This window comes from Cupressus sempervirens, chromosome 4 (genome assembly GCF_028749045.1).
Source record: "Cupressus sempervirens isolate cs-2001-9-10 chromosome 4, ASM2874904v1, whole genome shotgun sequence".
NCBI lineage: Eukaryota > Viridiplantae > Streptophyta > Pinopsida > Cupressales > Cupressaceae > Cupressus > Cupressus sempervirens.
The window spans coordinates 140,179,134-140,251,222 of NC_143121.1; the positions used below are offsets into that span (position 1 = coordinate 140,179,134).

At 33.6% G+C, this 72,089-nt stretch overlaps 1 protein-coding gene across 5 annotated transcripts; it reads left to right on the forward strand.

Annotated features, from left to right (window-relative positions):
- The first annotated feature begins 21,678 nt into the window (after positions 1-21,678).
- LOC149560340 (BNR/Asp-box repeat family protein) lies at positions 21,679-50,686 on the forward strand. Of its 5 annotated transcripts, none has more exons than XM_089824629.1 (10): positions 21,679-22,127; positions 22,322-22,685; positions 22,923-23,079; positions 23,269-23,355; positions 43,992-44,119; positions 49,160-49,256; positions 49,353-49,430; positions 49,563-49,788; positions 49,934-50,157; positions 50,245-50,686. In XM_089824629.1, the coding sequence occupies exons 2-10, from the start codon at positions 22,513-22,515 to the stop codon at positions 50,275-50,277; spliced, it is 1,203 nt and encodes a 400-aa protein (XP_089680755.1). In that variant the 5' UTR covers positions 21,679-22,127; positions 22,322-22,512; the 3' UTR covers positions 50,278-50,686. The 5 variants fall into 5 exon arrangements, with proteins under 5 accessions (XP_089680755.1, XP_089680760.1, XP_089680758.1 ...); XM_089824632.1 differs by having other exon boundaries at positions 21,953-22,127; positions 22,617-22,685; XM_089824630.1 differs by having other exon boundaries at positions 21,989-22,127; positions 22,927-23,079.
- The last annotated feature ends 21,403 nt before the right edge of the window (positions 50,687-72,089 follow it).

The following is a 72,089-nucleotide window of genomic DNA, read 5'->3' on the forward strand; positions in this document are numbered from 1 at the left end:
TTTCAGTTTGGGACCTCTCACCATGTATCATGTGCCCATTGATTTGATAGAGTTAGAAAAAGAATATATGTCCAAAAGGGATATAGTTAGACAAGGTGCATTGAAAGCCCACATAGGCAAGATTGGAAATCTACCAACAATAACATCATCTTCTAAAGAACCTTTCAAGAAATCATGCTTTAATGCCAGGGCAGTAGAAATATACAGGACCCTGTGCAGAGTTTTTGGAGAGGGTGAAGAAGACTTTATTCCAACAGCTTCATGTATATGATCACCCAAATCTCTTCTTTCAGTGTAGAAATAATTTTTGATTTTGCATCTTACCTGGCTAATGAGATTCACAATGGATTGGTGGGGATTGCAAAGGGCAAGGTGGAAAAGGTCTGGGGTCAGTACTCCCTATTGATGCATATGTTCCTTTTTAAGGGGGCTACATATTTCGCTAAAGAAATGGTTTTAAATAGGGAATAAGAGGGGGAGGCACTACCAGTTCAATTGTGGAGTGCAGGCATGACTTGGGAGGTAGAAAATGCTAGTTTTGTTAGATTTGATAGGCATTTTGCTTCTAAACTAAGATGCCTCATATTGAGTGACAATCCCATAATTCCTAAGGCATTAATGCATCTTGTTAGGCCTATGGACAGAACCCATAGTTTAAAAGTGTCACATAATTGGGGAGATATCATCCCATATCCAGTCTCAACTGTCATTAGGGTCTATGGTTTCAAAGGGACACCCCATGTACTACCCTATCAGGTACTTTTAAAGGTAGGAGTAGCTGAATTTTTATGGCAGTTGGGAGGAGTGGAGGAAACCTTTTTGCACAAAAGAGGAACAGGATCAATTTTTCCTACTTGCACTATAGCTCATCAGTTTGTAATCACTAAAGAAGGATGGATCTTCCTCTACAAATTTTTGGATCAGTATAAGATGGCAGTATCTCATGCTCGTTTTTGTGACACAGAAGACTTCTTTAATTCTGCTCTTAGACATAGAATCAAGCTTCGTCCAAGTCAGCATGAATTTTATTTTCCTGAAGATATAATAAGGAATGAACATTCTCTCTAGGAACAAGAAACAAAGAAAGAAAAATGGAGAGTCTATTCAAAAGTTTTGGAATTCATTAATTGTTTTGACAAAGATTACAATCCTCTTAATAATGCTGCAAATAATGCAGATAGGATAAATAAACTCATGACTACATTTTTAGAAATAATGGAGGTAATGAATGGAAAGAAACAACATTTTATTGATTCTTTTCTAGATAAATCTAGAGAAATTATGAGGAAATTGGGTTTCACCCCTAACATAGGAATAGGTCAACTGGTTGTCCAAAAGAGGATAGGATATACTGTTATTCGGGAGCAAATGCCCATTGTAAACAAAGAAAAAAAGGTAATTTAATCTACTAGTACTGTCCTTGAAGAAAGACCCCCTGAACCTTCTCCCAAAAGAAGAAAAATAATAAGGGAAGAAGAATCCCATGATGAAGGTTACTCACCTTCCCAAACTCCAATGAGAATTGAGGAAGAGCAGCTCACCAATGAGCAAATTGAACAAATGGGGTCGCAAGGAGGAGTTTTTGTCACTCAAGCAGAAATTGATGAAGGGAACCCCCAGGAGCCTCCTGTGCCAAGTTTTGAATTGACTGTAGCAGATTTCAGAGGAAGGGAATTAGACCTAGTTTTGGAGTGGGCCAGTCAGCAATTTTTGTTTGATAACAGTTTTGTTAAATCTAGGGCTTTTCATCAGTTTGCATGGAGGGCAAACATGCACATTTTTGAACAAAGGTGTAGGGATTTGAAAGCAGAACATCCAGAAATGGATGAAGCCTTCATTCAAAATCAAATAAAAGAACAGATGATACAGGAATTCAAAAATATAACCCCTGACGAGGGTAGACAGATGGTGAAAAATGCAAATATTTTATTATTGCTCAATTGAGATATTGCTGATGCATTAATTTTTAATTCTGTATCAAATAATTTAGGATTACAGGATCCAGATAAAAAGGAATTCTTAGGGACAACATTCAGTAATGATCAAGCTGCCCTTGTTATGTGGTCACTAAGAAGAGGATCCGAGACTACTCCATTACAGCCTGATGATTCAGGACTAACAGGGAATATCATTGTGAGGAGGGTCGTTGATACTTCAAATGTATAGGCAGCCTACATGAATGTGGACTATTCTAAATTTTCCTTGGCCACTGCAGAGAGAGAAGAAAAGGAAATGACTGATTTGCAGAATAAGTATGAAATAGTGGTGGATGCCTACAATCAAGAAGTAAAAAAGAGAATTGAGCTGGAAAATAGGGTATCTCAATTGGAGAAGATACTTGGGAAAAGAAAGGTGGGAGAATCCAGTGTGCCTAGAATTATGTACCCTCCACAGTCATTTGTTGGATCAACCCCTATCATTGAAATACCCGACACCCCTGAAAGGCCACAATTCTATACTGCAGAGGAATTTGAAGAAGAAAAAATAAAGTTGCATGAGTTGCAGATAAAAGTGAGAAATCAATATGAAGAAAAGTTAAAGCAGGGTGTAATATATTTGAGGGATAAAATACAATGGTCAACTTTTTATGATCAGTAGACAAGAATTATAACCTTTTTGGATGAGTTGAATAAAGAAAAGGATAGACTGACTTCTTTGGCGCAGAAATGGAGGGAGAGAAATAATGATATTACAATCATATGTATATCTGCAGTCCAAATGCCTTATCACCAAGTTGAGAAGATTTTTGATTTGTTAAATAAGCTAGAGAATTTTGGTGATGAAAGAGATTCTTTACAGAGAAGATTAACATTCTGTTTTTCCAAATATATTGCTGAAAAATTCACCTTATTTTCTTGTGCTTTAGAATCTGTTGATACATTAAAGGTAAAGGAAAAATGGAACAGGGAGATAGATGAGTTATTCAATGAGAGAATAATAAACATTATGAGTGAGGCTGGCCACTGGTTCTGGGCAAATACAAGTGAAGAGCTAGTAAAAATACAGTTGTTTTATACTGCTATGAAGAAAGAATTTGATGATTTAGAAGAAAGTGCAAATTCTTTAATAAAGATACAAAGAGAAGCTCCAAGTTTTGATTGGCCAGAGGATGAAGTTTTTAATAAATGGAAAAATCAGTTTCTAGAACAAATATCAGAAGATGATGAGGAAGAAGGTGAAAAAGTAACAATCACCCCCGAAGTTAATACTGAGGAGACAGAAACTCCCCAGGCTGAAGTAAATTTATAGATAACTGAAGACAACACATCACTTTCAAACCTCATGGCTACTTACTCCGAGGATGAAGATTGATTGAAAGATCAGATTGTTTTATTTGTATCTCAACAAATAAGAAGCATAACAGAAAGGGACCCACCAAGAAATGTTTGTTGTAATTAACCTTTCTGTTATCTTGTTCTTGTCTTTAGAAGGACACCTGTCATTTGTTTAGCCTGAAACTTGTTGCATCTCACACTATTTAAGTGAGATCCCAAGGCTAAAGAAGGGTCTGAATTCTTTTTCTTCTAAGTATTGTGCTTAGTCTAGTTTTTGGTCCAAATTTTGAAGGCAAGTTTGTAATGTGTTTCTCTGTCAAATTTTCTGAAAATACATGAAGATAGAATGAACTGTGTTTATTTCTGAAGGCTATTATGAATTTATTGTAAAAGATGTACCATTTTCAAAGGAAATGAATACAAACTATGAACTGTCCCCATATCAGTTCTTTCTGAATTTTGTCTCCTGCTCAATACTTAGCTATCTTGATGTTGTATGAGTAAAAGCCTTTGCAATTGAATGCAATCTAGTTAGGTTGTATATCCATCTATCATTGCTGTTAATTCAATGGATTAAGTAAAAGCTTTGATGAATGTGATAAGATTCCTTAAGTATTGAAAAGGATTTTGAATGATAAATTCTGATAAGAACTGCTGATACAATTTGTTGTAAGGCAACAAATTAGATCTTAGATTTTGCTATAGACTCTGAAACCCTAATGGATTAGGCACTGATCAAGTTATTTCAGCTAAAAGAGAAGTATCTTACAAATGGTTGTTCAAATACATCATCAAATCAAATTTTACTTTTATTTCCTGTAGATCTTCAAAGTTGGCCAGCCCTTGTCTGCATGAAATCTTTTTAGCTTCAATTAGCCATTGTTGTTGAAAACGTCTGCAGATCTATAGAAGACTTCTTGGCCCTATCTATTTATGGGATGTGTTTGGCAAGATTAGTAAGAATTATATATATATTTGAGGATTTTGAAATGAGAATCAGAATGAAACTAAGAACAATCCTCATATAGTCGTTTCATATTTGAACCATTCCTAGGTATACCCACCCTGGTTTTGCAGAGCCAAAAGAGTAGAAAACCATTTGTGGTTTTGTTGAAGTTGGGTCCAAATACCTTACATATGCAATTGTTGATAAGAATAGGCTAGTCTTTAGATTGTGTATGAACTATCATTCTGGTATTAAGCTTTTTGTCGCTTAGTAGTTTTAGTACTTTTAAAAACACCAACAGTCCTAATACAAACTCCAAATTAACCCAAATCATGAGAGACAATTTTGCCATGCCATGAATCTTAAAGGAGGTGTTGACCACCAAGTCAATAAGAAAGTTGAGATACCAACATCCAAAAGGACTAAAATTTGTTTAGATTTGTGATCAAACCAAAAAAAGATTTGGGCAGTTTGTAGAAGCTTTATTGGTTTCTTCTCTCAATCACTACTCCAAAATGCTCAATATTTTTTTCCCTCATGGTATATTATTTGTGGCACTTCTTAAGCCTTGACCAAACTCTTTTTCCTTATTATCCTTCACATAAACCACTAACATTTTTTTTGAATAAATTTTTTGCTCCCTAGTATCATTTTTCTACTTACTCTTATTCATTCACAAATTTCTAAATTGGTTGATCTAAAATAAATATAAATATGATTTTCTTAGAACATTTCAACTTATGGTCAACCAACGTAATACTAAAAGATTATTAGTCAAGTGAGGTTAACTTGTTTGTTGTTTAAGAAGAGATTAATTAGTGGTCTTTGGCTTCTTTTACGAATGAACAAATTCTTTCATGACATCACTAATATTTTTGGATAAAGATTTCCATCATTTACACAATACTCTCTACACCTTTGACATCAATACCAACAACACACAAAATCACTTGTATGACTTTGACATCAATGAGAATACAAGACATTACTAATAATTATAATGTTTCCAACAATTAACTCTATGATAGAAGAGTGCACTAAGTTGGACACAAATACACACGCACGCACGCACGTACGCACACACACGTACACACACGTGCACACACACACACACACACATACACACATGCCTAAAATGTGAGCACACTTCTATAAGTCATTATATCTAAGATTGCTCAAAAATGAGCTTTTGAATGGTGGTTCATAGCTCTCTATTCATGGAGTGCAAGGGTTTCTAATGGAGGCCCTTAGTTTAGCCTAGTTTGTGCCCATGCAAGTACACCATGAACCTTGCAATGGAGGCCCTCAGTTTGGCCTAGTTTGTGCCCATGCAAGTACACCATGAAACAAGAGATTCAAGGATAAAAATATGGATGCAAATGAAGAAGCAAACTAATCTAAATGATGACAATGCAAAGAAATGCAAGAAAGGAAACGTAATAACAATGCAATACTAATATGTGAAAACAAATATGGATCTAAGCTAATATAAAAATGCAAGGATGAAACCTCATGATGGAAGCCATGGATGCATGAGAGAAGAAGACAAGAAGATAGAAGTTCTCCACAAAAAGCTTTAGTATTCAAACTCCTTCAAAGATTGCTCTCCAAACCTACAACATAATATTAGCATAATAATGGATGTCAAAAATGAGGAGAGGGCTCTCCCTTATAAAGAAAAGTGTGGAAGTGAGAAGCTTCTCACAATCAATATGGGATAATAGAGTTTAATCCATGTGAGACAAAATTCCACCAATGAGAAAAGAGGAGAAGAATTAAATGAGGGAAGGAAAAAGGAATTTATTTAATTTTTATTTATTTCATTTCCTTTTTCATGTGAGATTTATTTAATTAAAAGGGAGCAAGTTCTTTTAATTAAATAAGAAATATTTAATTAAATTAAAAGAGGGGTTTTTCTCTAAATTAATTAAATGTGGATGAATTTAATTAAAAGAGAGGTTTTCTTTTAATTAAACGAGGACTTATTTTATTTTAAACAAGACTTAAGATATATGATCAACCTTAGAAATGAAATAATCAAATTTGATCAAGGAAATTGATTTGAATTAATTTAATAAAATATTGTAAACTATTGATTCAAGAAATTGATAAATTGAATAATGGGGGCTCATAGTCTAGGTGACCATTTTAGGATGCATACATTTGTCCCTCTTTGACTAATGTGTGATCGATTTGGGAACATGTGTAGTCAAAGAAAAAAATTGAAGAGTGAGATCGATTTGGGATCACAAAACAACCCAGATGTGTGGTCGATTCGAGAACACATCAGGACAAAGAATACAAATAAATTTTGACTTGAAAAAATTAAGGATAAAATTGATAACATTGAATCAAGGATTGAAGTTGATAGATATTGCCCCCTCATGATTGAAATTGAAATGAGATAGAGGAGAAACAACAACTTGATAAATTTGATCAAATCAAACAAAAGATAAAGTTCTTGATGTAAGATGAGAGATATAAGAATCACAGAACCAAGATAGATCATTAAGCATGAAAAATTATGCCCCAAAGTTGAATTAGAAGAAAAGAAGTGGGGTAAAAGAAATGGAAGATAGAAGTTTGGAAGATATAGAAAGAAACAGAAAGAAGAAAATAAAATGCCCCAAAATTAATCAACTATTTAAGATAGAAATTTTGATTGAGATCACTAAAGAAGATAAGGAAATGAAGATCAAAACATGACCACAGTTGATTAAAAGTCCACAATAAAGATGAAGGGAAAACCCTCTCAAACTCATAATGCAGCCTAAAAATGCAAACTAACATGAAGTCTAATAATGCAAGCCACATGAAAATGCAATGGTGTACTTGCAAAAGAGCAACTGTAGAATAGGATTTTGTGTTCATCATTCATTAGAGAATGTAAAGGAACTTATTTTCATCATTGGGCCATTATTAACGGACATTGAAAAATCACACAATTATCACTAGTCACAAGTGCAATTATGAAAATATGAATGTGATTTATATTGGATCAGAATGTGGAAAGATTCTAACATAAGCATCAAAGGCAAAGGTCAAGATGACTGCAATGTTAGCTTACCCAATTTAATGTAGCAAAACCATGCTCACATCAAGGCATAGACATAGATGCCAGGATGACTGGAAGAACAGTTGTGCAAAAAAATAGTCAAGGATGATGTGTCAAATCTCCTAAGTGTTTCAAGGGGACAACAAGAGACACTCTAGAGTTTTAAGACCACAACCACAAGCAAAAAATAAATAAAAACATGCCCCATGCCCCAAGTCCTCTAGCTATGCATCCTGGAGAGACTTATCAAACAAGGTCAGTCAATAAAAATCAATAATAGTCAGCACACAAAGAAAAGGTCATGACATAAGTCAAGCGTTAAAAAAAAATTAAGTATGTTAACTAATACTGAGTTCCAAGGATAAGGATCAAATGCTTGCAAGTAGGTAAGATCACATGACGAAACTGGGTAAGACCAAACTGATAAGTGTTGAAAAACACTCGATGTCAGGGGTTGTATTGAAAAATACAATTGGGATGGTGTTGTAAAACACCATTTTCAAGGTGTTCTAAAGACTAATGCAGCCAAGAGACCAAAGTTAACACAATTATGCCCCCTAGACAAAGACCAATTTCAAACCAAGGCAACACGGACACAACATGATGGAGAAAGGCCAAATGTCGAGGACACAAACTAAGAAACAAGGGTACAAAGGCCTCAAGTAGCACCCGTTTCTAGGTATTCACCACTTGGATTTTTTATTTTTTATAATTTTTTTTGTATTTTTGATACCAAGGCGCCTATTTCTAGGTTTTCACCAAGGCAATTTTTTTTAATTTTTAATTTTTGAATTTTTTTTCATATTTTTGGAATATAATTTTTTTTTTGGAGATACATCAAAGTGCTTATTACTAAGATGATCATTTTTTTAGATAATTTTTCAATTTTTAGAATTTTCACAATATATCATTTTTTTTGGATTTTTGAAATATATCATTTTTTGGTATTTTTTCAAGATCAATAAATATATACAAAGATATACAATACCCTCGGACAAAAACAAGGACCAAACTCTCAAGAAAGATCACATCGTTTAATTCCAATGTCCAGCAAAGTGGAGGAAAAGAGTGATTAGCAAGCTGGTAGAAGAAATGAAAGGTGAGAGAATGAAGGAGAATAAAGGGAAAAAATCCTCAACAGTACCCAAGCTAGGGAAAAAATGTCATGTAAAGCACATTTGGATAAGAAATGAAAAGCCAACATAGGATAATTCATGAAAGCATAATGTAAAAGTGGGAAAGATGCAATCCAAAGGAGTAGACATGTCAAGAGGCTTCATAACATCGTATTTAACTCTTTTTTATTTGATCAAGACCAAAGGGGTAAATGGGAAAAGAATAGTGAAAGACTAGAATGAATGGAGGAAAATAGATATAATGGCTAAACATGAAAGAAATGAAAACAAGATCATCATAAGATAGCTCACAAGATAGCCAAATGTTTGTGTATAGGTCAACATTGTCAAGATCAAAAGAGAATGGATGAAAGATGTAGAAGAACTATGCAGGATGCTTGATTGTTAGGTTTTCCTCATGGTACTTATCCAAGGCACCACAAGGGAGTGGTTTTCACCATAGGAAAAATTTATTTCTCTTTACTTTTGCTACCAAGGTGCCTAATTACCATGTTTTCATCAAGGCACATTTTCAATCATTTTTTTCTTTCTTTTTTTTTTTCATATTTTTTTCATATTTTTTGAATTTTTTGAAAGAAATCAAGCTTTATAGATAATGCTTCTTGAAATTTTAAACCATGACATGCAAGTGAATTGAAATGATATGCTCAAAGATGCTAATAGGGAAAGGAAGATGGAAGAAAAAAATGGAGAATATGGCTTTATGTAAAGCGAGTGAGATTGGAAGATGGAAATGAAGGCAAGATCAGCATCAACACACACCTTGAAGGGTGGCGAGAGGATGAAGAAAACATGAATGAAGGAATACATGAAAGAATATGGTGAGTGGATAGAAGAGGTTGCGATTTAGGTGCATGGAATGGAAGAATGCTTTTGGAAGAAGATGAAGTGGAATTTTTTGGAAGCTTGAATGTCAACTTCAATTGTTGTTCAACATTAGACTCTCTCAAGAGAGACTTTATTGTCCATATAGTCGTAGGCCTCTTTTCATTTCTTTTTGATGATTTAGAAATAATATCTTCCATGATGGATTTTGGAACCCATACTTGTCTTATAATTTTTTTCTTAGATATCTCTTTTGACTTTATGCCCCCATGTCGATTAGAGGAGACATGGTGGTGTTCTTTTTTATATGGATTCTTGAATTGTTTCTTTTTCTTGTATTGAACATTCAAGTTACTTCCAAAAGACGTGGGACTTGTGGAAGAAGAAGGATGATATGACTGGTTAAGGTAAGTGGGTGGATGAAAAGGATTCAAGGATATGCATCTATGTTGATCTTGAGGAAAGATAGGAGAGGGAGGGACATAAGGACCCAAGATAGATAATGAATTAGGAGAGTTGGGAGGGGAAAGTGAAGGGACATAAGGACCCAAGATGGAAGGAAGATTGAAGTATTTAGTATTGGTGGGGGATGTCCAAGGATGGATGTGGAAGATACAAAAGGGTAATCAATAAGTTCATCAGCATCTATATGACAATCAAGGACATTAGCATCTTTAGAGTGAGCATTATGATTTTCAATAGAATCATGAACATCTTGAATATGAGCAACTTCTTTGATAGGAGTACTTGAAGCTTGAGAAGACTTAAGAAGAGTAGAAAGTGGAAGGGAACATGGAGTGGTAGAACAAGAAGATGGAAGACTTTGATTTTGACAAGGATCTTTGGATAGCATAAGTGTAGAGTTTTTATCTTGATTTTCAATAGGCTCAACATTGGAAGTAACAATACTATTTTTAATAACCTTAATGTAAGTATCATCTTTGGAAGGCACAACTGTATTAAAGTCATTTTGATTGTCAATAAGCTCAGCAGTGTAAGTAGTAGCTTGATCTCGATTAGGAGAAGACCTAAGACATGGTGGAATGAATGAAGAAGGACACGGAGGATCAACAGGACGATGAAATGGATTAGAGACATTGTGAAAATAATTTGATGACATGGAGGGTTCTTGATCTTGATTTTTTTTTATATTCTTTTCTTTATCATTTTTAGAGTCCTCTTGACATGAAGCCACTCCTAAGGAGAAGTGAACATGTTGGAATTGTATGGAAGACTTTGGAATAGATGATAAAAGACTAGCTGAAGTAGGCATTATAGCACATGAAGGCTTAGGCTCTTTAGGTTTAGCATTATCAAAAGTATTTGTAGTCAAGCGAAGGTTAGCTTGAGTTTCTTTAAGATGTAGCCTTTAAGGATAACTATAGGGAAGCACATGAAAAGCATTAGGATCTTTATTGGATGAAGGAATGGTAGAAGATTTGAGAGACTTAGAATATTTAGAGGATGTATGGATAGTGGAGGAAGTGGAAGATGGAAGGGGAGCATCAGAAGACAAAGGTTCAATATTAACATGATCTTGGTCAAGAGTGTAATATTTATTTATAGCATGAGGGTTCTTAGAAGAGGAACTCTTATGCCATTGATATTTTATTTCAGTGCAAAAAAAATGTTTCGCTTCCTCAAAAAATGTAGATTTATCATTTAGGTATTGTTCGCAAAATTTATCAATGTTGTTTTCAAGATTCAAGTCATATGGATTACCATCAATACCTATCTGTGACTCATCCCCTTTAAGCACAAGCATAGGAATAGGAGGACTTTTAGAACATGTAGGAATATAATAGTCATCGTCATCATAATCATTATCACTATAGACATTATAGATAGGCATATCACAATACTTTTCATGTTGTTCATTATGATATATTTCAATAAGAGGAATAAGACTCTTGGTAGAAGTAGAAGAAGAATGATATTGTGAAAAAGAGGTAGGTGAAGACGTAGATGAATGATATTTAGAAGAATCATAGTAAGACTTAGAATATGAATAATGTGAATGATATTTCAAAGAATCTTGATAAGACTTGGAAGATGAAGAATGTGAATGATATTTAGAAGAATCATGATAAGACTTAGAACATGAAGAATCTGAAAGATATTTAGAAGAATCATGATAAGACTTAATAGATGAAGAATCTGAACAATATTTAGAAGAATCATGATAAGACTTAGAAGATGAAGAATCTAAATGATATTTAGAAGAATCATAATAAGACTTAGAAAATGAAGAATCTAAATGATATTTAGAAGAATCATGATAAGACTTAGAAGATAAAGAATATGAATGATATTTAGAAGAATCATGGCAAGACTTGGAAGATAAGGAATATTTGGAAGAGGGATATTGTGATATGATATTGTGTATGATCCTAGCAAGAACGTTTGATTTCTTCCCTTTTTCCATCATTTTTGTCACAAGGTTGGCATCCATATATCTATTGGAGTAACAACACTTTTCAAATTCAATAAGGAGGTCGAGTTCATCTATGCTCAAATGATGGTTCCTAGGAAGATATTCAAGATCCATGGTTCTCAAAGAAGAAGAATCAAGCATGGAAGAAGAGAAAGGATGAATAGAAGAAGGTAGACTATATGATAATATAAGAAAAATAATCAGGAAGACATGAAGAAGAGGAAGAATGGAAATGGGAGAATAGAAAGACATTGAAGATGAAAAATAAAGAAGACCAAGAGTCATTTTGTGAAATTTGATACCATTTGAGTTCATTTGAATGTTGAGTAACATGTAATAGCACTTGTAACTAACAAGAAAGAAAAGGTACTAGTTGATAGGATAACCCTAAGAAACGTTGGTACCAAACTACGATAGTAAAAGCACTCACTTGTCCAAGAAAGAGAAATGATAAGATAAAATTTTGCAATAGGCGTAAACCAACACTACCACAAAGGTGCCCACAATTTTGGGTGAATACCCTAGCACATATGGACCAGGAGGATGATTTACCCAAATTTTAATTAATTAAAATTGAATTTTGATGAAAGTGGATGGACAAGAGATTACTAAAACTCTCCAAGCATAATATCAAATGATCTAAGGTATATCTTTCTCAATAAGGACAAGTTCTAACTCATTGAATCCAAACGAGGTCACTTGTGAAATCAATGATCACTAATTCAAAGGGTCAAAGCACAATAACCCCAGGTGCAAATAAGTTTCTAACAGTGGGGTAAGTAACCTAATTTGAACCAGATCAACCTAGGGAGACTGGAAATAATAGAATGGAAAAGTAATTTGATCATAAAGTCTTCACTCAAGAACTCAATTTTTTTTTGTTTTAAATGTCCAACTAGGTGTATCAATAGATTTTTAACCATAAACCAGGCACACAAGATAGAAATTAGGGATTTCAAGCAAATGTCTTCAAAAAAAAGCAAGGGACAAAGCAACCTTACACATGAACAAGAATATTGTCGTAGTGTCAATCTAATCCCTAGAACTACTACTGTGTATGTTTTCAAAATATTTTCCAATCACGCACATAGTCTTAGAAAAAATAATTTGGTAGCACTATGGTTCTTAGTAATGTTCAACTCTACAACTTTTGCAATCTAGAGTGAGTGAAATCCAATCTTGGCACACTAGGGTTTTGACATATTCTAAGAATTTTATCAATCAGAGATACTAAGGAGATTTGACAACCCAACAAAAGACTACACCTGTGAGGATTTCCCCCACAAGGACATTTATATAGCAGTTGCTACTACCATGTCAAAAATGAGTATTACTGCTTGAGGTAATATCCACATGGTTGACCCAGTAAAGAGAATGTCTACTATGGTTTAACTCTCTCTAATTAAGGAAGACTCACAAAGTTGTACCACATGGGGACTTGGTTTGAATTCAAGGGTTCCAAGTTTTTGATGTGCTCAAAAGGGAACATAGCATACTCCTCTAGCCTCATCACCTTACCCAAACATAGCAAACAAATTTTTTTGACAAGTTAATTTGAAATCACCTCACCAACTTTTTGAATAATTCAACAACAAACACCACCAATCTCAAAAGAGAAAGTACTAATGGATGTTGAGGACGAATCCAAGCGGAATAGTGAGATAATAACAAATATCTTTCTCTACCTACAAGGGGATCCATTGTTAAGAGGAGCTTCACATGTAAAGTGAGTGAATGAAGTTCAGTCTCTCAAGATCTCTCAAATAGTGTTCATAGGGCCTAATTACTATATGAAATATAGATGTGTGAAAGCAAATCTAGATCCAATTTTAGAGCACCAAATGAAGTGTGAATCTATGAAAGCACATAAAAACACTCAATCCAAACACATGAGATGTTCATTTTAATTCCAAATCTAGATGTTATAGAGATCCAACAAAATACCTCGTAATCCTTGTAATGCATCTTTTCTCTATTGTACCTTTTGTTTACGCTTGAATGCTCACTCGCAACAAACAAAGCAACAAGCAAAACAAGCAAACACAAGATAAGCAATATATATCCAACTTATGCAAAACTAGGGTTAGATCTAAAAATCTAATTTTTAAAAGTGATAATAATCAGAAAATAATTCAAATAAAAGCTCACATCATGCATTGATCCATTTAAAAAATTAAATGCAAGCTATTCATTAAATGCCCTTTTTAAAATTAATTTTTGACCTAGTCATCAAGATTGAACCTATCTGATATGAATTTAGATCCAAAACCCTAAATGCAGAAAAGTGAATTTTGTAAAAAATTAGAGACCTCTCCAAAAATGTTAGAATTTTAAAAATACCTTTTCATTTGTGCCCTAGGGAGCCATTTTGTCAAAATAGACCAGTTTTTGCAAATCAAATTATTGAGCCCTAATATGATCTCTAAAATAAAAACACAAAGAACCAACTTTGTTTAGAATTTAGAGAGTTTTTCAAAAATGTAGACTTTTCTAAAAAATCTCTAATTTTCTCCTTAAAACAATTTTTCATTAAAAATAAAGAAAAAATTATAAAAAATTGAAAATACCTCAAAAAAATTTGAAAATTAGATTAAAGCTTGTCTGATATATGGCCACCTTGCAAAACAAAATTTAGATTAAAATTCCTAGCTATTTGGGAGATATGATCAAATCTTTCAGATCTAGGATTTTTTGTCTCCAAACAAATCTGCACAATGGGGTTAACTCCAAAAATATATAAAACCAGCAAGTAAAGGTGGGTTGCCCGATGGTGGGTGCAAAAAATGTATGCCTAAAATGTAACCACACTTCTATGAGTCATTATATTTAAGATTGCTCAAGAATGAGGTCTTGAAAGACAACTCATAGCTCTTTATTCATGGAGTGCAAAGGTTTGTAATGGAGGCCCTCAATTTGACCTAGTTTGTGCCCATGCAAGTACACCATGAAATAAGAGATTCAAGGATAAAAATATGAATGCAAATAAAGATGCAAACTAATCTAAATGATGACAATGCAATAAAGGAAATGTAATAACAATGCAATACTAATCTATGAAAATAAATATGGATCTAAGCTAATATGCAAATGCAAGGATGAAACCTCGTGATGGAAGCTGTGGATGCATGAGAGAAGAAGACAAGAAGATAGAAGTTCTCTTCAAAAAGATTTAGTATTCAAACTCCTTTAAAAACCGCTCTTCAAACCTGCAGCATAACAATAGCATAATAATAGATGTCAAAAATGATGAGAGGGCTCTCCCTTATAAAGAAAAGTGTGGAAGTGGGAAGCTTCTCACAACCAATATGAGATAATAGAGTTTGATCCATGTGAGACAAAATTCCACCAATGAGAAAAGAGAAGAATTAAATGAGGGAAGGAAAAAAGAATTTATTTAATTTTTATTTATTTAATTTCCTTTTTCACGTGGGATTTATTTAATTCAAAGAGAGTAAGTTCTTTTAATTAAATAGGAAATATTTAATTAAATTAGAAGAGGGTTTTTTCTCTTAATTAATTAAATATGGATGGATTTAATTAAAAGAGAGTTTTTCTTTTAATTGAATGGGGACTTATTTAATTTAATTAAAAGAGAGATTTTCTTTTAATTAAACAAAACTTAGGATAAAATGATCAACCTTAGAAATGAAATAATCGAATTTGATCAAAAAAATTGATTTGAATTGATTTAATAAAATATTGCAAACCATTGATTCAGGAAATTGATAAATTGATAAATTGAATAATGGGGGCCTATAGTCTAGGTGACCATTGTAGGGTGCATACAATATATATATATATATATATATAAAACATGATTTGAGATCTGAAAAGATAATAAAATTTTAATATTTTCCTTATTGTTAAATATTTTACTTATTCTATGCATGGATAAGTTTGGGGATTAGAGAGTATTTGAGAGGTCTTGGGCTCGAGTCTATTAATTACAACACATAATAAAAATTATTAATCTTGACTTCGACCTCTTACCAATATTAAAAAAATTGGGATTAGAGAGTTTGTATCTATATTTCTATCCTATAGAGGAAACTTTTATTGTGATTGTATTGAACTTTTATTCTCCACTTCAAATAATGCGCCTCTACGTTTTTTCAATATTGAAATTTTGGGATTGCCAATATTTATAAATACCTTCATAGGGATACTAATATATTACGAGGGAAGATGCTCTTCAAGGTTAACTCATAGAATTTCATATGAAAGATAAGGCAACAATATTTAGTCTTGCATATGCTCTAGGAATGCTCATATAGATCTCGATTCTTTAGTGCACTAATTGAAGTGTGATGTGTGCCATGCAAATAGTTCTTTGATTCTCTAAATATTTCCAAACTAGTATAACAATGTATTATATGTAAATTTGTGCATAGTCAAATTTAGAGGAAATATATAGGCATGATTCATCTAAATTTAAATTTTGGAAGGGCTAGTGCATAAATACAAGGATGCCCTACAATAATAAATTTGTGCTCAATTAATTTATGGAGGAAACAAGCATGATTCAATCGAATTTGAATTTTAAAATATGAATTTGGGAAGAGCTAGTCCATGACAACAAGGATGCCCCTATAATTGTAAATTTAACATGGAACATGAAATGGGCCAATCAAAGTTGGTGGCATGCATATGAAATTATTTGCATGTGTTGGTGCAATATGCAAACAAATAGGGGAATCTAAGGGATGTGTGAATATATAGATGTCTACAAGTGGCAAATGAATAGAAATATGTATCATGAACATGTGGTTGACATAAATTAAGAGACTTGAGTTTTCATAAAATTAGACCATTTGTTAATCTTTTAATATTCAAAACTAAATACGAAATAACATACATATACAAATATAACTATTATAATATGAATGAGAATTATTGATTTCTCTTTTCTCAAATTTGCCTTATTTTTAAAATTGTTTATTTATTTATTTTTGATAAATTTAACCATTAATTGTATCACAAATACGAAACTTCAACCAAGAATAATATTATTAACATAACTAAAATATAATACCTAGCATGAAACAACTAATATCATCATGTTATATATTAATATACAATTTATCTTCCATTATTTATTATTATTAAAAATAGTTTTTAATTCCCCTCTTCTTCTTGCGAGCATTTTTTAACTGAGAACAAGTGAGGCAAGAGTCATAGTTCCTGCCATTTGAATTTTTAGTTTAAACAAAATAGAAGTAGCAATGTTCCCATTCAAGAATATTAAATGGCAACTTTTAAAAGAATTTGACTATCCAGAAGTCAATATACATTACAACAGTACATGTCTATAATGTATGCAATCAGAATCTTAATTCTAATATTTTGTCAATGACATTGATAATTGCATGATACAATCTATGTTGAATCTTGATTTGAGTGACTTGCTATTGTTTGAACAATGAAAAACTAACTTACTTTGTATTGGATACGAAGTCTTATTGCTATCAAAAACTCAATTCAAATATTTCGTCAATGATATTGATAATTACATGAGACGGTCTATGTTGAATCTTGATGTGACTTGCTATGGTTTGAATAGTGTAAAACTAGCTTGTTTGCATTAGATAAAAAATTTAGCTTCATATAAGATGGTGCTCTAGTATATTAGCACCAAATTCACCTAATAATATAAGAAATATAAAAGATAAATAAGTTAAAAGAAAATAATGCAAGAATATTATAAGAAATATAAAAGATAAATAAGTTAAAAGAAAATAATGCAAGAATAGAGAAAAATAGACAATTCACATAGTTCATGAACAATAGTATGTGAATTAAAAGTCATCTTCAACATCCTTATTTGCAAAATTTATTGTGTATGAATATAATGTGAGATTAATTAGATTATTCATTGATAATGAGTACATTGAATGCTAAAATCGAAAAATTGTAAGCCTTCTATTTTGTGTACTTTTACAATATAACTATAAAAAAAGAAAAATAATTTAGAAAGTTAATAAATATATTATCAAATCATTTACCATTTGTTATTAAAAATAAATAGATTATATATTTACAAGTTCCTTGTGGATAGTTTATAGAGTATAAAAATAGGGATGCAATAGAGGAAGAGAGAAGGTTAAAAATTTATATAAAATTCAATATTTAAGTAGAGATATTCCAAATTAATAAATATATAAGACAAAAGACATTTGGAAGAACTATTTATATAATCATTCTATATTCATAACAAAATATTTGAATTGTTGGTCTTTATATTGTTTAAAATTTACAAATATAATTTCAAATGTAAAAAATGCTAATTTTTTATTTTAATTTCTTTGATTTTTAGAATGTAAAACCTTAATTCCTAATTTTTTTATGATGTTCTTAGATAACCTTTAATAAATAAATAATTATGAATAAAATAAAATTTAATATATTTATATTAAATTATTGTCATTAAATATTTATATAAATATTCTAGTTCAGAATCAATAATTGAAAAAGTAAAATACAAAATTGAACATAATAATATAAAATACTATAAATAAAATAAAACTATATTGAAAAATATTAAGATTTAAGTTTTATTTCTTATATAAAGAAATAGTCAACATGTCATGTCATTGATATAATTACTTTTCGATCTTTATGTTTAAAATAGCTCTAAAAATGATTTTCTATGATAAAATAAGATTTCTAGAAAAGATGACATAAGCTATATTAATGCATTAAAAGTAGTGTATGAAATATCTTTATTTTTATGAAGAAAATTAATTTTACTCCTTATTATTGTTGCTCTAGGCCAATCAGAGAAGAAATAAATTATTTTGATTAAATCATTTAAATAGATGAAAAATTTAAAATGATAGTTTATGGATATATGTTTTAAAAATTCTTGACTTTGATTGGCTATTAAAAAATTAGTATTGCATCTAATGGATGCAATAGTATCTGCCATGGCAGGAACTAATAAAACTACGTAGTGTCATACTCCAAAAGCAAATGTAATGATTGATTGTCAACAAAGATAACGACTAATAAATAATTCACTAAAATAGCTTCATTCACATTATGCCAATAGGATTCAATATGCATTTTCTAAGTCATAAGGACCAAGTCTTTCTAATCATATAATTTATTATTTTGAAAAGTTTTCCAAGTTATCATCATATGTCATTATAATATTATAATATAACATGCAAATGCAACATCATAGTTTTTAAATTGGTTAGACATACACACTTGTAAAATTTGAATGATAATAATAACAAGGGGCACATGCACCAAAGTTCCTGCCTTCATGTTTTTATGGTTGACTGAAGTAGCTTTTGCAATGATCTCTATCTTGTCAACACCTCTGTGTTTTACTAATGGAAACTTATGGCTCAAGATTAGTCTTTTGTGTTTAGTGAGGAACTAATGGAAAATGTTGAAGTGTCCTTTTAAAATGGAAATGTTTATAACATTTTTTTGTATATATACAACTAAGCTAGTGTTGATATCAAGGATGCCTATGGCCCATAGGATATAATGTTATACAAAGAGAGAGCTAAAATATAATAAAAATGTTATTATAAGGACAAGTAAAGGTAGAACAATAGAGAGAGTTGAAGAGAATTTGAAAAATATTAATAATTTTATTATTTTAAGAAATATATAAATAACAATAAAAATTATATTATATGAATGAACTACTCATTTCTACCAATTCAATTATAAGTTGAAATATTTCATTAAAAAATTTGTTGATTACTTAAATCAAAGTACCAAAATATGTAGTAAGTTTGAGGGGTAGTATTAATGATATTAAAAAAACTGATCAAAATTGTAAAATAGTAGCTAGTAAAACATAGTGTAAACTTTAAAAAAATAACATTTTACAATTGTCAAAAATAAACATCAATGTAAAACTTATATATATATATATATATATATATATATATATATATATATATATATATATATATATATATATATATATATATATATATATAATCATCAATGTGAAACTAATAATAAATATATTTAAAATAAGAAATATAAAACATTTAACTTTATATTTGATTAAAATATATAAATTATACAACTTAAAAAATATTTAACTCTATAAATTCATATGAATTCTTCTTCATAAACTATCTTAAATAATAAATGCATTTAAAATAAGAAATATAAAATATTTAACTCTATATCTGATTAAAATATCTATATTTGAATAACATTTTAGAAATTACAAAATTAAACATCAATATAAAATTAATAATAAATATATTTAAAATAAGAATATAAAACATTTAACTCTATATTTGAACTTGACAAGGAAAATAGATAGAGATATAAATAACAATAGAAATTATATTATATGAATGAACTATCGATTTCTACCAATTCAATTATAAGTTGAAATATTTAATTAATTTTTTTTTTAAATTAATTTATTCTAACTACCAAAATCTTTAGAAAGTTTGAAGGGTAGTAATAGAGCAAGATTTAAAAATAGTAAATAGTAAAATATAGTGTAAACTTAAAAAAATAACATTTTACAATTGGCAAAAATTAACATCAGTATAAAATTAATAAATATATTTAAAATAAGAAATATAAAATATTTAACTTTATATTTGAAATTGTGATAATTAATATTGATTATACATTCATTGATTAAAATATATAAATTATACAACTTTAAAAACATTTAACTCTATAAATTCATATGACTTTTTCATAAACTATCTTAAATAATAAATGTATTTAAAATAAAAAGTAAAAAACATTTAACTTTATATGTGATTAAAATATCTATATTTGAATAAAATTTTACAAATTACAAAAACTAAATATCAACAATGTAAAACTAATAATAAATATATCTAAAATAAGAAATATAAAACATTTAATTCTATATTTGAACTTGGTAAAGAAAATAAATAGAGATAATTAATATTGATTAGACATTCATATGTGAGGTGAAAGATAAAAATGATTGTTTTTTTCAAAAAGTTAATCCACTTGTTGGAAAAGATAAAAGTTGTAATTAATGCGTTCATTAATAGAGTTGTTAGAAAATATTTGTATTTTTGTTGAAGAAAATTGAATTTTTTCATTGCCTTTTTTTAATCATGGCTAATGCAATTCTAAAAAATTTGTATTTTTCAATTTAAAAAAAATACAAATTAATATAGCTTTTGCAAGCATTAGTATATCTTCAAACTTTTAAATTTATGTAACTAATATGGAATCACATTATTCCATTAGTTTCGTGCCAGGAACTAATAATATCTTTGTTGCTAATAAGATCTTTGTTGCATAAGTGTAAGCAAATGTGCACTAGTGGTTAAACAATATAGATTTGCAATTTTCCTCACAATGCATAAAAACCAATATAGCTGAAATCAGATGCCTCCACTTCCTCCGATGAACTACTTATATTATAATGCAAGTAAATATTGTGTAAGTTGAAAAAAAGAACAAGTCCCAGAAACAGAAATTCTCGAAAATTCCAAATATCTAATTTTTTTTTAATAGAAAAGCTTTTTTTTTACAAAGAAACCCCAAATAATGATAGTAGTTCCGTTTTTTTTTTAAAATTATGGAGGTCATCCACAAACAAGTTTTAGGTACTTGATACAGGCCCACGTGTGCCTGAAACCTCTTCGGCTAAAAGCCAAGGACTAAAGAGGATCCACGCTGCCAAATTCGCCCGAGGCACGATCCCGACCTCATCTCCTATGATGTCTTTGGGCCTTGCACTCATCAAGACTTGATCCCTGGTGGGCTCATTTTTACCTTATAAATATGGCAATTTTTTTCGTTGATTAGACTACTTCTATATCAAAATAAAGTACTAATTTATATATTTTTATAATGAATGATAATTTTTAATAAAATTTGATTTCTCTAAACATCTTTTCTATGAATTTTGTTTGTAAAATTTAGGTGTACCAATCCGTAGGCCAGGTGGACCCCCATTAGTTAAATCATGCAATAATGGAAACCACTAGAGGCCAATTAATACTTAAAATTCTTCGCGAGTTGGATTCGAAGAAAGCTATTTTGTATCTTTTTGCGTAAAGCATTTTCTCTGTCATGTGGGCCAGATTATGAGGGCTAGTGGGATTCATATGCCGACTTAAACAAGCTCTTATTTAATATCAAATTACTCTCCAACCTGATTAGCCCGAAAAACAAGAATCTGTAGAATCCTCCACAACAGTAAACTGACAAGTGTTTTTGTCGCCCTTAATCTAAATTACACCTCCGCAAAGACATTATACTGACCCGCGGAATAAAATAAATCAAAATACTTTGAATAACAGGTAGATCTATTGGTCTCTGTCTATGGAATGAGGACGAGTTCAGACTAGTAAAAATAGTTCAAACAGTTCAGCTTCTCCTCACCTAATTGTCAACTTACCGAAGACTATCGCATGCTATGATTAGGAACTCGGAAGTGTTGATTCTAAATATGAAATAGGGAGCCTCTGACAGTGTAAGTCAACCTAAATGTTTCGCCTTTCTTCAGTTCTTCAGGACACAGTTGATTTGTTGATCAAATGGATAGTTGATTTTCCCATAGATTTGATATTCTGCATTTGTAGTTAATAACTTTGAAGTGATTGATTTGTTTGTAAAGAGATTATTTTTTCCTAGAAGCTGAGATTTTGCTTGTGGCTGCGTTCTCAGATTTTTGTTGCCTTCAAGTGGAGCTTTTAATCCATGGAAAGTGCATTTAGGGCTAGAAACTCATATTACATGGAATATGCATGTTGGGCTGGAAACTATAATGCGACTGAGAATACTTAGTAGTTTCTTCTGCTATTAGAAAATTGGGTACTGTATGCATTCATAAGTCTAATTTTGGAGCGGCAAAAACCATGTTTGGTTTGCAAGGGGATAAGTGGGGAGCAATCAGGATCGCCGTGCTTTGTCTCGCTTTGTTTCTTTTGTTTTGCAACATTAATTTATGGAATCTAAGCAGATCATGCAGTCAAGATATTATTCATTTTGCAAAAAGAAGTCTTCTTTCCTGGGAAGAAGTTTTGAAACTGTAAGTAGGCTTGTCTTAAGACTAATATGTTTTCGCTTTGTTACATTTCACCGATTCTATGATGTGTAAAATATGAAGACATTTATTGGGGAGGAATATGTATAGGGAATTGGAAGTTAATGTTTAACGCAGCAATGCAAAATCCCTGTGCCTTATGGGATTGAGGCTGATTAGAACAAATGACTATTCAAGTAAAATATTATACGTAATTATGCAATTGCGAATGCTGTTATGTAGGAAGATGGACAAGCAATACTCGCAGAGTGTTAACTTAATCCAAAATTCAACGGGGGAGCCTTTGCCTGCTCCAAATCCACTTATTGTGAAAGAGGAGTACACATTTGAAGCTCATACTGCTCCTTTTAATAGTTGCCATGCATCTACTATTGTTGAGGCAAGTGAAGTGATTTTCAATCTATTCATATCATTTATTCCATTGGCCTCTAGCATTGCTTCTGACTATGATTTGCCATTAATCTGCCTACAAAGAATCTGGTATCTACAACTAATTTGAGGGCCACAAGCATTAGAAAGGTAGTATTTTTCCCATTTCTGACTTTAAATATTCGGACTGGTTCTACAGATTGAGCCCAACCATTTATTAGTTGCATATTTTGGAGGAAGTAACGAGGGCTCACCTGATGTGAAGATATGGCTGCAAAGGTACAAGGTTTGTATTTGTTTTAAGTTGCTCAATATAGATTCTATTGCCAATGCTGTTGAATTAGAATGCAGAAGCAGAAAAGAATATACATCAAATAATGATAAAGGTGACATCTTTTATATTCTGAATTCAATCTCATACAGTTAAAAACACAACAAATGACTACAACATCATTTACAAAACTGAGACATTATTTGTCTAATATTTTTCCATCTCCATAATTTATGAATGTGAACAACAGTGTTTTCACAATAAGAATTACTAAAGATATGAAAAAATAATCACTTTAGGCAGTCTTTAGCCTATCAGCTAGTACCTTCAAAGTTCAGATAGCATACAACATTATAAAAAAATGTTGGAGAGCTGTGAATTGCCACTCAGGCATAAGAGGAGTACAAATGCCGCAAATGACAAGAAACAGTCATTCTGGTACTTTTATAAACTTTCCAGCCGGAAGAATGAACTCTATTGTTGTCTTAAAGGCTTTCTATAAACATTCCTTTTGCTAAACTGTAACATGCATTTTATTTATTGTGATATCCATTATGGTTGCAAATTGGTGGTAAGTGGTAGCTGACCCATTAGAATTTTATCCATATCTATGCTTCCATAACCAAGACCCTTAAATTGTGGTCTGTCCTTCACTGTGATGGGCTGGAGTAGTCATTCCTTGGCCATCTTTATTATGCATTCCATTCTAACAGTTTCTTCTTGAGTAAAGACCGGTCTGCTCTTCATGGTAGAGCCCTTTCTCTTCTTCAAGCTTTGATGTAAGTTCATCCTTCTCTATCAGTTTTAACTGCAATCGCTCAAGGATTCCAGCAAAGACTCAACTTGCTTCAGTCTTTTCTCTCAACTTCCAAGCTTCTCTCCAAAAAGCTTCATTTTCTCCCTAAACTAATTCATGACTTTCTTGGAGTTCTTGAAGATTCTTCTATTGAGACTTTGTTGTGGTTGCTCCTTGATAACTTGCATACTTGAGAATAATCTGATAAACAAGGGCAATACACACAAAAATGTAATGTGTCCAATCTAGTATTTTTGCAATACTCTATTTTTTTGTGGTTTTCTGCTTTTTAAAATAGATCTCCAAATGGAACAGAAAAGTAAACTTGGACACAATCAACTGAAAATACTGAATCAAATCCTTAGACACACAACATAGTAAGTTTGAACCAAATAAAATTAATTATGCTTTCTGCTACAAACCCTTAAGCACATCTAAAAGGCAGGGCTGAGCCATATTTTAACATGGAAATGATCCAAAAGTCTAATTTTATTGATATGCAACTACTGAAACTGACTTACAGGGCTGAGAACATCATCATAATGTCCAAGCCTAATTTTTACATGCCATCAATAGGTACAGTGCTGACAATAAATGAATTATTTAGTTTTTTCTTAAGTTACTGGGTACACCATTAAGGCTTCCCACACCTGTACTGGGTACATGTACGCTTGGGGGTGTTCCCGCATATGCCCAGGCTTAATGTCCCCTTTTTGAAACAGGATTTAATAATAAATAATACTAATAATATTAAAATATAAAATATAATATTTTAAAATATAATTCAGGTTAATGAATGGTCACAAGGCATGAAATGAAGAGTTGTGACCCCCCAAACATGAGATGTAAAAGGGAAAAGAGTCCCTTATGAGGGGGATATGGAGGAAGGAAGAAAGAATGGAGCATGTGAATCAATAAAGAATTAATGGAAGAAAGAAAAAGGAATGAGAAGAAAATAAGGAAGTGATTCCTCTAAAAGGCAAAAGTTATGCAGGGCTGTGCTCTTTCAAAGGGTGGTAATTGTGAAAGAATGTGACTCTTGCAAAGGGAAGACATGATGGAGAGGTGTGATTTCTCCCTAACATTGGAAGATATAAAGGGGAGAAGGTTTTGTTTGAGGAGAACATCCAGAGGAGATCCATTTGGAAAATAGTCTATTATTCTCAAAAGATAGCAATGGAGGGTGGTGATGGTGATTCTTTCACCAATAAAGCATAAATGATAAACCATTTTAAGCTTTCAAGGGTCACTTATGAATCACACTCACCAATACATCAAATCAGCACACACTCAGTCACCACTCATCACTCTAGCAATTCAGCATTCATTCAATCATCATTCACTAATATATCAAATCAAAAGAAATCATTTAATCCTACATCACTCATTAATTGGGAATCAAGAAAACAAACCAACAATCAATTCTTCCATCAATTCAACTAGTTTAATATAAATCATTCAAAGATCCATCATTGACCATCAAATTTAATTTGTCTATATTAATCAATCGAACATCCACATGACATCAAATAATCAAATTTGAATTGGAGAAAAATTGAATCTACAAATATTATCATCCACCTTAACTATGTTACGAATCTCCAAAGATTGAATTGATCTATATTACAGATCAGAAATATATATTGCAAATTGATCATTGAGGAAATATTACTAAATAATGAACAGATTGAAATCTATTCATATTGCCGATCTTGAATTGGCTTGATTAAAGTTTGTTAATGCCCAATTTAATTGGAAGAGATAACAAACAGTTAGAATGAGGAGACATGTCTATGAATCGACATGTCTCCACTCATGTGGAGGCATGCCTGTTCATAGATGTGCCACTTCAAGTCTATACACATAATCAAACTTGATCGATTTATAGAGCATGATCGAAATCAATTAATGTTCTGCTATAATAAATCGAATATCACTCAAGAAAATTCAGACCTTATAATCGGTATTTCTAAATATTGGTTAAGCATCATCAACAACTTATATCAAGTTCGATACCCTGGTTATAATCTGCAAGAAAAAATCTGTGACAGAATCATATTTTGAAAATCAGAAAGACATAGGTAGATCAAATCTGATATAAATTTAATCAACATTGACATGGTATTAGAGCCTTGCGAAGGAAGATCCGATTAAATTTGAATATCAGATTACACTCTCTTGATATTGCAATCACATATTATTCTTCATAATGTCACACGTGATCAGATTTGAGGATCGCCTTGAAGGTGCAAACAACTTCACATTATGGAAGTTAAGAATAATGATGATACTAAAGGAGAATAAGTTAGATTCATTTGTGAAAGAAAGGAAGAAAGAACTTGAGAATGACCTGGAGAAAACACAATGGATTGAGAACAATGAAAAAACATGAAACTTATAGTAGATGCAGTTAGGGATCATATATTACCTGTATTGGCAAAACAAGAGACTACCTACCTTATGTTCAAATGCCTTGAAAGCACATTTGAAATAAATAACATTGGCAGAACCCTTGCTCTAAAAGAGGAAAATGAATCACATACGCATGAACAAAGGAGAATCCATCAATGCATATATCATGAGAATCACTGAGCTAAGGGATCAATTGTCAACTGTTGGACATGAAATTGATAGCAAATAATTATTACTAATAGCTTTAGGTGGCCTACCAAATTCATGAAAGTCATTTGTTCAAGGAATAAGTGCAAGATTAGAACTCCTAAAATTTGATTGGTTAAGATCTGACTGTCTACAAGAAGACACTAGACAAATGACAAAAGGAAACAAACAAAAACTATAAATGAGGATATTCATGTTTTAGACACTAATTCTCATAAGAAGGTAAAAAGAAGAATTTCAAAAGAAAGAAAAATTTTCATGGAAAGGGTTCACCCAAGAAGAGGAAAGATGTTTCCCAAGTTCAATATTTCAGATGTGATCAATATGGAAACTATGCAGTCAAGTGTCCCGACAAAACAAAGAAACAAGCAGATTTTGCTAAGGTTGGAAAAACAAATATAGAACAAGATTCCGAGATTTTATTTTCCCATTTAGCATTATCAAATCTAGTGTCAAATAAACTTAACACTTGGGTAGATAGTGGCTCATCTAGGCACATCAAAAGATTCAGAGAACACCTAGATACTATGATAGAAGAAATTGACGAAGTAACAATTGGGGATGATTCTGCACATCCAGGAAAAGGGGTTGGAACTTGCACTATCAAATTGAAATTAGGCATCTCTATCCAACTCACTAGCATACTATATGTATCTAGAATAAAGAGAAATTTAGTATCCATATCTTCCCTTAAGACAACAAATATAGGGTTACCTTTATGGACGAGAAAGTTCGGGCATGGCCAAAGAACCCCACCATAAACCATAGGTATAAGGATACCTATACAAACTTTGCACTAAGACAAAACAAGCTCTCATTCATAAGACTTTTGACTCAAATGAGATTTGGCATCAAAGATTAGGACATAATCACTTTTGTGCCCTAACTTCAATGGAAAAATTGGTAAGAGGACTACCCAAACTGATTCAAACTCATACTGGGGCATGCACAGGGTGTGCCTTATGGAAAAACCCAAAGGGAACCTTTTATAATAGTTTTAGTAGAACCAAAAATATATTAGAATTAGTCCACTCTGACTAATGTGGACCCATGTCTATGTTAATGTTCTAGTTTAGTTGGATAAACAAATTTGTGATTACAACTGAAATATAGTATATGACTCTACCTTATGTTTGTATTATATTTATATGGTTTGACATATATATATATATATATATATATATATATATATATATATATATATATATATATATATATATATATATATATATATATATATCTTATCTTTACCATACATTTAATTATTGAATGTCAAATCATTTCACAATATATACAGACAAATAAAATGTAATATGGAAACATTATATTTGTGTGCGTGTGATTGAATGCAAATCACAGAGGGAAAATTAAACCTATTATCCACCGAATGTTTGCCATTAATGAAAGGAGAGAGACACGTCACTGAATAGACGTGCCTCACAAGTAGGAGACATGTCCATTCAGGGACAAATCTCCAAACTGAGTCAACCCCCATATACATAAGCGGTTGACAAGATTCAAATGGAATATGAATAGAACGAAATACCCAAACTCCTCTGATATTGTTTGCCTCTGTCAACAGCCCCTCATTCATTGGTCAATTCACACTACAGTCATCACAGGACTGTCTGTCAAATCGAGTATAAGACAAGAGCTTTCATAGGGTAAAGACTAAATCATATAAATATATACTGATTACAATTGATTCAAAGGTTCAGATATATATAGGACCTCTATATTTTTCAATCTATACTTCTATCAAAAGGATTAAGAACCCTTACATTTATAATTCAGTAAATTTAAAATTTAATTTCAAAATAAATCTGATCTTAAATTTCAACAATCTATACCCTCCATGAGAGGATTTCTATATTATGTATTTTTTGTGAATGACTTCTCTAGCAAGACCTGGATATGTTTCCTTAAGAGTAAAGAATAAGAAGAAATCCTTAAAAGGTTCAAGGAGTTCAAAGTTTTGACAAAAAACTCTTCTAGAATGAAAAATAAAATACCGAGAACAGACAATGGAAAGTTACACCTCAGAAAATTTTAAGGAATTTTGTGATAATATTGGGATTAATGGGGAGTTTACTGTACCCTATAATTCACAATAAAATGAGGTTGGTGAAAGGAAAATAGAACTATTATAGAGGCTGCTAAAGCAATGTTGTATGATCAAAACATTAAAACCTTATTTTGGGAAGAATCATCTAGAACAACTGTTTACATTCAAAATAGATGTCCACATTCAGACATTAATAACAAAACTTCTGAAGAGGCCTTTACTGGTGTAAAACTTGACATAAGTCACTTTAGAATATTTGGTTGCCCTATTTACATCCATGTGCCTAAAGAGAAGTCAAAACTAGAATCTTCCAGAAGGAAAGGAATTTTTGTGGTCTATAGTGAAACATCAAAAGCCTATAGAATATACATACCTAGACAGAGACAAATAGAACCGAGTAAAGATGTCATCTTTGAGGAGGACATTGCCTTCAAGAGGGCAAATAAGTGTAATGAGCTAGAAACTCAGGATTCACCCAAAGATATGGAGGATCTTGTTCCTAAGTTTCAAAGGGAGCATCCAGAAGAAACCACAAATGAAAACCAAAATGCTCCTAAGATTCAAAGGGAGCATTAGGAGGAAAATCAAAATAATAACAACAAAAAAGAAACCACTTTGAACTAGAAAAATGAATGAGGAAGCTGAAAGTTATGCAACACCCAAAGGAACTTTCAAAGAAAGTAAGAGGTCCAATAAATTCTCAAGTTATGATCTGCCTTAATGAGAAAAATCATAAACTCATAACCTACTAGTGTAATAGAAGCTCTCAAGCATCAAGTGTGGGAAGATGCCATAACAGAGGAATATCAATCCATTTTGAAAATGATATATGGGATATAGTACCTAGACCTTAAGAGAAATTTGTTGTCTCTCCAAATGGCTCTTCAAAATCAAACATGCTACAAATGGTAGAATAGAGGAGCACAAAGCACGTTTTGTTGCCAGAGGACTCTCACAAAAGGAAGGTATTGATTATGAAAAGACATATGCTTTTATTACCCAATATACTTCTGTTAGAACAATCATAGCTATTGTAGCAGCTAAAGGCTAGAAGATCCAAATGGATCTAAAAACTACATTCTTGAATAGGACTATTGAAGATGAAGTCTATCTAGAACAACTTGAAGGTTTTTTGATTCATAATGCAGCCTCACATGTATGCAAATTGAAGAAAGACCTATACGGACTTAAACAGTGTGGTATGAAAGGATTGACAACTATCTTATGGGTCTAGGGTTTAAAAAGAATGATGTAGATCCAAATTTGTATTTTAAAGTTATTAAAGGTGATATGCTAATACTAATTTTATATGTTGATGACCCCCTAATTATAGGGGAAGATCACCTTATTGTCCAATGTAAGGAGGACTTGGCCTCAAAATTTGACGTGGAGGATTTGGGCGTTTTACACCACTTCCTTGGATTGGAAGTCTGGCACAAATCTGATGGTATTCTTTAGAATCAAGGAAAATATACCATTGATATTATGAAGAGATTTCGTACATTATATTGGGGATCGATGTCTACACCCATGGAAACCAACTTACACAAGTTTAAGGAAGCAACAACAAAATCTAGATTTGCTTATCCTACTCTTTATAGACAGATAGTTGGATCACTGATGTACTTGGTAAACACTAAACCAGATGTTTATTATGCAATGAACGCCTTTAGCCAGTTTATATGCAAACCATGAGATATACACCTTGTTGCTGCAAAACATATTTTGAGGTACCTTAAAGGTACAATTGGATATGGTCTTAAATATGGAAATGTTGACCTAGATCTACATGGATACTTTGGTTCAGATTGGGTTGGAAGTGTAATTGATCGGAAAAGCACATCAGGATGTTGCTTCAGTTTGGGATCAGCTGTGATTTCTTGGATAAGCAAGAAGTAGTCTTCAGTGGCACAAATTTCAATAGAAGCCCAATGCATTGCAGTCTCTATGGGAGTAGAGAAGCAATACGGCATCGGAAGTTGATTATGGAACTATTTGGTGAACCCTCAAAACCTACTACTATCTATTGCAATAATCAAATTGAATTAAGCTCTCAGCGAATCTACTATTCCACAATCGATCAAAGCATATTGAGATTCCTTATCACTATGTAACAGATATGGTAGAAAGGAAAGTGATCTGGTTGGAAAATATTAGTACAAGTGATCAAACAATAGACATTCTCACCAAGCCTCTCTCAAGAGTTAAAGTTGAACACTTCAAGAAGAAACTTGGTATGGTTGAAATGTAAGTTATTAAGTCTCAAGTTGTTTATTTGTACTACTATATATATATATATATATATATATATATATAAAGATGTTTTATGTGTAAACCCTTTTGTCATATGTGTGATTCTATGGCTTTATGGGCCTTCCTGGGTACATTATTGAAAGGTGACAATCTTTCAGATAATGAACACTTGTATCTAACATTGTAAGATGACGACTTTACAATGATTAGTTCACTATCATGATGAATATCATGTTACTTGATATTCATGGACATGTCATGATAGTTACTATCTCTTGGACATTTCGATGGATATCATGCTACTTGACATAAGTTGAAGGTCATTATGTTTCTTATGAGATAATCATGGTGGAAAAGTGCTTCTATGGTTATGCCATGATTTTTTATGGTAGACATCATGAGACTTGATGTCAGTGCACATACCATAACCTGGATATCTATAAGAAGAATTTCATGTGACTTGATATTCTTGAGCATATTATATCCTCGGATATCACGAGTTAGGTGATACCTCCTTTCACAATAGATGAACCTATTGTGAGATATATATACATATATATACTTAGGTTCTTTATCTTCCCTCGCTAAGAGGGAATGTTGATTCAATAGCATCATTCAGATGATAATATAATAACATGCGGACGTACACATCAATATATTCTGTTTATATCAACACTCTCATATACACATCAGAAATTCAAAATCATTATATTATTGTCCACCTTAGCTATGTTATGAATCTCCAAGTATTGAATCGATGTATATTACAGATCAAAAGTTATATTGCAAATTAATCATTGAGGAAATATTACTAAATTATGAACAGATACAAATCTGTTCATATCGCCGATCTTGAATTGGCATGATTAAAGTTTGTTAATGCCTAATTTAATCGGCATAGATAACAAACGGTTAGAGTGAATAGACGTGTCTCCACTCATGTGGAGGCATGTTTCTTCATAGTCATACCACTTCAAGTTTATACTTATAATCAAACTTATTGATTTATTCAATTAATTTTCTGCTCATATAAATTGAATATTACTCAGGAAAATTCAGACCTTATAATCAGTACATCTAAATATTGGTTAAGCATCATCAGCAACTTATATCAAGTTCGATGCCCTGGTTATAATCTGCGAGAAAAGATCTGTGACTGTTAGAATCATATTTTGACAATCAGGAAGACATAGAGAGATCAAATCTGATATGAATTTAATCAACATTTACAGTACCCTTGGGCTTGGTTGAGGAAGATAGTCTATTGGCATCTTATCAAGAAACATTGTATAAATAATTTAATCACCTGATTTCCATCAGCAATCATTTATTGGAGTAAATGTGAAAGGTTTGATAGGAAGTTGCAGCAGTATTGGTCTTCCATCATCAAGCTTGCTGGCCCAAGATGGATGAACTGAGGTGTTGTAAGGTTTTCATACCATCAGCTCATGACAAATGGGGACCCCCTCTTTTCACTCACAGCTGTTAGGTTTTGGCAGTTGTGTTGACAGCCCAAAGCTTTAAAAGATTGAGGGGTGATGGAGAAATCAGGTTGTCAAGTTGTGATTTTAAAGTGGGGATATTAAAATTAAAGCTCTTTGAGTTCAAGTTATAGAGGGTCAAGTAAAAAAAAACCTAAGTTTATTTAAACTTTGGCTAGGCAAATAGTCCATGGTACATTATAAAGGCATATTTTATGCATATGGGCCTTAAAATCTTTATAAAAATTGATTTTCCATACTCAAATTGTCAAAATCCTAAGAAAATCAAATTTTCTTTATAAAAATACACAAAACTTGGACTTAGTATGAATTTCCCCACTTAAATTGATAAAAAATCGGACTTGCTATGAACTTCCCTACTTTAATTGATCAAAATCTGAACTTACTATGAATTTCCTCACTTAAATTGATCAAAACCCAGAAATGGCATGAAATTGCCCACTTTAAATGGTCTTTGCTTGAAAAAAAAAATCAAGTATTGAGAGTTCATCTAGGCATAGGCCAATTTTTCTTGCCTGAAATTTAGAGATATAACTATAAGGTGTGAATGAAGAGTCCAAATGCAAGGCAATTTTCTCCATTGGGTTTATTACTCAGCCCAATTTTGAAGCCAAAAGTAAGGATTGTCCAATGAATGTCTGGATTTATCCAAAGACAAGTTAATTTTCCCCTTTGAGATAGCTGAGAATGATGAAACTTTTTCTAAGCATGGGAACTAGCTATCCTTATATGGATTGAAGTCCCCCACTAATGAAAAGAAAGGACAAAGTGCTTCTAAGTGTGGAATGTAAGTCTTTGTCTTTGTATGAATCAATTTTGCTACTAGGAAGGAGAAAAGAGCTGTGGATTTCCCCTTTGGATGTATGCATGCCTTATTGTGAATAGTAAAAAGGACTCAGTCAAATTTTGTAAGTCCCCACTCAGGTCGATTTTCCCCTTTATTGTTTTACAAGCTTCTAAAAGGTAAAATGTTTTATCCCACATTGCTTGTGTGGGTGAAAAGAAAAGTCAAAAATCACTTTAAAAGAGGAAGCTACAGCTGCAAGAAAACAGGAGGGAAAAAGCAAAGAGGTTTATTATATAACTATTGAGAGCATTGGATGTGCAAATTTGATTTTTAAGACTAGGATCTGAAATTTTCCCAGATTGGGCAATTTTTTTGGAATCCATTCAATTTCTTCTAATCACAGACAACTCCAAATCTGATAATGGATGATTGCAAGGATAAGATGCATGTTTTTTTATCAATTTTAGCCATTAAGAAGGCTAAAGATGGGAATTTTAAGACTAAATCTGAAAACAATATCATGAAATCGATTTTTCTTAGAAATTTCAGGGCTTTCAATCCTCAATACTAATCTGTATGTATGGAAGACGTTAAGGAGCTGTTCTATAGTCATTGAAGGGTCTCAGAATCTTGAGTCTGCAACAAAAGTCTAAAAACATCAGCAGCAGGGGCTATTTATAAGAAAATTCCCATAAATTTCCAACTTGACCAATCATTAGGTGTGGTATTTCTGAGTCATTAGAAGGTTCCTTTGTGCTTAAATTAGTGAGTTTGCAGCTCAAATTCATCTGAAAAGTGGGTAGTTGTAGGTATGTCTTAGACATTTTAAGTTGGCATTGATGGTAAATTATGTTTATGGTGCACAATTGAGTCATGATTTTCAACTCACAGTTCACATATAAATCCGTGGACGTAGTGTGTGGTGAGCTTAGTGAGTTGTTAGAACCAATCCTTGAGTAATTTTCAGACTTACCAAGTGTGTCCTCTAAAAATCAGAATGCAGTGGAAGTCTGATTTTTTTATTTTGTAGCTAAGTGTTTATCATTTTTATAGTCTTAGGATTCTAATATGAGTGAAATCTTAGCTACAACTCTCAAGGGATAGAATTTGTAAGTTATGGCATGGAATTCATTGATTTATAAGTCAGCAATTTATTATTATTTTTAAGCCACTTAAAAGTTAAAACCATATTGATTTCGAGCTTTATAATAGGAATCATGTCCGAATCAAAGGCAAGGATAGTTGCAAGGAAGTAAATAAAGGAAGGTAGAGGACAAGTTCAAGCTCAAGGCTAAGGATAGCAGTGAAAGAAGTATAACCTACAAGGAAGACATCACTTCAAGATAGTGCACTTCAAAGTTGGGACAAAGGAAATAAAATATAAGGATCATGCTGAAGGAATTATCCCAAGACCAAACCTTCATCAAGCAGGAATATTGGACAAGTCTGGGTTTAAAGGAGTCCATGGACAAGTTTAAGGATTCAATTTATGGACATTCATTGTCCCTATGCAAGCCAACTTTTACTTAAATAAATGGTTGAAGTATAAGGACTATCTTACAAGGAGACCAACTTGTCCCTATTCGCATCAATTTTTTCGTAAGGATCAAACAAGTACACCAAGGAATGTTAGAGGATGATTCTAACACCAATGTTAGCATAGAAGCATGGACAAGGACCTAAGGAAAAGTTTGAGGTTGAGAGCAAGAAAGAATTCAAGGACAAGATTCCCATCAAGGGAGTTATCTTGATGATGATTGAGACATTCAAGGAAGTGGATTGACGAAGATTTGATAAGCCAAGGAAAATGTTTATGTGTTCAAGGGATTGCCCCAAGGATCAAATCCTAAGATGAAAAAGACAAAGAAGAATTCCAAACAATGAAGGTGGAAATATGAAGTGTTCAAGTATTGCAAAGTGAGTACATTTAAGGGAAAGAATTCCAAGAATGACGAAGAATTCCTAAGGATAAGGAAGTGGAATTAAGATAAAGATTGCAAGAGAAAATAGGCATACATGATCATAATGATGAGTTATATAATGACTAGGAAACTTCCTTACTTCCTATTGGTCTTGAAGCCTTTGAATTTTCTTATTGGCAAATTTTGTGATGCTTCATTTTATTGGCTATTTTTGTTTGCCTTAAATAGTGTTTTTAATTGATCAATCTAGGCCATTGATTTCAAATCAATCTTGGTCATTCATTGTAATTGGGGCTCCTATATAAACTCTACTCATCTCATTTGTAAAATAAGATTGGTTGAAATTGTTTTTATGATATTGCCAAATTATTCTTAATTCATTGTTGGTCTTCATGGTGAATTGTGTGTATCATTTTGGAGTATGCACGATTTCTTGATTTCCTCACTTAGATTAAGATTTTATTTCATGTTTTTTAGAAGTAGGGTTTAGTTGAATGGAAGTGATTTTGGATGTATCTTTGGTAAACACTAAACTCACTTAGACCAAACCACTAGCTGCTCACTGAGTGTAAGTATGCTTTATGTGGTTGAATGGCATAATTAAAAAAAAAAACTTTATCTTCAATTATTGCTTGCACATTTATATGCATCAATGGATGGTGTTAATGGACTGATGATAGTTTGAACATTTTATATCTACTTTAAGATATTGCACTAGCTTGATTGGTGTCAATGGTTAAACTAAGCCTAGTTTCACAATTTCTTCCATTTGAGGAGTAGATAGTCCTGTAAACCCTTCATCCCATAGCAATTTGTTGTTGGATGAGGTTGACGTAGTCAATACCCGTTGGATGAATAATGTAAGTCCCTTTGTGATAACCAACATATCACATCCTAAAAATTGAGTAAAAGTCCACAATAGAGAAGGATCATTGGGGTTGTCTCATTTGATCATACAATCTAGATAAGTTGTTCAGCATATGAGCGTCCTTATTCAACAAAGGATTTGAATATTTAGTGTTTCACTTGGAAACATTGTATGTTTGAATCTACATGTTGTAGTGAAACAAAACTCACATCAACATGAAGGTCTTGCAATACTTGTAGGCGTTAGGTTTAATGACCCAAAGGTTAAGTTTGTGCCTTTAGGCTTGGTTAAGAAAGATAGTCTCCTGACACCGTATCAAGCTTTTCCATTAGATTCCTAATACATGAAGCACATATGAATGATTTTAGGATACTTGAATTTTAATATAAATTATTTCTATACACGTTTCTTGCTATCAATGTTTTCATGCTAGTCAATATCGTTTATAAAACATAAATTAGGATTTTCTCTAAACGAGCATTACAAATGTGTAATTTTATTATATAATTCTATTTGTAGATGAATCGCATTTGTTGAAATTGTTATTTTGGGACAAAATCAGGTATATTTCGAAAGGAGACATTACACCTGGGTACATACCCAAGTGCTTTGATACACCCAAGTTATGTATTTGGGCATACCTAGGTATACCTAGGCATACCCAAGTTACCCAAAGGTGTTGAGCACCAAAACACAACAAAAAACGACATTTTTTTACCTTTTTTTCACATCTAGAAATCACCTAAAACCATCATTTCACCCAATATGAAAGATCATTTTGTTCTCTTCACTCTCTCTTTTCTCATTTCTGCACCCCTCTATCATCGGGTTTTTCTCACATTTGACACCTTCTGCAGTTTATCATCGCTTCCCCTGAACCCATCAGCCCCCACTAGTTATTGGGTTCACTTGTCATATAAAAAATTTGATAGGAATGAGTGGGTATAGGAGTGGAGACCAAAATCAAGAACTTAGACACCAGAATCAAGAACTTAGACAACTAAAGTTATCACTATCAAATACCAATTGATAAAGATAAATTTTAAATATTTAACTGTCAGTTGGTATTAATATTTATTTTTATCACTACGATTTTGACACTTGGCATTGATCAATGATGAAGTATCATACTATCAAATGTATTTAGTATTACAATTCTTTATGTTTCTAAATAATTTTTGAATATATATATCATGCTATCCAAGGTATTTGCTTCACAATTCTGTATATTTCCTTAAATGTTTTGTTCACACACACACGTAGTCAAACATACTGTACCCAAGGGAAAAATTTGCTGTATCGGCATACCTGCAATTGTAACCATACCCATATCAGCATCTTAGGATCTTTCTATGCCAACTAACATACAAATCACTTGAAAGGCTGATTAGATATGAGCCTTAAATGATTGATAAACAGCAACCAGGAGGTGCTTGGCCTGCTGCAACAGTGGTGCAACTGCAATAATGACTGATACTGTTGGAAATGTGATGCAGTACCATTACCATTACTGCTGAGTGCTCCAAAAACCTTTAATGTTGATATTGTACGAACCTCCAAATGCTTGGTCTACTGTAAGGAATGGTTATACAGCTTCCTTTTGGGCTGGCATACCTCATAATTGGCCTTCAATTCCTCCAAAATGATTTCCAACCTTCAGAAAATATTTAAATTTTTTTTTTTTGATTGGTAGAAAATATTTAAAAATTTATTAAACATAATTTTTGAATTTTCCCAAGGTAGGGGACCTTCAGAAATGATGCAGAAATCCTTCAATGACCCCATACCAGCAATATGCTTTTTGTTTTCAAATCTCCAAAAATTACCTATAATTGTTTGCTTGCAGATCCATTCACTAATGTTTTAGTAAAAATTGCTGAAAAAGATCAACATGCAAACTATAGGTGGAATTTGCCCATGCCAAAAATGAAGGTTTTCATTGATACCTCTTAAAATCAATGGTTGAGAGGGTTTTCACCCTCTTGGATTGCAAAAATGAGCAAGGGTTTTCACCCTTCGATGCAAAAACTCAAAAGTAAGTGCCAAATGAGGCTAGGCACCTGCATTTTATTCTTTATCAATTTTGGCCCTTGATTAAATTTCCCTCCAATTAGTACCTAAAATAATTTTTGTTTTATTTTATCTTTAGTATTTCAAAATACCTTTTATTTTAATATTTGTATTTAAATCACCTTTTCTAATAATATTTTTTACATTGCTCCATATTTATAAACTAATGGCTCCATTTTAAAATAATATTAAAACATTTTGCCCTTGCTTTGCCCTTTAGCCTATGAGAAATGGTAATAGGTTAGAGGTCTTCTTTGTGGCACTATTTGATTGCAGCTCCTTGGTAAATTGAATGCAATCAACCACACTATTAAGATGAGCATGGAAAAGCTCAAGTTGTTCACGATGATGGAGCCAACATATATCAGTGCCGTCTACATAGTGTTTGCACCAATGAGGCTTGAGGGGGAAAGAATTTAGGGATAACTCCTCAAGATATTCCATGTAGAGGTTGGTTGTAACAGTGGATTAATGAGAGCCCACGGCTATTCCATCAGTTTCCTTATAAATTACATTTTGGATATCAAATAATGTGGAACAAAGGCAAAGTTCAATAAGTAATGCAATGTCATTATTGGTTTTGTGTTTGATTAACACAATTGAGTCAGCTATACAAACTCTAGTGAATAACGTCACAACATCAAAGTTGACTAAGATTTCTTTGTCTTCCTCTTTTTTATTCTGACTTCCCAATAAATGGCAAGATTAACTTGGCTAGAAAATAAGCTAACTTATATGTGTGGGAATTGTAGGTATCTACAATAGGTTTCAGAGGTATATCCGATTTATGAATTTTAGGGGCTCCATAAATGCGAGGTGTTATCTCTTTATGTGGGAGGAGTTGCTTCTTGATCAAGTCATCAAAAAGAGACTAGGAGATAGCTAACATAACCTTATGAACAATTTTAGAAATAGGCTTGCTAGGAAGAATCTTGTAACTACTATTAGATTGATGGTCTAACATTTGGTTACATAGGCATGCTTATTGAGAATGGACACAACATTCCCTTTATCTGCTTTTTTAATGACAATATCATCATTGCACACTAGCTTTTTAAAAGCAAAAAGCTGCTCCCTGGGAACATTATGCTTTGGAGGTTTTTCATGTCTCAAGGCCACCACACAATACTTCCTAATTTCATCAGCAACATTGTTGGAAGAGCCTGGATTGCTTTTCTATTTCAACGAGGAAATCTAACTTTAGTAGAGAGGAAGGAGTAAATGCAAACCTTAGACCATGTCTTAGAAAATTTAGGGCCAAATGATTGATTGGTACACTGGAAAGATCTCTAGATTACCAATCAGAAATGAAGGTAGAAGGCGAGAGATTAGAGTTGAGAGAGAGGGGACTTATGCAGAATCGAAGCTTGGGTTGAAGGGTTAAAAGAGGTTGGCTGAGTGCAAAGAGGTTTGGGAAGAGGAACCAAGGATAAAGGAGGAGAGGAGCGTACATGATGTCCAGAAAGAGGCTTGAGTATAGTGGAAGACACAATAGTGGGCTAGTTACAACGTGAAACTGACAAATAATAAAAATAATCTACAGAGGTAGTGTGACTGGAAGTGGGGAAGACTTTTTCTGTATTTATAATGTTGGATTGGATTCATCAATACATAGTTTGGTATTTTATCCTCCTTTTTAAGATTGTTTGGAGCAACTCAGCATAGTGGTGTATGCACTTATTTGCTGCAGCATATATTTACACATACACACACAGACACACACACACATATAAAATATAATCTTGGATTGGGTTCATCAATAAATAGTTTTCTATTTTCTTTTCTTTTTAAAGATTGTTTGGAGCAGACTCATTGTAGTGGTGTATGGACTTAATTTGCTGCAGCATATTTTTACATATATATATATATATATATATATATATATATATAGATATATATATATATATATATATATATATATATATATATATATATATATATATATATATATATAGATATATATATATATATATATATTTTTTTAAAAACCTTGTATGGACAAACCAAAACAAACCTGAACTGAACCCAAAAAAATTTTGGACGCATCTTGAACCCGCATCCATACCAGAATCCAAATTGGCAACTTAGAGGATTGTGAATGTGTAACCATATTGAACTTTTGAAGCCACATGAATGTTGTTTTTGGCCTTGCAATATACTGAAGTGTCTTTCCTTGTAGGCTGAGATGACTCCTTGATCCAATATGGATGAAACAGATGTCTTAAAGAAGTCATATTGACCAGAAATATGTGAAGAATGGCATTCTTAAAATACTTTCCTCTCAAGTCTTTGGACCATATTTCTTTGCGGGTGTAGCAAAGTCCATTTGAACACAATCAGCAAGGCCCATGACTAGCTTTTGATGGACCAGCATTTAAAATCAAAGAAGCTTTGAAAGTTTCATTGCCCTTAAACCCATCCTTTGCTTTCCTGGTAAGTGTGGCAGCTGCACCTTATGTTGATAGATCCCGACCACTTTGGAATAGGTCTCCATTTGTTTTATGGACTTCTTCAACCAATCTATAAATAGAGCAACCAGTTGTTAAGGAGAGATCTTTTCAACATTATTCTTGTTTAATGGATGGTATGTTAGAGTAATAAGCCGTTATACCTCGTTAATTTAAATTCCTGGTTTGCAAGTCTCGGGTCTGGACCTTAAAATTCTGAAAGAATGTGATTACAAACCCTTCTCAAGTGGTTTAACTCCTGGAAACCACATTCAAAGTTATTTGCGGTTCCTTCACACTCAATCATTTGCTACTAATCTAATGCTCGATCCTCAAAGGTATAGCGTGGCAAACTGATTTTTAAAAAAATCTCCTCCCATAGGGTAAAGTTAGAAGAAGAAATTTAGCTTTCCAGTCCAATGCCCAGGCTTAGTACTCCATTGATGCCATCAAATATGAGAATGAGGGTATTGCTCTTCAATGTTTGATTTATGTGATTCTCTCTTGATCTCTTTTCATGTACCTATTAGGTTCCCCTTTCCAATTTCTTGCAAAAGTATCCCTCATTGATCAAGGATTTAACTTTTTTTCTCTATTTCTCTCTAATTCTGAGATAGATGAAACTCTTCTTCATCCTTATCCATCCAGGGTTGTGATGCTATTATCCATCTGGTTCATGATCTCCTTTAATTTACCCATTGAATTGTCGATGGTTTCTTTCATAGAGTGCTGATTCCAATCTCTAGTTTTACTCTTCTTGTATGATTGATATTAGAACCATTAATACTGCCACTATGCCAAGAACCAATCTTTCCTAGAAAGTGCCAACCCCATTGTCTACTTTTACTCTTCTGGTATGATTAATATTGGAACCATATAAGTACTGCCACCGTGTCAAGAATCAAATGTGACATGTATGAAAATACAAAAAACGACAGCAGCAACATTTTACAGGAAACAGAGATATTTATCTTTTTCAAACACTTCTGAAACTGAATTAAAACATTTTGACATGATAGACAAACACTAATTATGGCAGATTCAACTTTAGACTATCAGCTAACATTAAAAGTTTTAAACAAGCATGCAAACCCGTAAAGTTTTCTCAAAAAGGCTTGATCCAAAAACATTATGGCTGCTGCATTTGTCTACAAACAGTTCTCTATGTACTTGCACTACTCTTTCCAGTCAAAAGAAGAAAAAAAGCTCTCATGATGTCTTAGGGCATTTAAGAGTCTCAGACTTATTTTGCTATGGTGGAGTCAGTTTCTCTTGCAACTAACAAATCATAATGGGTGAAGAGCTGATGTTATGTGAACCATAATTATTGGTTGATATGAACTGAGCAATAGTAATTGGCTTCATAACTGCTCTGTCACTGACGAATTAATGATTTATCCCTGCAAAACTGGTTAATAACTGTTGTCAGCAAAGCTGATGTGTGACTAATATTTATTTATACTTAGATAATGTTATAACCATAATTGCTGCTGCCCAACTGACTTATTCCTGCATATCAAATTTACTTTTTGGCTACTGATTATTCCTGGAGACTATATAGAGATATAATCCTTCCGAACAAGGCTTATGGGCAGTGCATCATAACATTTTATTACACTTTCATGCAATTTGGGGCTTAGATACATACCAAAACATCAATTTCTGGTTTCAAACTTGATAAAAGTTTTTCTCAGCAATTTTCCAAAATGGGAGCCTGAGGAATATCATATTCACAATATATTAATGAGAAAACGGGACCCGATTTTCCCATTCTAATGATACTATCTAGAGCAATATATGTTGCATGGACACAGTAGGAAACAGTAGGAAATAGGTTCTAATTTCTTGTTAAGAAAATTTATATATTACCGTGGTCCGTAGTTTGTATAACTCTTGACAAACCACGTGATTCCATAAAATTAGAGCCATATTTTATGGGTTATACACTTGATTAGATCAGTTTAAAATTAGGGAGGAAAGAGCAAAGCTCACTAGGAAAATATTCCCCATCACACGCTTTCCTAACATATTGTTATGAAATCAGTTGAACGCACAGAATTATCAAATTTTTATCAAATTCTGTTGATCCTTTTGTCGGTAGAAACTATTATGGGCTAGAACTCATTCAAATAAACCATTCATACATCAGATAAATGGTGCAAAATATTTTTATTTTGAAATTGTTTTTAATGTGTCCTTGGCTTTGTTGAATTTTTTTTAGCTTTATATGAAATTTAGTATATTAAATGATTATTCAATATTAAATACGGATGCAATATTTGTATGGAGACTTTTTCTGTTTGTCTTAATGTATTTTGCAGGATATATTACACGTCATCTGCAAGATCATTCTGGGACCCGCACATCTATATTAAACATCTCTTTGGCGGTTATTGAAATGTATTATCAAAAGATTTTATTCACCTGCGGTTACAGTATGGACGTCAATCGTCTTATTTATTTTATTAAGTTTCAAGATGACTAAGAGTCGACGATGACAGTTCATATGAAAACGTCTACCGACGGCAACACATAATAAAGTTCTATTGCACCCAGCAGCTATCTCTTTGGTTTGAAGATTTAACGGCAGAATTTGATTGATGTTCGATTTCTTGATCAGTTTCATTTAAGACATCTGGACTTCTTCATTTCTTCTTAAGCTGAGTCATATATATACGTTTTTGCTCTTCCTGGCAGCAGCATCGATATTCATATAATTTGTATCGTATTCTTGCATCAGTTTCACAAAAGATTTCTGAGCTTATTGTTTCATGTGAACAGAGTCTTATATATATGCAATATACTCTTTCTGGCACTGTAGTTGATTTTTCTTATTTGCAATCATAGCTTATTCTTGAGAAGACGATAAGCAATTCATATATTTTGATTATAGCTCTGATGTTATTGATATGAGTTATTTGTAATCAGACAGCAGGTCTGAACTTTGTAATAATCACTTTTATTCAATAAAGGAACTACTTTGAAGGCTGGGTTGTTTCCCTCTGTTAAGAGGGTTTTTTCCCAGAGTATATGCTTATGGTTTTCATATATGTTTTCTAGTCTATTTTCAACAGGCTTTACACTTTTGTTGCAAAAATAATGATGAGAATGTGCTTCAATTCTTGAACGTGCATGGAAAACTAGCAAATCTTGCACTGAAGAATGTCTCTACTGTAAACTATCGTGCATTCAGTTTCCTTCTGCCACCATGATCATTTGTTTATTGTTGCAACTTTTATGCATGCCATTTCAGCTGTATTCTTTCCCGTGGTACTGTACAAGAAAATTCAAACATATAAGATCAGTGTTTATTCCTTAACAGGATGGTAAATGGCATGCTCCAGAGGTGGGAGATGAAGAACTTGACGTTCCAATGTGGAATCCAGTTCTTTATAAACTTACTAGTGGCGAATTACTTCTATTCTATAAGATTGGTCAAGAGGTACAGAAGTAAGTTGAAGTTCCCATATTTATTGTTTGCGCTTTCTGGCTATTGCTTAGCGGGTTTCTCTAGATTTTATAAATTATAGTATTTAGATGAATCTTGGATTTCCGAATTTATTAGATTGATCTAAAAGGCATTCATACTTTTTTTGTTACCCAATTGGAGGAGGAAAGAAGTGCCGCAAACTATGAACTTTTAGCTCATTCCTGCCAATTGCAAAGAACGAAACAAATCTTTTGGAGAAAATATAACTAAATTACAAGATTTTTTTCCAAAAGGGGGCAAAACTTTGGATTAGAAAAAAAACAAGATTACGAAAAAAAACGTTTTGTTATTTTTAAAGTTTAAATGCATTTGAACATTATAAAGCTGTACGGAGCAAATGAATTTGAAAGCTTAGCCATGAATTAGGCTTCTTTATTGTTTTTCATTGATTTTTATTGCACTTATTACATTGCATTGCACAATTGTATATAGATGAATAATAATTAGAAGCTAATAATTTTCAAAATTTCAATACCAATTTACTTTGTACAACGTCATTCTTCATTAGATCTTGAAAAAAATAGCCTTCCATGTGGTGGTCCCCAAAACCGCAGACTGGAATCCTACGAGCCTTGCCTGCTCGATGCTGGGATATCCAACTGGTTAAGGCCAACTTGACGGGATTGATCAATGTGATCTAAATCCCCTACGCTTCCAGCTCTGCAAAACCGAGGCGGGTATACCTAATCTTGGACGAAACACACATATCGAAGACACTTAAAACAGATCAATTAGAATGTGAACACAATAAATGTTTTCCAAATGGCAAGAAATATAGGAAAATTTCAAACTTGCGATTTATGAATTGAGAACAAGAATAAATGATGGAAGTAATGTTTAAAAATAAAGTATAAATGTAGATTAATGCAACAGACGAATATTTTTATTCCTCAAAGGCAAGAAGTAAGACATTTGCCAGCATATGGATTATAAATTAAGAGCAAAAGACCAGTGCTTAATTAGATGGGCAATAGAGTCAAAATTATAAGCTAAGACGTACAACTTTATAAAGTTTAATATATCTAACTATAAACAAATTTAATGATTCAGACGCGACGGATCAATTATATTAATGCAATTCAAATTAGTCTAAAATGCACTTTTACTCCTGTTGGAGACAAATTAGACTTAAATACGGAAACAATAAAGTATTTCACAATATTTAAGTTTATCAAATTTAAAATGCGATAATGATCCAATCCACTTATCTGAATATTAAAATATTTATAAAAATAAATGAAAGATCTTTATAAAAGACACAACTTAATAATAATAAGTTAAACTCTAATGCAAATAGAAATAAATGCGCTTACAAATTATGCCGGAAAAATTTATAAGTAGAGACACTCCTTAAGGATGATCTATCCACAACAAATTTATCCAGACCGAATGAAATTTACTCAAAAATCCACCATCCACATGCTTAGTTCAACAAGTCACTCTTCTGCCGATGACAAAATATAATATCGTAAGACAAGCTAAGAAAAAGTTCAAGTATGGAAAGACGAATGTTCTGTCTCCCTTTGATTTTCTCATTACATATTTATAAAAGACCTAAAGACATTGGTTACTCTTCTAACAATCACACCCCTTCATAACAATTAATTGAATATTTAACCCTGAGATAATCCTGATTTAATATGGCTAAGAGTTATATTGTTTTGCGTATTATGTTTTCTCTCTTCCTTTTTTTTATAAAGGTCAACTGGGCTCAAATATTTCCTTCCCTGCATACATGTCAATGCTTCTGGCATATCCAGACTTTGTCAAATGAATTCCACTCACATTCCATCAAACCATGATTCCAGATTGGAAGTGCTTAATCGCTGAGGCATAGGAATGGCTCAATTTAAGGATTACCGCCTGCGACTTGTTCTTTGTTACTCCCACGCGATGCCAAAGGACGCTATCAGATTGAATGCACGTTTCATACATGAGCTTTGTTCCAAATCGCGTAGGTCTTTTGATTTCCCATGCACGTTCACCGTTTATATCCTCCAAGTAACATAACATTTGGCCCAGGCATTTCGTGACTCCAAACTAGAAGGATTTTTTGTCGGTTTAAATCATCTGCAGATGGTATTTTGTCATTATCTCTGCACTCCAGTGATACAAAAGGAAATCTGAGTTTGTGCTGAGTCGTGATATGACTTCATTTGCAGATAGCCTCCAATCCTCTTCGATGCGAAAGAATGGAAGATTCCCTCACGTTCTTGGCAACTTCATTAAAAAAAATTGCAAATAGCAGGAGCGCAAATCCCAGGCATAACTGACGCTGTGTGATGGTGCTGTTTTTTCACACAAATTCCTTACTGAAAACAGTCAAAGGATCTCATTCCATCCTCGGGTTTCAACCACGTTCAGTGTGGTGATGCCTCTTATTTCCAGCCTGAACCTTCAGACGTGCTTCAGGACACTCCTGGAACGGGGTCTTTTGTTCTCTCCAAATCTAAAATAGAACATTGCTGGATGGAGACAAGGAAACAGTAATCCTGTGACTGAATCATTTCATAAGCAATTCTATATATTTGACAGAATGCCATGGGCTGAGCTGCTTATTATGATCATCAAACAAATATCTTCAATCCTATGCCAAATCCGTCCAACACTCAAACCATTACATCGTCCTTATTGCCATTAACGATTTGCTGCTGGATAATAAAATTGTTACTGAGGTGCTTTGTATAAGGGAAAATATCCAAGTGTGACATAGCTTTGGTCAAGACTAACTTCTTGACTTGACATCAACTCCTTTTTGTATACACATGCAACTTGGCTTCGCTTTTGATTAAATGACTTTATCCATGCTTCAACCCTTTGCTTTGAATGTGGGAATCTTATGAATGTGAGCTCTGCCCTTACATTCTGGAAATGATCTCCGTATTTTAACGCATCTTGTAAAATGCATATACAGGGGTTGCATCTGTTTCTGATTTGCAAATAATGCTTCCAACATGGAAAAGTGGGAAGCCAAATAAAATCATGCATGACTTCACATAATTAATTCATCCTTCCAAGCACACGACAAACAAAAGCTCCACACTTTTTATTTGTTTGTCACGAGGGAAACCAACTTGCTGATCAATACCACAAACAGTCAATGCCAACTGCGAATACACCTCAAGAAGATGCCAAAAATTTTAGAGTTCCATCACCATGGACAAGGGTGAGATGCTTCTGAGAATAATTTTCATTCTGTTTTTGAGAGTATTCGAAATCAATCTTGAATTTCAAATATAAATAAATTGAAGCTTGACTTTTATTCATTTGTACATTTTTCTTCTGATTACTTATTCATTGTGTGAATTTTGTTCTCACCTGATGTTTTTGCAATGTAAATAGCAAATGGTTTTTATAAGTGACCTTATTTTCCATTAAAAATTCTTGTGACAAAAATATTTTACTTGACACCTTTAATATTATTTTCTTCCTGCAATGACTAGTTCAGGTTTACAAAGGCTGCCTTTCCTCGCCATTGAATTTTTTTTTTGGGGATAAATACATCTGTATTTTGAGTCGTGAAGCTCAGGCCAGTCCGTTAAAAACCAGCAAAAGAATATTAGCTCTCCTGTCTTGTCCAAAATGTCCTTTCCAAATATCCCCAAAAATTAAAAAAATCCTTTTGAAATGTCGCCTGGAAAACATTAAACGACATAATATTTTCACGTATAGTAAAATTTGCACAGGTAGGTTAATATCCATAGTGTTTTTAATCCGATTTTTTTCACAATTGAAATGTGATTACACAGAAAAATCTAGGCAAGTTTTACAAGACAAAATTTAAGATCCATTGCGATTAGCAACCAATCGCAACTTTTTGCCTTTTTGGCTTCTACGACTGGAAGAAATCTTCTGTACAATTACTTCTAGGCAGCACCATATGGATGATTCTTCTTTCCACCAAGAAAATGCCGGATTCATAACATGCACATCTGTACTGTCAGAGTAGGGATTGTGTATGACAAAGAAACAAATCCAAATTTGAATCATAAAGCTTTAAGTGAAACTCTGCAACAAAATGTGGTAGCATAGCAGTTTATTCTTTACTGCACTTAGGAAGCTGTGTAAAATGCCAACAAGCTGAATATGTCCAGAGTAACATAGGCACTGGGGGATGTGGGACAGTAAATAAAGGCCTTCAATTTAAGTTGTTGGGGGATGAAGTGGGGCGCAGGGATGCTATAAGATACTATACATATAGTGCTTGAAATGCTAGTTATGAAATGATGTATAATAGTATGAGAACTAATAAATTATAATACCAAATATTTGAATATAGAAATTGCAACATGAATATCAAATTATATCATGAAGATGATTACAATGAGCAGCATGATGCCAAATCAAGTATCACAAATATGCCAATGTAGCGTAACAATGAACTTTACTGTAGCCAGTAAGCCCCCTTTATATCACAAGTGCTGCAACTTTTGCTTGCAGAAACCCTTGACAGCGACATGGTGACACAAAGGTGGTGGTGGGGGGACTTGGGAATGCCAAGTCCCTGACCTAGGTGCATGGGGGTTTTCAGGGGGTGGGGGACAAGGACAAGTCCCTGTGTTACACTGAAAATGTCCCTGTTAACTATGTTCATTCTACTCAAAGTGGTCATCAAAACAAGAGTACTACTAATACATTGGTATGCTGTGGAAGATTGACTTTGCAACTGGAGGGATGAATCTTGTGGGAAGCACCATACAAATAAAACAAGGGCTACCACCCATTGAATCGCATTTTATAGTGTTTTGCATGGATGCCTTTTTCCTCTTTTCTTTTGAACTTTTAACCTCATCCTTTCAAGAGCGCATCTAAATCCTTCCCATGATTGTTCTTCCAACCTTTCATTGCTTCATATGGTATCATGACCTATTCATGATGTTATTGAGAAAACCTCAAGAACTAATCATTAAATTGAAAAATGTGGAGTGTGTGTTGCATTTTTACTAAAATTCAAGAGCACAAACTAGAATATGATACTTCTCGTCAACAAATAATTTCAGGTGGAGTGGATGTATGAAAAGATCAGGTGACAAAGGTATGTCTTGGTCAGAAAGGGAACAGCTCCCTCCTGGAATTTTAGGACCTTCTAAGAATAAGGTAATCAAACCATAAATGATTAAAAAAGTTAGTTTTGCATATTTAGACGTCTATCACTCGGGGTCACTCATATCTTTGTTAACTGCATCTTTTCAGCCTCTACTCTTGGACGATGGGAGCTTATTGTGTGGCTCCTCTGTTGAAAGTTGGAATGCTTGGGGTGCTTGGATGGAGGTTAATTTCATCACCTCTCTCTTGCAGATATAATTTCATATATCTCAGTAGCAGTTAATATTAGAAAAGAATTTGTTTGTACAAACAGATTCTATGCAGAAATGTTGACAGAAATTTTCTTCTCTGATGAAGATTACATGTGATTCGGGTTACTCATGGAGGAAATATGGGCCTATATACATTCCTGGATCCCCTATGAGTGTAATACAACCAGTACCCTATCTGACTGCAAATAAGACAATACGTATGTTGCTACGTTCACCAGAGCAGATAGGCAAGATTTGCATGGCAGAATCATCAGATGGAGGCTTCAGCTGGAGTTATGCTAAACCAACAGAACTTTTAAATCCAAATTCTGGTAGCTATTCCAATAGCTAAATTGTTTGCATTCAAAGCAAATTTATATCCCATGTAACTGAGCTTTAAAATAAATGATGAAAAGCATCCGGGGCTTTCTGGTTTTTAAATGCCTCAAAATATGCAATGGACTTATTTTAAAACAGGTATAGATGGTGTAAAACTGCGTAATGGAAGATTGCTACTTCTCTACAATACGGTATCACGTGGAGTGCTCAAAGTGGCTGTATCAGATGATGATGGAGATTCATGGAAGGATGTTCTTACACTGGAGGATCAAGAAGGAATGGAGTTCTCATATCCAGCTGTGGTTCAAACTATGGATGATCTTGTTCATGCAACTTACACCTATAACCGAACACAAATCAAGGTAGGTATTCTCAGACAGACAACTAGTTCACTACTTTGTCGATTGAACTGTAATTTGAAAGCTAACATGCATGTTTTCTTTTGACAGCATATAGTACTTCAAACAACTGCACTCTGCTGATCTAAAAAGTTTCATGGCTCATCTTCAGTGATCCTACACAATAACCAGAGCTATTGTGGAAATTATTTGTATTCATTTCTCCCATTAATCATGTGTAGATTTTTCTCAAATTTGATTACATACTCATCCGAGTTGTAGAGAACTGTAAATTTTTTTCCCTAAAGACTTGCTTATGGAATATATCATATCAAGTCAAGGTGATATGGAAGTCGAGTAACCTGTGCTGGGCCACTTAAAGTTCAGGGAGAAATTGTACGTGTGCTTTCTTGTGGTGCAGCAATCAGTTGTACTCAACTCTGACTGTGATCAGAGGTAGGAAAAACATTTCAAACATAAATTTTAACAATCATGAGCCTGCATAATACAAAAATAATAATAATATGAAAAACATAGGGCTATTTCCAAGAAAGACAGACTAAATGTATTCAAATGATTTCTCTATCTTGCCTCGAAATAGTTGTCCAATCAAAGGTCGTTTGCAGTCTAACCTGAATTATATATTCTTATTTTCTTTGTTCTCAATATCCTATAATAAATTTTAGGATTGCTTCACTGAGATTGGCTTTTCAAATGTTAGCCAAAGATTTATTTGACCTGTATTTTTTGAAGGTATATCTATCAAATTTTTTCCATTCCCAAATGATATGTGTATTCAGCGATAAGTGCAGCCAAAACCTGCTGGCAAGAGGGCATCGAAACAATCAAGGACTAAATGAAAATATGTCATCATTTAAAGCGTATGCAAATGACATCAAAACTGCTAGCCTCCTTTTTTAAAGAAAATATCAAAGTATTTCTGAAGAAAATTTATAGGTGTTTAAATAATGGATTGCCATCGGATTTTACAGCCGTCAATCGTAGTCAACCTCATCTTTTCTCTACGCAGAGATGTATTTCTACTCACGGCGTGTCCAAGTACTGGTTCATCATCTAAATCAGCAGGGTACCAATACAAAAAGATTCTAGTCAAAATATTCTGGGCTTAGACAGATATATAGTACGAGTTTAACTCTTCCTTGCTATGGGACTGAGCAGGTGAACCTAATATGTATTTAAATGCATAGATCTGTCCACACCATGCAAGAAGCTCACGTGTTTCCTTGATATATATAGGTTAACGGATATGCGGGTATTTGTGAATTTTCAACTTTCAAGTCGGAGACAATAGTGCAGGTGTCAAAGGAAATATATTGGCTCAACTTACATTACATCTACTCCCGCTTGTGGGAGCAAGCTAGCAAACATGGTTTGCCAGTAAGTGAATTACATTCATTTTTTCTAGAACTGTAAGTTCAAGTTTCTTCTTTACAAGAGGAGGGATGGGTGGACTAGTGAATTTAGAACCAAGGTTCATATGTATAGAGATCTATTACACAACTAAACCACTAAGCAGAAAGGTTTTCCACGAGTTTCTACATAATAAGGTATGTGAGTGAAAAAAATTTACATCTCCATTTTTTAAGCCACAAACTATTTCAGAAAGCAATGTTAAGATGCAAGCAGAGAGTATGAGGAATTATCCAAGGCCAGAGTTCTCAGTCTAAATATTAAGGTAAATTCATGTAATATTGCTTGCCAACTATGAATCCTAAAGTCGAGATATCTTTTGCATTTCCAAATATAATATTAACCTTCCTTTGGTGACGTGTAATGTCTCCCCTTTCCAACTGCAGTTGCATACACCCGACTCTTTGTCTTAATTTCATTCGTTGTGAATGCCAAGATGCTTTCAATCGCTATTCTCATTCGCAGGAAGTAACTTTTATTTCTGTTCTAATTCTACATTGATATCTTCCTTCCAGGCTGTGTCCTTATTTGATTTACATCTGCAAGTAACGCTCTGATACCATGTTGAGAAATGAGGATCACTTGCAGATGTAATTGTGTTGCCTGTAAGATATATGTTTTCCAATGACAGCGATATCACTCTTATTTATATTGAAGAAGAGACATGGGGAGACATGTCTATCCATTATTATCTAATTAATATAATAACAAATGATAATTTAATAATATTATGTGTGTGTGTGTGTGCGCGTATGCACTTTAGTCTCACAGTTTATCCAACTGAAACTACCAAACATTAACATATACAACAATCATTCTTCCCAAAATATTAAAGTTTAAATTCAAAATAATCAAATTGGAAAATATACACGGCAGCAAGCAGAATATTGGCATTTGAAGACCAAAAGGCTATTGTTGTTGGAGGTGGGTTTTAGGGAGATGAATTGGGTAAATGGCCTATTTAACAGATGCAACACTATATTCCACCACATGGGGAACCAAGAAGAGAAGGTAGTTTAGTGTGATTGTCAACCAGACCTGAACACCACCAGGTTTTCTAAACAAGAAAAGTGATTTAATTAAGGACTCTTAAAAATGTGAGTAAGAGAAGGAAACAAAAGAGAGTCATAGTTGGAGATATTGGTTGTTTTAGGAGGATTGGAGAGCGATGAGAAGCGGTGGTTTCTGGCTGGGCTAGGGCTCAATCCCTAGCCTATTGTTTCTGTTTGGCCCTTTATTGATATTCCTCCCTGTTCTTTTTGGATTGCCGGCTGTTGGAAAAAGTTTGTGTGGGTTTTGGTTTTTGGAAATTTTTTGCAGACAATTTTGGATTGGGGTTTTTTATTGTTTGCATGGCAGGGCTTGGGATTTCTTCTGCGCTGGTGAGGGCAGATGGTTCTTCTCCAACTGTGCATGCAATGAGATCTGAATCGTTTTATTCAGGGGAGAGCTCCAAGTTGAAAAAAGTCAATAGTTGTTTTCCGCGTAGCCATGACCACCTTGTTCTAGTTATTCCTCTAGTGGTTGTAATGGAGGACATTGAATATTGGACCAAGCATGCTTTGATATGCAAATTTCTTGAAATCTGAATTTCCCTATCTGCTCTTGAGGCATGGATCTGTCGCTCATGGCAGGTGGACGGCGATATGGAGATCATGTTGGCAGGGAATAGCTTTTTTTTTTGTTGTATTCTCTTGCATGTCTGATTGTGATTGTGTTTTTGAAGGAGGCCCTTATTTCTACAACCATGTGGGGTTATTTGTCAAACCTTGGCATTCAAGATTTAATTCTGCTGAGGATCTCCCTTCAACAGTGCCAGTTTGGGTTCGCCTGCCTCGCCTTCCTCTGGAATTTTGGTGAGAAGACATCCTCTGAAAAATTGCTGCTTTGTTAGGAAAGCCGACTATGATTGTGCATCAATCCCTCGATAAAAAGGTTATTTATTATGCTAGAATTTGTGTTGAAATTAATTTGAATAACCCATTACTAGATTCTTTGGAAATCTGTCTTGGGGCTTCTTCTTGGGCACAATAGTTAGATTATGAATCCCTCCCTTTTCGATGTCGGATTTGTCATGAGTATGGTCATTTATAGTGTTAGTGTCCCCATGACTTCCAAAAGAGTGGATGGTTCTACGGCTGACAATGCTGGTGATTTGGCAAATACTATAGGGAAAGGACAACCTCAAATGGATAATACTACCAAGGGAAAGAATCAACAAGATGCTACAGGAAAGGGAAAGGCTTAGATGTAGGATAACGATGGATTTACCCCTGCTTGCCCACGAGCTAAAGGGCGTGGTCAGAAGAGGCCTTTGAAAGATAGAATATCAGATTTGGGTTTTAATCGCTTTGAGGTGCTGTATAGTATGGTTCTAGAGGAGGGTATTCCTCCTATTGTCTCTTCTGACTCAGTTTGCCTAGATGAGGGACTTGCACCTATGATGCTTGTGGGGCATCCCAAGTTGTGGTATATCAGAACTGTGAGGTCCCTATAGCTCTTGTCTCAGATGTTTTGGTGACACCTGTGGAGTCGAAGGATAATGACGTTCTGGCCGACTTGGTTAAGGATGTGCTAGCATCAAGTAAGGGTAAGGGGTCTCCTCTCCCCTTGGGGTTGATGCATAGACCCTTTAAGCGGGTTTCCTTTACTCCTCTAAGGAGTGGGCACAAAATAGACCAAGAGAAGATTAAACTCAGAGGAGATATATTGATAGAGTTTGGGTCAGTGAAACCATTGGATGCTCATTTTCCCCATTCTACTCAATGATGATTATTCTCTCATGGAATGTTAGGGGGTTGAATAGCATCCCTAGACAAAAGGCTATTTAGAATCTGGTGGTTGATCATTCTCCTAATGTTTTTTGTATCCAAGAGACTAAGCTCTCTATGGAGTCTATGGTCCAACATGCCTCTAGTATTTGGACTCGTGGGCAATGCTAGTGTGTTGGGGCTATATGCAGTGCTGGTGGTTTAGCTATCTTTTGGGATCCGCGAAAAATTTCTCCCCTTGGCTGGGTGTCTTCTCGCTAACTCTCTCTATGGTGGCTTCTGCTTTAGACTCCAGAGAGGTAGTCATGGTTACTAATGTGTATGTGGCTATTGATCTTGTGGGAAAGGAGGAACTTTGGAGGCATATTCAATATGTTAGAAATTGTCACCCTTTTTATCCTTGAGTGTTAGCAGGGGTCTTCAATTCGATTTTAACTCTGGAGGAGAAGCAAGGTGGTTTGGCTAGATTGGGGCCTTCTTCTGCGCTTCTTTGGCAACACATCACTTTTGCATCTCTCTGATGTTAAGCCTTCTAATGGCCTTCATACTTGGAATAATCGAAGAACTGGGGTTGATGCTATCTCAGAACGTCTAGACAAATTTCTTGTTTCTTGTTTTTGGGTTAGTGGCGCCCTTTCTCTCTCTTCGAAAATCCTAGATTGGAGGGGTTTTGATCATTGGCCAATCAAATTTTCAGCTATTGGGGTTTGTATTACAAAGCGTCCTCCTTTTAAGTTCCAGTTGATGTGGCGTCGTGATTCCTCTTTTCATGATTTTTTTTTATGTTGGTGGAAAGATGGTGCTTCTGCACATAGTATTGTTATGTTCTCATTTTCTAAAAGGCTTCAATATGTTAAAAGGCAGCTCAGGATATGGAATAGACAATGTTTTGGGAACCTTCACTCTATGAAGAGGCTTGCTCAAGAAGATCTTGATGTCATCACAAGGCAGATTAGAGATCGAGGTTTCTTGGAGGATCTTGGAAGGGCTGAATCCCTTGCTTCTAAAGCTCTAGAGTTGATTGGCTCCAAGAAGGTGATTGGAACACTGCCTTTTTCCATAAAATGGTGCAATCTCGCTGGAATCAGAGCAATATCTCTTCTTTGGTTAATTCTCAAGGTATCCAACTGACTTCCTTGCTAGCTTTGTTCCAGGAGGCTACTCGGTACTTTTCTACCCTCTTCTTTGAGGACTCACCTCCTACTGATAATGAAGAAAATATTATTTTGTCCTGTATTCCTTCCCTTATCACTTAGGAAATGAATGATTATCTCATGTGACCAATATCTTTGGAAGAGCTAGATGAGGTGGTCTTTGGCATGCCTAAGGGGAAGGCTCCTGGTCCTGATGGCTTTCTAGTTGGGTTCTTTTAGGAATTTTGGGACATCATTAATCATGATTTGTTGAAGGTGGTCAAGGAATCCTATTCTAGCAAGCAGATGCTTCGGGCATTGAATTCTACTTTCTTGACTCTTATTCCAAAGAGAGAGGGTGCTAATCAATTGGAGTTTTTTAGACCAATTGCCTTATGTAATGTGGTTTACAAAGTTATTATTAAGTTGATTGCTAAGAGAATTAAAAAGTGGCTCCCCATTATTATCTCAGAAGAACAAGGTGGTTTTGTTGTTGGAAGACAAATTTTGGATGGGGTGGTTATTGCTACTGAGGCTATTCACTCTATGGCTACTTCCAGGGAGAGAGCAATGTTTGTAAAGCTAGATATGGCTAAGGCCTATGACAGAGTTAAATGGAGTTTCCTAAGGAGTATTCTTCTTACTTTTGGCTTTAGCTCTGATTGGGTGAGTTGGACTATGAGTTGTGTTACTTCTGCCTCTTTTTCTGTTCTTCTTAATGGTCAACCTTCTTAGCTATTTGGTGCCTCTAGAGGCCTTCGCTAGGATGAACCTCTATCCTCATATCTATTCATCATCATGGCTGAGGGCTTGGGTGGATTCATTAAGTATCAGGTGTCCCAGAATTCTATTCAACGGTGGTGGTGGGGTAATGGTTTATCTATTCTCTTTCCCACCTTCAATTTGTTGATGATTCTACTCTTGCGGGTCTTGCTAGAGTCAAGGAAGCTGAAGCCTTTCGACATACTCTAGACATTTATTTGGTAGCTTCAGGCCAAAAAGTTAATGAGCACAAATCTTCCATTAATTTTTTTAACACTCCTGATTCTATTCGGCATAGGATTGCTGGTTTCTTGCGGTTTCAGATTGGGTCACTTCCTTTGACTTATCTTGGCATCCCTATTGTTGTTTCTAGGAAGCCACGTCTCTTTTGGCAAAATTTGATTGCCAAGCTTCAGGATAAGGTAAATCATTGGACTCATAGATGGCTTTTTACTGCTGCTCGGGTTACTCTTCTTCAATCTGTTATCCAAGCTCTTCCTACTTATAGAAGCATGGTTCAGGCTACTCCTATTTACTTTCTCAAGGAGTTTGATGCTCTTTCTCGGCAATTCCTTTGGAGTGGTAATTTGCGTAGCACTAAATGGAGCTTGATTAGTTGGGAGACTATTTGTAGGCCTAAAAAGGAGGGTGGTCTTGGTCTTCAATCAACTCTCTTGAGTAGTCAAGCATTGGTTGCTAAGCTTTATTGGTGATGGTGCTCTGGACAACATCAACTTTGGGTTTGTATTATCACCCATAAATATTTTTATGGTGCTGATCCTTGCTCTGTTTCTGCACTTCCTCTTGAAGGTCGTGGCTCAATGGTCTGGCATACTTTGAACATTGGTGCAGTGTTAGTCAAGAGAGGTTTGTTCTGGATATGTAAGGGAGGTTCTGAGGCTTTGTTTTGGTCTGATGCTTGGGATGGATTCCCATCCATATTATCCATGTACCTTCATCTTTATACTCTTTGTGATTCTTTTCATGCAGCTTGATGGGATAAAGTGGCTCATTACAAGACTCCTTATCAAGTGGGACCTGTTGTTGGTTACAGATGGAGGCACTCTTCTGATTGGCTTCTTGGAGGCATAGACGTGGATCGTCAAGAGCTTTCTTAGATTCTGGCCTCTAGAGAGTGTTCCTCTTTGCTAGGTCCAGATGTTTTTGGCTTGGGGAGGTACCTTGTCTGGTAAATATCATGTCTCTACTGGGTATCAGGAGATAACTAGACAATTATTTGCAGTTGCTGAGGTCCCCTGGTGGAAGCAAGTTTGGAATAAAGTTTTTGGGTCCAAGCACAATTTTTTCATGTGGCTAGTGGCTCACAATCGTTGCCTTACGTTGGATAATCTTTGTAAACGTGGATTTCAAGGCCCCTCTTATTGTGTTTTGTGTGGTAATGGGGAGGAGTCTGTCTCCCATTTGTTCTTCAATTGCTCCTATTCTACTTAACTATGGCACATTTGGTGGAGTGCTTGGGGTTGCTTTTGTAGGCATGCTTCCTCTTTGCCTGAGTTCTGGGCCTGCTTGGGTAGTGCTCCCTCCAAGTCTTCTCCTCTCCATGCTGCTTGGATTGTTGGCCCATCATTCATTCTCTGGCATGTCTGGCTGGAGAGGAATTGTCGAATCTTCCAAGATGTTCGGCTTGGTGTTATGCATCTTTGGTGGAAGATCTCACATTCTCTTTAAGAAACTATTCAAGTGAAGTGTGTGCTAGATGGGGGTATGGATCTGGTTGATCTTGCGATATGCAATTGCCTCAATTTTCATCTTCAGGATGGAGTTGCAACTCAATGGTTTCCAATTGTGTCCAGGCAGCCTCGACATCAGAGGAAAGGTTGGGTGAATCAGGATGGGCATTGGACTCCTCCTCCCCATAGAGTTCTGAAAATTAATACTGATGGTTCTTCTGGAGGGAATCTAGGCCCTGCTGGTATTGGGGGAGTGGCTCCTTGCAGTTATGGTGATGTTAAATTCTTTTTCTTTGTACATAAGGGTGATTACACTAACAATCTCATGGAGGCTCAGGCTATTCTATATGCTGTGGAGAAATGTTGTTTGTGGGGATGGAGCAAGATTATCTGTGAGTTTGATTCCCAAGTGGTGGTGAATTTGCTTTCCTCGCAAGAGCTTGAGGATGTTAGTTGGCAACTGGCCACTGTTGTTAATCAGATTATTCTCTTTTGTACCTCTTTTGAGTTCATTAGGTTTACTTATATTCCTCATGAATGGAATAGAGCTGCTGATTGTTTAGCCAAATGGGTTTCTAGTCATGCTCCGGGTTGGAATATTATGGATAGGGGGCAACTTCCCTTTGAGATGGTGCAAGAATTTGATGAACTTGTTGCTCAGGATAGAGCTCCTTGTTGTATTACTTTTTGTCTTAATAAATTTTTACCCGTCTTTTTCCAAAAAAAAAAAAAGGTAATCAGAAGACTCAATAAATGATTTAATACAAGAAAAGCTTACATATTAAAAAACTGCTTACACTGAGTCTTGGTAGAGCCATTGGTTGATGAAGAAATCTGCATTATAGGATTTTTAAAGATAGAAACAGAGAAGATCGATACCATTGCTAGGATTAAATCTGTTACTTGCAAATAAATATTTAAAATAACTAAAAGCCTTCGCTAGTATATGTTTTGATTCTGATAAATATGCTACAATGTAGAATGTTTGTATTTCAAAAGTAACTAAGCTAAGAGGGAAAGTGGAACCATTATATTACGATGGTGCCAAAAGTAAGCTTTCTATTGCTAAGCTGAGTAAAGGAACCAAATTAATCAAAAAATTGTAGACACGTGAAAACTAGTGGGATCAATCTGATTAGAAAATGGAGCATATTTTTCAAAAATATTGCCTTGAAAGGATTTATAAATAAATTTAACTAGCTTATTTATATTTATAATGATAATATTTATAAATCTAAAGTTACCACAATTTTGAATTCCTCCCACAATAATTGTGCTCGTCTTTTGCTATCATATGTAGGTCTGTCACTCACTGGAGGCAATTGACCCAAGTCTCCAACATAAATCATAGATATACTTAAACAAATTTTTAAATAAAAAAACTAATACGTTGTTTAGATTTTATAATGTGTTTAATATTTATATACTGTACTAAATATGACATAATATGATAACATGTACTAATAGAAGTAAAAATATACCTACAAAGCTTTGGTCTGAACTTTGTGGAAATGCTTGCCTTTATCTTGAATCTATGTTTTCAAACATAGTCTAACCAATGAAGCTCATTTCATCAATCAAAGTGTATTTGATATGTTTCATTTCCTCTTGGAAACTTGTAAGACGTGATCTTTCTAGCTGTGAAAAATCTTTTACTGGTATTCTTAGCTTTGAATGAATAGTGAAAGCTCCAATGTTAAATGTTGCAACTCCTGTTGGTGCTAGTATTTTGAAGGCTTCACGAATGACACCAATCAAATATGACTTTCCTGTTCCTAATGTTCCTTGATTTATCATGAACAATGGGCCTCTATCTTCATTGATATGGTAGTGTGTCTTAACTATGTTCATTGCCTTTTATTGTTTATTGTTAAGGGTCATACAATAGAAGCATTGAGGAATATCATCATATATGAGACATCCATTTTCCTTCATATTTTTTAAGAAATTGATTGCTCCCATTGTACACTCCTCACCTTGATATTCAGTAGACCAATTTGTATTATTATCAATGTCTCTTCTTCCCAACATATCTATTTCTGATAGTTGCATATTTTGACCATTATGAAGTCTAGTTATGATTTCCCATTCATTCTCTATAGTATTACTTGCAACAACTTCATCTTCTCCAATATCTGAACCATTATTATTTTCACTTTCCTCTATAATTGTTTCTCTTTGTACATGCCAAGCATTATAACTGAAAAAGAGTCCCACTTTTCTATTATGGAGTCAGTATTCACACCAATATTTCCTTCTATGTCACAAAATGGTTTGTTTAGTAATAACTCTATAAAACATAATTATGCCCATTTTTGTCAAGCACGTGGAGGAATGGATGTAAATCTTGGAAAAACTCTAACTATAGCTACTTTTTCCCTTGGCTCCCATTTATTTTCTCTTTTTCTTTTAGAATTGTATATCCATGATTTTTCTACATCAATTAGTGCGATGCCTTCCGTAGAAAGAGGTCTTTCTTTATATCCATCAATGAAACATTTTGTATTGTCATCATTGTTCTATTATAGATTTGAACACTTCATGTGAGACATTTAGATTGAAAATCTTGTACTACTCTCTATGAGAAGAAGCTCTAACAACATGTGACATGTTTCTTGAGCTCCAATGTCCCTTTCTATCACAATTTCTATTAGAAGCCTTCTATATGCATGTGCAGCTAAATCATCAGGGTTTCATGTTTGAAAGATGCATCAACATCTGGTGGTAAGTTTCAGAGCTCTTCTCGACTTTTGATGCATACTTTGCTATGTATTTAATGATTACATGTTTGGACAAAATAGGTTGCCAATCTATATTTGCTCTCCATAATTGCAATATGTGATGATTATGTGAGTTAACTCTATCATCATTTCTTGCTGGCTCAAAATATTTTTTCACCTGTTCCTATGTCTTCGTATAATTTAGATCCAGTAAGCTTCAATGGCCAAGGAGCATTATATATAAAAACTTTATAAGAAGGTGAATGAATAATTCTTTCATTAAATAAATAATATGTTTTACAATAAAAATATTAATAACTATAATAGTTAACTGCAAATCATCTTTCCTTTTTTTTTTGGCATAGACATGCACCCTCTCTACAAACCGTGTGACACTCAACATAGTTTAGTATTTGTTCATAGTCATGATCAATATCCATATTGGTAAGTGTTGGAATATAGATGGAATAACTGGGGGGGGTGGGGGAGCGGGGTGAATCAGTTACCACAAAAAAAAATCCACAGATCCCTTAGATGTCTGATAAAACTAGTTACTGCTGACACTCGAGAAACATACAAAAAAATGTTGTAACTCGATAAATGTAGTGTATGTTAACTTTAGCAGATCTTAAACATTCATAGTGATTAACATGCTACCATAAAAGAAATACATGAACACATGAGACAGTAGATTTAATGTGGAAACTCAATATGGGAAAAACCACCAAGTAACTAGCTACTGATTTTCACTCTTCTGAAGTGAGCCTATTAGGAGCCAACCCTGTTAAAGGTTACAAAACACATTGTTAGGTGTGACCTTGTTAGAGGATTTAATCACTTTGTTAGGAGTGGCCTTGCAAAAGGTCTTTAGAACAATTCAATAGAACTGTCACCTTGTTAGAGGATTTATAAATGGCTATTCAACCAACTTTATTAACAGATTTAGGAATCAGTGCTACAATGGTGAGATAGTAACAATGAAGTGACCTGAATGAAATGCAACTGAATTGCTGATACAGATTTTTGTTTTGCTTCACTAGATCCTCTTTGATCAAATAAATCTTTGCTGCTCCTCAAGGATATCTGACCATCCTTCAAAGTTCGTTCATACTTTCCTCCTTAATCAACACATTCGCATGCTCGTTCATTACACTTTATAATTCTCAACTTGACCTTTTAATTATACCTTACAAATTGTCAAGTTAGCTCATTTACAAGTTACAATTATCAATAATCATTACTTCAGTCGGCTACAATCATTAATAAAAACAATTAAACTTTATTTCTCAAAACAACAAAATTCTTCATTGGCTGACCCTGCTCAATCAACACTTTTCCAGAAATGATTTCCAGTGTTAACCAACTGAAGCTCGGTTAACACTACGAACTCTGCAAAATCCTTTGGATACCAAGTTAGTTTGGTAACTATTGGCTTTCCTTTTATTAAGTTTGTGAGCTCGATTACCATTGACTTTTGCCACAAAATCCTTCGACATCTGATTGAACTCAGTAGACACTGTCTCCATAGAGTAATTTTCAGGAATGCTTGGTAGACTCTGAAATTTGTTTTGCTAACCAACTAAGCTCGGTAGATACTATCTGCCAACTGATATGACATTTGTATAACATCAAAGATAACACACAATTAAACAATTGTATCCAATAATCTCCCTCTTTGGCATTGATGGCATGACAACATGTCATAGCACAATGAAATTTGAAAACAAGTCTTTTTCTAATAGAACTTTCTCCCTCTTAGATTTTTATGCCGCATACTTCTCTAATGCAGTAACCCCCCTCTGTGAAGGAATTACATAGCTTCTTTTCAAACAAAAAACTCTTCCTCAAACAAATTCACAAATTCAAATTTCAGAAAGATATGATAGTAAACTCTCCCTCTTTGACAACACATGCCAAAGACAACACATACCAAATGAGTAATAATGTATCTTGAGTACTAATTCATATGCAATGTGTCCAAGACTATGTTGCATCAACTGATAGATCTTCAACTTGGTTCCTGTTGATGCAACACTAAAACTTTATTTTAGTGAGCTTCAGATAGGGGAACGACCCCTAACTTACCTCTTAGATACAAGAATGCATCCTTAGGTAATGGCTTGGTGAATATTTTAGCAATTTGTTATTTTGTATGGACATATTCCAATCTGATCTCCTTATCTTGCACTAATTCTCTGACAAAGTGATACTTTATAGCAACGTGTTTGGTTTTGGAATGCATTACTGGATTCTTTGATATGTTGATTGCACTTGTATTATCACAAAACATAACAACTAGTTCTTTGATCTCAACCTTCATGCCTTCCAACAACTAATTAAACCAAACAGTATTGGAATAGTTCACTACTGCTGCAACATACTCTGCTTCAGCTGTAGATTGGGAGGTGCAATTTTGCTTTTTACTTGTCCAAGATACCAACCTCTTTCCAAGAAAGAATACTCCACCACTTGTACTCTTTCTATCATCAATGTTTCTTGCATAATCAACATCAGTAAACACCTTCAAGTCCAGATTTTCTCCAAATTTATATCACAATCCATAATCTTTAGTTCTTTTCAAATATTTCAAGATCCTTTTGATTACCATCATGTGATTCTCTCTGGATTTTGTTAAAAATCTTGTCACTATACCAACTGCAAGAGCAGTATCAGGCCTTGTATGAACTACATACTGCAATTTTCTAATTATTGATCTATATAAGGTTTGATCTACCTCTTTTGAATCATCATCTTTGATAAGCTTTAGTCTAGTACATATGGGAGTTCCAACTGGTTTTGAATCTTCCATACCAAACTTCTTGAGTATCTCCTTGATGTACTTAGATTGAGTGATGTAGATACCGATCTTGCTTTGCTGAATTTGAAGACCAACAAAGAATTTAATCTCACCAAACATAGACATCTCAAATTCCTTGTTCATTTGCTCTAAAAATTCTTTGCATAGATCATCATTCACTGTAAAAAAAGTATCATCCAAAAATATTTCTACCAAAATAATCTTGTTATCTGGTCCTTCCTTGATATACAAACTATTGTTATCATTAGTTCTTTGGAAACCAATTCGAATAAGATATTTATGCAATCTTTCATACCATGCTCTAGGGGCTTGTTTTGGACCATACAATGCTTTGTGTAATTTGCAGACCATGTCCTTGTCTGGGTCAACAAAACCTTTAGGTTGCTCAATGTAGACTTTTTCATTTAGAATACCATTGAGAAATGTAGATTTGACATCCATCTGATATACTTTAAATCCTTTGTGTGTAGCATATGCACGTAGGGTCCTAACACCTTTCAGTCTTGCAATAGGAGCAAAAGTCTCTCCATAATCAATTCCTTCCTCTTGAGAGTAGCCTTTACATACCAATCTAGCTTTGTTCTTTGATACCTTACCATCTTCATTCAACTTATTTCTGAATACCTACTTAGTTCCAATCACATTTTTATCTTTAGGCTTAGGTACAAGAGTCCATGTTTTGTTCTTTTCTATTTTCTCTATCTCTTCATTTATAGCCTCAATCCAACTTTCATTTTCCAATGCATCTTTGACATTTCTAGGTTCAAAATTAGCAAGTAAACAAGCCTTTTAGCTTACTTCTTGTCACAGTACCTTTAGATTTATCTCCAATAATCTGATCTGGTGCATGATGCTTCCTTACATACTTGGCCAATAAAGGTTTCTTGCCTTTTGAATGAATTGCACTGTCATCCTCTTGCACTTCAACTTCAGGTTCTGGCTGCTCTGGCTTGGTAGACATTGGCTCAGTAGCTTCAGAATGTGACTCGAGTTCTTGCAACTTGGTTTGAACTTCTTGCACCTCAGTGACTAATGAAGACTTGAGAGTAGAAGTCTCCTAATTGATAGATGTGTCTGGCATTGTATCAAGTTCAATGAAAATAAATCTTTTGTAATATTCTAATTCCTTTTTACTTTCTTCTTCAATCCTTTCTGCAAACTCATCAACTTTCACATGTGCACTTTTGATGACTTTGTGAGTAGATAAATTCAAACATCTACAGGCCTTACTTTTCCAAGAATATTCAAAAAATATGCCTTCATCACCCTTCACATCAAATTTTCCTTTTCTAGATTCTTTCAAGATATAACATTTACTTCCAAATATTTTGAGGTAACTTACATTGGGTTTATAGCCATACCATAACTCATTAGGGGTTTTGAATGAATTCTTCTTTAGCTGTACTCGGTTCAAGGTGTGAACTGCAGTGCTAATAGCTTCCTTCCAATATTTGATAGCAATGTTCTTTTCAATCATTAGAGTCCTTGCACAATCCATGATAGATCTATTCCTTCTTTCAGCTATTCTATTCTGCTTGGGAGTTCTAGGAGCTAATACCTGTCTTTTGATTCCTCTTTTAATGAAAAAGTTATTAAATTCATGGGAGATGAATTCATTGCCTCTGTTTGATCTCAAACATTTTAGTCTTTTCCCTATTTCTTTCTCTACTTTGGCCAAATATCATTTGAACTTCTCAAATGCTTTTGACTTCTCTCTTAGATACATGATAGTCATCATTCTATAGTAGTAATCAACAAAAAGAATGAAGAACTTTTCTCTAGTATAGCTCTCAATTCCAATAGGTCCACACAAATTAGTATGCACAATTTCCAAAATTTATTCAGAGTGAGAGTTTTTACTTTTAAAGATAGTCTTTGCCATCTTACCAATTTGACAATTCTTGCATAGACCAACATCAAGTTTCTTTATACTAAGAATGCCTCTTACTTTTTCAAATTTGCTTATTTTTACCAGATTATCAAAATTCACATGACATAACCTTCTATGCCATAACCAACTTTCTTTAAGTTGAGCAATAAAACATGAGCATTCACCAAGTTCAAGATAAAACAAATTACCTTTCATTTGAATGCTTGATCCAATCAACTTTCCTTTGTCATCCAGTAGTTTTTCCTTTCCATGCATGAATTCCACCTTGAATCCAATATTGATTAGCTGTGCCACACTCAAAAAATTATGTTTTAATCTTTCAACCCAATAGGCATTATCACATACAAGCTCTTTGGTTAGTGAGATTCTTCCTCTTCCTTTTATGCAAAAAGGTTCATTATTACCAAACCTCACACTACTACCATCATAGTATTCAAAATGTTCAAACATTATTTTTTCACCAGTCATATGATGAGAGCAACCACTATCTATGATCCATGTATCTTTTTTGCTCACATGAGAGATAATTGCCATATTATGTTCCTCATCATTATTAGATTCATCTTTCACAACAATGTAAACAATTTCATCCTCACTATTATCAGAGTCCTTAGCCATAAAGCATATTTTCTTACCTTTGTCCTTGAATGATTTGAAGTCTTTTTTGCCATTGCATTTATGACCTTTCTTCTCATCCTTTCTTAGCTTGTTTGGACACCTAGCTACTATATGACCAAATTCCTCACATGAAAAACAGGTTTGAGGAACCTTACCTTTGTATTTTCCTTTGCCTCTAGAATATTTTCTTGCAAGTAAAGCTTCAACTACTTCAATATCACTGTCAGAACTTTCTTCTGATTCTTCTTCACTTTTTGACTAAGAGTCCTTTGTCTTCTTGCCTTTTTCTTTGAGTGAAAGCTTGGCTTCAAATGCTGATTCAATGTTCTTGGAAGCTGAAACATAATTGTCATAGCTATCTAGCTCAAAGGCTGTCAACCTTCCTACTATAGCATCCAAATTTATCTTATGATTTCACATCTTCTTTCTTGAATTGTAAATACTCTAATTGCATAAATGGGAAGAAATGTTCTAAGAACTTTACTTACAACTATTTCCTCCTTGATATCTCCTCCAGAAGCTTTGATTGCACTAACACTTTCTTTGATCGTCTCAACATATTTAGCAATGTTTACATCCTATCTCATCCTCATATGATCAAATTGTCCCCTTAGAATTTCTACTTTGGCTCTTCTCACATTGTCATTACCTCCATAGATTTCTTTCAGCTTGTTCCACATAGCAAAGGCAGTATTGCAGTCCTTGTTATCATCAAATTCTTCATAGCTTAGAGCAAATGTAATGTCTATCATCATGGTGTTATGAGTCTTCTTCATAGCAATGTCATTGACAGATAATGTACCAGCAGGAGTTGTATATTCTTCATCAAGATATTTCAATCTTGTATCTCTAATGGAAGCTAGATGGAGTCTCATGAGACCTTGCCATGCTGAAAAGTTATCCCTGTTAAGCCTTGGAATTTCCCTCTTGTAAGACATCTTGATCTTTAGCTTAGTTTCTTGAAATCCTTCCTGCAAGCACCAAAAGCTTTGATACCAATTTTTGGAATATAGATGGAGTAACTGACGGGGGGAGGGGGTGGGTGGGGTGTGAATTAGTTACCACAAAAACAAGTCCATAGATTCCTTAGATGTCTGATAAAACTAGTTACTGTTGACACTCGATAAACATATAGAAAAATGCTATAACTCGGTAGATGTAGTGTATGTTAACTTTAGCAGATCTTAAACATTCAAAGTGATTAACATTCTACCATAAAATAAATAACATGGACACATAAGACACCAGATTTAACATAGAAACCCAATATGGAAAAAACCACCAAGTAACTAGCTACTAATGTTCACTCTTCTGAAGTGAGCCCTGTTAGGAGCCAACCCTATTAAAGGTTACAAAACACACTATTAGGTGTGACCTTATTAGAGGATTTAATCACCTTGTTAGGAGTGGCCTTGCAAAAGGTCTTTAGAAAAATTCAATAGAACTGTCACATTATTATAGGATTACAAATGGCTATTAAACCAAGTCTGTTAAGAGATTTAGGAATCACTAGTACAATGGTGAGAAAGTAACAATGAAGTGACCTGAATGAGATGCAACTAAATTGCTGATACAAATCTCTGCTCTGCTTCACTAGATCCTCTTTGATCGAATAAATCTTTGCTCCTCCTCAAGGATATCTAACCATCCTTCAAAGTTCGCTCACACTTTCCTCCTTAATCAATACACTTGCATGCTCGTTCATTACACTTTAGAATTCTCAACTTGACTTTTTATTTATACCTTACAAATTGTCAAGTCGACTCATTTACAAGTTACAATTATCAATAATCATTACTTCAGTTCGCTACAATCATTACTAAAAACAATTAAACTTTATTTCTCAAAATAACAAAATTCTTCATTGGCCGACCCTACTCGGTAAACACTGTTCCAGAAATGATTTTCAATGTTAACCAACTAAAGCTTGGTTAACACTGCAAATTTTGCAAAATCCTTTGGAGACTGAGTGAGCTCGGTAACTACTGACTTTCCTTTATTAACCTTGTGAGCTCGGTTACCATTGACTTCTACCACAAAATCCTTTGACACCTGAGTGAGCTCGGTATACACTGTCTCAATAGAGTAATTTCCAAGAATGCTCGGTAGACTCTAAAATTTGCTTTGCTGACTAACTAAGCTCAGTAGATACTATTTGCCAACTGATATGACATTTGTGTAACATCAAAAACAACACACAATTAAAAAATTGTATCCAACAGTAAGTTGTGTTGTATTTTTTGAGACATGGATGTTGACCAAAATTTTGGAATGCCTACAAGAAAATAAATATATTCGACATATGTTCATTATATAAATATAATTTTGAAACAATATGTTATATAATAACAAGATATTTTACAGAAAAACAATTTGAAAACACCTGTATATTTCTTTGATGTGGATCTTCTCTAGGATTCCATGCATGGATAATGCGATGAAAATATTGCTCAACTATTCTTCGTTCCTTCTCATTTGACCAATCAATAATCTCCATATTGAGAGCACCATTGATCCATAAAAATCCATGCACATGTGGAGAACCTCTATGTCTCCATTCATATCTACACCAAAAATCTTTGACATCCATTCCATTTTGTAAAATTTCTTTTCATAATACTATATGTCTTAAATGCATGTAATGTGCAACTATATGAGGATAGTTGATGACATTTTGTTTTCTCCAATTTTGAGCTTCTCACATATTGGTTGGGCATGTTCCAGGCATGAGAGCATGTAGATCAGGGCATTGCATATCTGTTGCACTTAAGGTGAAAAATATTGTTGGAGTGCCAATCTGGTGAAGCATGTTTGTCAATTCTGCATGACATTTAGTCCAGTATGATTGTGTTCCCCTTAACGTTGTTCCAAACCGCATCAACTTATTATCTAAATGAGATTGTGGCATTAGTTCCATATTCTCACGTAGCTCATTGATAGTAATGGGCATGCCTTGGATATTTCTTTTCACAAACACTACAGATGAATTCTGTGCACAGTATCTCATTATAATGTTCATCATAAAATATCTAAATCGTGGATGTTTTCCAAACCGATGATCCCTATACCATAATAAATTCTTGAAAAATTCATGTAGATTTACATGCCTCATTCATGGTTCTAACCAATCACATCTTCCATTAGGGAATATTGTAGGAAATGCCATGTCTAGTAAACCTAACGTTACATACTCGTTGATACGAGAAGCACCAATACCAAGCCAATCAATCGATGCTATTGGTTTTGCATCAAGGTTATTAAACCACATTTGAATTAATTTCATTTCTCTTTGGGCATTTAGTGGTTTGAAGCCATTGATGCAGTGTGTTCTATTGTATTACCTTCATCAATCTCCAATATAGGACCGAAATATGTGACTTAATTGGTATCTGAGTCAAATTCCATTTGTACTGTAGTTAATGTACTAAATACATTTTCATCTATATTCCTTGGTAGGTTATTGCGAGCATTTTCATCAATAATAACATGTGAATAAAATTTGTCATGCTCTATTTTGTATTTCAGTGCTTTGTAAACATGATCTCTATTGATAGTGAAATTATAATCTATGCCACGTTGATTTCTTCTTCTAACAAAAATAATAGGCAAATTTTGTATTGTGCGTGGAAATATTTTTTAAACCCATTGTACATTTTGAGGAAAATTTATGGTGTGACCTTTGTATTTATATTGACCACCTATTGCATGGCTCACTTGTAGTATTGGGCTTACACGTGCAATCGACATTTCCTCTACTTGTGTCAAATTTGATAAAATCTTTGCTTGTGGCCCAGGATCCATATTGTTTGAACATGAAAATCTATAAATTCTCTTTCTTGTCTACATCTGTTACATATAGGACTTTCAAAACTTTAGGATACTTTGATTCCAATATATGATTCTTGACAGACATAACACATCTTTGGGGTTCTAAAACTATCTAGTTGAGATCTAAACTACATTTGAAATGAAATTGAACTAAACCATTACAATTTTGTACATTGTGGACACTACATTGAATACCTAAATTCATCTGTAATGAATTTTCATGTTTTTGGAACACAATCTATTGAGACTAAATTTTCATGTTCATCATTGAACTGAATAGTTCCATTCAAGTGAGGATGGGTAGTCTCATTTGGTTCGGCATGATCCTCTTGTCTTTCTTGACCTTGAGAATTAGAGGTTTGTGTTGGTGTCATTTGATGAACATTTCTCTATAGACTTGTATCCTCACTATTCTCAGCTTTGAAATGATTTACACTTGAATTTCTTTTTTTTGCATATCGTTGTCTATCAGCTTGATTGCACTTTTTTTTTTGCTCTTCTATCTGATAGCCTATTTGTTGTTCTCTTTTTTGCATATGATACTCTCTTTGGTATTCTCTTATATATAGTCTACGTTGGTCTTTTGATTCAAATTTTTTTTTTGGACATCTCATAGCTGATATTGAAAAAATATAATAACAAAAAACAAAGTATATTTTAATACAGTTAATAAAAATATGATTAAATATATACTTCTATATAATTCATGACTAAGTAATTCATCTATCTATTTCAATATGTGTTTGTATTTGTAGAATAGATGCTTACTTATGAGAGACACATTTAGTTTTTAATTGATTAAGTAATAATCATATAGAAAAAATGAATAAGAATCTAAAAGTACATTTGCATTGATCTGGTGTGACAAACATTATCAACAATTTATGTATTGGTAGTTTTTGCAAGTAAAACCCACAATAATATGGGACTTGGGTGAAATGGATAGCATATAACCTTTGAACGGGCTCAATTCAAAGAAGCCTTGGTCTTAATATCTACTTTTTCAATTGATGTAAGAAATCATCACATAACTTTTGAGAGTTGAACAATTTATTTAGTTGTGATTTTTATAACTACATGAACACAAAGAACCCTATTACAATATCTACTTGTTCAAGTAATTTAAGAAATCATCACGTAATATTTGAATGTTCCCTAAATCATAATGCTTATCATAATACATCTCTTTAAAAAATACTTCAATGCTTCCTATTTTGGAAGCTGCTTTTCCAATGAAGGATGCCATTTCTGTCAATATGTTGACATCTATCTTGTCAAAATCATGTATATGCATTGCTAGGTTCTCAATATCAGTTACCATCTCTATGAAATGGCCACACATGTTTTTCATTACATTTTTAATGGGTTTTTCTACGTACCCATTTGAACATATGGAAATCGTAGGACTTGATGGAGGTGGCCCATTTATGGTGTCTTCTATATTTGTATGACATTATTTTTTTCATTGCAGGACAAGTCCATTGTATATCTAACCTATGAATATAATTGAAATTTATATCATGTAAACTATCAACTTCACAATTCAAATCTCTATATACTAACACAGAAATATAATACAATGTCAGAAATTTATTTATTATAATAATAACTAAAAATATTATTGAAGAAAGACAATCGATATAAAGTACAAAGATAATGACCTTTAAAGCAGTCAAATGCGTTGTATGAGCAATATAGTAGATACCTACAATTTGAAAGAAAACAATATACTATTAGTCCTGAAGATATTGAGATTTTGTGGATGTGATTTATTTGAATAAAATATTTAATATATTACAAGAAATTTGCAAAGATAATGTGTAATGATTAAAAAATTATATAATTTTTTTATAGTAATTAAAAACAGAAAATAGATAGACCAAAAAAACATAAATCTAACATGGCAAAAAAAAAAGTTTTAAAGAGAACGATGGGTGAATTGATTCAAATACGCAATCCATATTCTCATTATTTTTGCTTTGAATTTTATTTGGGAGAAGAATTGCAAATGAAGAAGGATAGAATAAATTAGCAAATTAACTTATATGATAAAACATTTTAAGTTATATACATATATAATAGAGCAGAAAATAAAATAAACATATAATTTGATTGTTGAAAGGAACTGCTATAAAATAATACATTTGAACAAAACTTATTCAAAATATTAAAAAGAAAGAACAAATTCACTAACTTATACACTCGATTTCTATGAGGCTATTGTGTGTGAAGAGTTAATGGTAGTTTTACCATTTATAAGATTTTTTCAGTAACAATATATCTAATTTTGTGG

Excerpts from the sequence above, each read along its gene's own strand:
- LOC149560340 (XM_089824629.1), top strand. The coding sequence starts at position 22,513 with ATGTTTGGTTTGCAAGGGGATAAGTGGGGAGCAATCAGGATCGCCGTG. Across the intron at positions 23,080-23,268 it reads ATGCATCTACTATTGTTGAG|ATTGAGCCCAACCATTTATT; the intron begins GCAAGTGAAGTG and ends CTGGTTCTACAG. Across the intron at positions 50,158-50,244 it reads ATAACCGAACACAAATCAAG|CATATAGTACTTCAAACAAC; the intron begins GTAGGTATTCTC and ends TTCTTTTGACAG.